At 37.1% G+C, this 72,089-nt stretch overlaps 1 protein-coding gene across 2 annotated transcripts; it reads right to left on the bottom strand.

Moving 5' to 3' along the window:
- Window positions 1-23,467: 23,467 nt before the first annotated feature.
- LOC131164156 (uncharacterized) lies at window positions 23,468-41,638 on the bottom strand. 2 transcript variants are annotated; one of them, XM_058121148.1, is made up of 9 exons: window positions 41,370-41,638; window positions 32,963-33,036; window positions 30,471-30,613; window positions 30,325-30,371; window positions 30,127-30,235; window positions 29,953-30,014; window positions 28,820-28,934; window positions 24,117-24,281; window positions 23,468-23,766 (listed from the first exon to the last, which is right to left on the bottom strand). In XM_058121148.1, the coding sequence occupies exons 1-8, from the start codon at window positions 41,523-41,525 to the stop codon at window positions 24,130-24,132; spliced, it is 858 nt and encodes a 285-aa protein (XP_057977131.1). In that variant the 5' UTR covers window positions 41,526-41,638; the 3' UTR covers window positions 23,468-23,766; window positions 24,117-24,129. The 2 variants fall into 2 exon arrangements, with proteins under 2 accessions (XP_057977131.1, XP_057977130.1); XM_058121147.1 differs by lacking the exon at window positions 23,468-23,766 and having other exon boundaries at window positions 23,955-24,281.
- Between the last annotated feature and the right edge of the window lie 30,451 nt (window positions 41,639-72,089).

Below are 72,089 nucleotides of genomic sequence, written 5' to 3'. Positions count from 1 at the left end.
GACTCTAAGGAATTTTAAATAACCTAATTCACTCCCCCCCCCCCCCCCACCTCTTGGGACTATACCTTAGGTTTCAGGTTGCAATTTAAATCAGCTATTCACTAGACAGAAGGTATTCTTGACTACATACACTTTGATGTTTGGGGGCCGATGAGATTATCTTCAAGGGGTGGACATGTTTATTTTGTGAGTTTTATTGATGATTACTCACGAAAATTCTGGGTTTACTTCATACGACACAAGTCATATACCTTTTCTAGGTTTAAGTTGGGAAAAGCTAAAATGGAAAACCAGATGGGGAGGAGAATTAAATACTTCAAATTGGACAATGGGACCGAGTTTACTGATTTTATTTTTATGGAGTTTTGTGTGCAGTAGGGTATTAGGAGACATTTCACAGTTTACCAGACATGTTTATTTTGTGAGTTTTATTGATGATTACTCACGAAAAGTCTGGGTTTACTTCATGTGGCACAATTCATATACGTTTTCTAGGTTTAAGTTGTGAAAAACTTAAATGGAAAATCAGATGAGGAGGAGAATTAAATACTTCAGATTGGACAATGGGATTGAGTACGCTGATTTTCGTTTTATAGAGTTTTGTGCGTAGTAGGGTAGTAGGAGACATTTCACTGTTTATTGGACATCTCGGCAAAATGGTGTGGCTAAAGGGATGAACCGAACTCTAGTTGAGAGATCTCAGTGTCTCGAGCTTAGTACAGGGCTAGCGAAAAACTTCTGGGTCGAGGTAGTTAGTATGGATTGTTTCTTAGTAAACCGATCGCCAATGGCATCACTAGAGGGGAAAGTGATGGAAAAGGTATGGACGAAAAATGAGGTAGACTATTCCGGATTGAAGGTATTTGGGTGTTCAGCCTATGTCAATGTGTCTAGTGAGGAGAGATCGAACCTTGACGCAAAGTTTAGATGTTGCATCTTTTTGGGGTATCAAAAGGGCGTGGAAGGGTTCGAGCTATGGGACCCAATGGCAAACAAGGTGGTGATTAGTAGAGATGTGGTTTTCAATGAGAAAGCTATGGTGAAGCGTACTCAAGTTGATGATAAAAAGAAACAAGAGCCAGAAAATTGAAATAGAGATGAATGTATTGTGTAGGTGGATTTAGAAACTCAAGGCAATGACAATGATCTTGGTCCTTCATTTGCATGGAGTTCTAGCTCAGGAAACCAACAAGTCAACAATGTTTCTATACGAAGATCCATACGCACTATCAGACCACTGCCAAGGTATGGCTTTGATGATCTAGTATATTATGCATTCATTACCAATAGCAATGATCCAACTACATTTCAAAAGGTAGTTCACGGTTAGGAGAAAATTAGGTGGATGATTGCTATAATGGAGGAAATGGAGTTGTTGCATAAGAATCAAACTTGGGTTTTGGTAGAACTTCCAAATGGGAAGAGGGTGATGGGCTGCAAATGGGTGTATAGGAGGAATGAAGCAATTTTAGAAAAGGAATAAGAGAAATTCAAGGCACGGTTGGTGGCAAAGGGGTACTCACGGAAGAAGGAAGTAGATTATAATGAAATATTCTCACATGTGGTCAAACACACTTCCATCATGGTTGTGTTGGGATTAGTAGCTCATTATTATCTACATTTGGAACAAATGGATGTGAAGACGGCATTTCTTCATGGTGACTTGGAGGAACAGATTTATATGGTTTAGTCGGAGGGATTCAGTGAACCTGGACAAAAGCACTTAGTTTGCAAGTTGAAGAAATCTCTTTACAAGTTGAAACATTCTGCAAAGCAATGGTACAAAAGATTTGATTCCTATATGATTAGGATAGGCTACAAAAGGTGTGAGTATGACCGTTGCATGTATGTGAAAGACCTTGATAATGATTTTATTATTTTCTTATTATTGCATGTCAATGACATGTTAATAGCTGCGAAGGACTTAACTAAGGTAAAACAGTTAAAGGATCTGTTGCATAAATAGTTTGACATGAAGGATCTTGGCGGTGCCAAGAAGATACTTGGGATGGAGATTCACAAGGATAGAACTGCAGGAAGGTTGTGGTTATTTCAAGGTAGTTATGTAGAGAAGGTGTTGGATAGGTTTAGCATGGCTGATGCTAAACCAATATGTACACCTCTAGCGAATCACTTTAAGTTGTCTACTACTAAATGCCCAAGGATGGATGATGAAATCTGGGACATGTCATAGGTCCCCTATGCTAGTGTTGTGTGGAGTTTAATGTATGTCATGGTATATACAAGACCAAACTTAGCACATGTAGTGAGTGTGGTAAATAAGTTTCTCTCTAACCCAGGTAGACAACATTGGGAAGCTATTAAATAAATATCAGATACTTACAAGGTACATCTTATTATGGCATTATGTTTGACAAGCAATAGGATAGTCCATCAATTGTGGGGTTTGTTGATGCTGATTATTCAGGGGAAATGGATGGTAGAAGGTCTATAATAGGTTATGGTTTTACTCTTGTGAGAGGACCCCTCTATTGGAGGTCCATGGTAAAATCCCTTGTGACATTGTCTACAACTAAGTCTGAATATGGCAGTTGTCGAAGCTACAAAGGAAGCTTTATGACTTACCGATTTAATCAAGGAGCTGGGTATACAACAAGGTGGGGTTGTGCTGCGTTGTGACAATCAGAGCGCCATCTACTTGGCGAAGAATCAAGCGTACCACGCTAGAACCAAGCATATTGATGTAAGGTTCCACAAGGTCCAGGAATTGATTACTTCAGGTGAACTTGTACTGGAGAAGGTTCATGCATCTAAAAACGCAGCGGACATTTTGACAAAATCAGTTACTATTGAAAAGTTCAAGCATTGCTTGGATTTACTTCATGTCTCCATGTGCTAGAAGGGATATGGACCCAACTTAAAGTTCCAAGGTCAAGGTGGAGCATCAGACTATATTTTCAAGTTTCTCCTAAGGGGCAGATATTCACAAGGTGGAGATTGTTGTGTTTTGTGGCTCATACCTTTGAGTGGATGATTTACACAAGGAAGAAAAGCATAGTATAATGATTACTGGGGGGAAACCGTCAATGATTTGGCTCTAACTGTCGACGGTTTGGCTAAATTTCATAAGACTTGCTCTCGGCTTTATTTTTTGAAGGTTCTGTCTATGGTTTGGGCTCTAACTGTTGATGATATATGAAATCGTCAATGGATTCGCTCGGAAGACCAGCTCTAATTTCAAATTTTGAGTACAAACATTTGTATGGTTGGGTGTTTGAAGGGAAACCTTCGTCATGTTTATAAATACATCATTCTGGGTGTATTCTCATTTTGTAAGAAGATCGTTATATTGTGTCCTTTGACACCAAGATGGTGAAACTTTGCCGATTGCTTCTGTGGATGTAAGCATTGTCGAACCACGTAATTCCTTATATTCTTATGTTGAATTTTTATTTTCTTTCATATATATACTGCGTAAGTGTGTTCCATATTTGGTTCTTCATTAATTGTTACATTGAAAGTCCGCTGTGCAATACGATTCTATACACAACATGATTTTTGTCCTGCCTGCAATGTTTGACTTATGTCTCTTCAACACAATTCTCCACTTGGTCACTTGGGTAACTAGGAGAAATGTGATTTACCTTGCCTAAGAGACCTCTTTTTAAGGCGACTATCTTGTATGAACCATCACCATCACATTCCAAGGAGGTGTGCAAAGATAACACAATCAATACCCCACCCACACCCCCCCCCCACCCCGTGGCTACTCCATGTAATTGCTTTTAAATTAGTAACTATAAATCATGACCTCAGTTTTAGATGATCACAAAGTGTTATACCCTTCCTTTATTGGATAATCCATACTTGGAATATTCTTGGTATTTTCTCTATGTTGTCCATTGCAAGATGACAAATCATTCTTTTGATAGGTGCAATAAACATGTCAGTAGCCTAGAAAGGTGATATTTTTGGTTCACATTGGTAACCTTCCGCTTAATTGCTATGACAGTTAGGCAATTTTCTTAAGGTGATCTTTTTCAAATGATAGATTATCGACCATTGCCACTTACTTGTCAAAATGGTCAACTGACCTTTCCTAATTTCCTGCAGTCTAGTTTGATCACACAAAAAATTTCTTTGTGATATAAAGGTTAATTTCATAGTATTCTTCATTTCATCCTACTTTATTTAAATCTCCTCATCCCTTCTACTTACATTCACAATCGGAAAAAAAAATGTAGGCTACGGAATCTATGGAAGTATTTTTTTTTTATTTCCCTTCACTAAGGGGAAGTGGTTGCCCATTCACCATTGACTAATTCAGGTTCCAATATACCCTTGTTTTAACGGAGACCAAGGAACCAATTTACAATCCCTTGGCACCCCTTGTTTTACAAAGACCAAGGAACCAAGTACAATCAAGCTTACAAAGAAAATTCCTTAGAAGGAAGGATGCACAATTAAAACTCACAAAATAAACTCTCAAAGAATTAAACAAATGAAAGTTCAAGAGTTTTATCCTAAGGATGAGCGATTAGAGCATAAAGAGAATTTGGGAGAATGAAAGTAAGAACACTTGAATTTTTAATATAGGTTAGTTCACTAACATTCTCAAAGGCTTAGAATGGCATATATATAGAGTTCAGATGAAAACTAGTCATTTTTTCCCATTGGTGCCTTTTTGCTTTCAAATTGGTCGACCGTTTATTGGATCTCTTCGACCACCTACTAGCCATCAGAGACAAGAAGAAGACATTGCGGGCAAAACTTGTCAAACAGGTCAACTTCCTTCAAGGACCGATTGACCGCTTCTAGCCTCTACCTTGGCCATTGTCCCTTGGCACAAGGTCAAGTTTGGTCTACTTTTTGTTCTCCTTTTTCTAGTTTTGGTCTATTGGTGTTATGCCTTACGTTTTCTTATGATTTTGCATAAAAAAATTACAATAAAATTGAGAGAGAAATACTACAAATAAATGAATTTAAAGTTTTTCATTGTCTTCTCTTAATTTTTCAACTTATCTTCAACTACAACGACTTAAACCTATAGAAGAATAACTTTAACACAAAGTCATTAGTTCAAAATAGTTTGTTATCATCAAAATATGGTTAATGAAACCTTGGGTCTAACAACATCCTCTTGCAAAAGCATATGTTGGTTGAATCCATCATCACAATTATAGGAGATGGTTCGGTCATGCCTATAGGAGAACTGTGGGCAAATGGCAGTGGAGGCTTTCATAGGCATTTCTGTTGTGAATCTTGAAAAGTCGAACAAATCTCTTCTCATGCTCTTTATCCAAAATCTCATCTTAGTTTTTAGATTTTCCATTATTGTTTTAATCGCGGTTGTCACCTTGTGATAAGTTTGAGTGACCGCTCAAATACTTTTTATGGTCAATTGTTGTTGAATCATTGTCAAGTCAACATTAGTAAGTCTGATTGGTTTCAGCAACATAATGGTCTTACCTTACACCTCTCATAACTAATGGCATAAAAGGACCCCATGGGCTTGCTAAAAATATGTTTGATAAAAAAAATCAAGCACCTTGTGAGGAACCCCCAAGTGGCTACCTACAACTTCTGTGTCACTTGGGTGATAAGCAATCTCATTCCTTTGGCAATTTGTGTCGTGCCAACAATATTTGACTTATCCCTCTACCAAGTGATTATCCACTTAGTCACTTAAGAGACTAAGCAACACTTGACTCTTCTTACCTAGGCAATTTCTTTTTAAGGAAACTATCTTGGGTGAATGATCACCGTCATATTTTGAGTAGTCGCACATGGATGGCACAATCAACAATAAAGACCATAAAATCATTTTTAGAATTGTCATTCTTGTTGAGGCGCTGAATCCGCAATCTTCTTGCTGCAACGAATCTTGACATTTTGCACCAGGGGGAGCCCCTATGGTAATGCCTAGGAAGGTTGATACGCTAGTCACCTCCTATCCCCATTTTTACCTAGCCAAAAAAAAAATCACAAAAGGTGATGAAGTAAAAGTAAGATTAGATTGGTTTCATAACTTCCTATTTGTAGTTTTTCTATTGTTATGATTGCAATCATTTGCACTCAAAAATTTTTATTAAGAAGCAAAGCATGCATATTGATGCTTTGATTGATAAGTTGTTGGTCCAATTCAAATGTAGTTCAATAAACTTTTACTTCATGTTGATACATGAAAAAAGATTAAAATTGGATAAAATAAAATTGAATTTTTCACTTTATTTCTTCAAATTCTCCATACAATTTTACTATCCCATTCCATTCTTACCTTATTCTATTCCGCAAACTAAAATTACCATCATATATGATAGCTAGGTTTATGTTTGTAATGGTTGCAATTATTTATTCATTTATTATTATCCAGAAAACATACAAACTAGTGTTTTCTTACATAATTTTTCAATTTAATCTACTTTCAAAATAATTTACCCACAAGCAAACATTTCATAATGGCTAAACCCTATGACTTTCATATGTAAGATTCAAATCTAGAGAGGTATATAAAGAAGACGAGAGGAAGGAATAGGAGACGAAGATGTATTATCTCCTATTGGATGGTATGTGCTTTACGAACTTCATCTAAACTTAAAAAATAAATAAATAAATAGGGGAGTTTCAAAGGCTAGTAATACAAATGGTCTATAGGACCTCAGAGTCATAGCTCTTCTATTATATTGAGTCTTTGACCAATTATGTTAATTGCTAATATGTCGTTTAGTAAACCTCAAACCTCCCCCAGCTATGTCTTTGACCAATTATGTTAATTGCTAATATGTAGTTTAGTAAACCTCAAACCTCCCCTGGCTATGTCTCCCAATAAAGAGAACATGCAGCATTGCCTTAGTCTTGAATGGCTAAATGATGGTCAACAATGAATGGCTAAATGTCAAGGGGGCATTTGGTATCATGTCAAAAATTATGAAAATGTAAATTAAAAACGAAGATAAAAAATTAAAAGTAGAAATTAAAAACCAAAAATCAACAGCCCACTTGATTCATGTTTGTAAAGTTTAAAAATTAAAAGCTTAATTAAAAATATTTACCTTGTCTTTAAATTAACTAATATTATAAAAATATAACTAAAATAATATACAAAATAATACAAATTAAAAATATAAAAATAAAAGTAAAACTTATTATAATTATTTTCCTTAATTTTTATGTTTTTAAGTTTTACTTTACAATAACAATTTTATTGTGCATGACAATTAAAAAATAGTATAAATATTTTGTAATTGGCTTTTATTATTTTTATTTTTTGAAATTTATATATATTTATTTTAATTATATTGAAATTCATTAGATCATTTTGCTTTTATTTTTATTTTAATTAAAATTATGTATAAAATGAATGATTTAATCTAAAAAACTATTTTCGGATGTAGAAAATTATGACAAAAGGTTTTCAAAATAACTGAAAATCATAAAATTTGGTTTTCAACTTTTTTTTCCCGCAAAATATTGAAAATAAATAACAGAAATAGAAAACTAACAACATAAATGAACGTGTTTTTATAATTTGTATTTTCAGTGTACACAAAATAAACAAAAATAGAAAACAACAACAATGCCAAACCGATTCTACATTATTAATTTAGGCATGACATTGGAGTAATAATATTTTTTTTTAAAGTCAATTTTCACTACATTCATTCAAGGAAAAAATAAAAATACACTTATAATTGCCTCAGGTTTTCATGTTTTGCAATTGCTCCAAGATAAAATTATATGTAATGTTATTGAAAATCTCTCTTTTAATATAAGTGACTAAATAATCATTCTTCCAACAATTTAGGGTTTAAATGGAAAAAAACATAAAATTTAGGATACACCTCAAATTAGGACTCATAATATATAAATTAATTCAATGTCATAAAACATTATATCAAATCTTTAGAAGATATTGATAGAAATCTAGGAATCTAATTTTATTTTTTTGAATTAATCCCCAAACCAAAAATTAAATCTAAACAAATTGAATTAGCTCCCCAAAATCTTATTAATTTTGGCTTAGACCTCGTGTTGAGTAGGTGCTATTCCCAAAAATCCTACTTGTATTATTTAGTGATTTTTTCTAAGTTGAGTGGGGCCTATAGCCCCACTCATATCAATACAAATCTGCCCTTGGATTCCAATGTAGTGGAACCTATAGATAATATTTCATTTTTATTTTTAAAATATATTATTAGGACATATGTAATTAAAAAAATAAATTAATAATGACAATATTTAAATTTCAAATAGGTAATTTTCTTAAAATCATGGTATCTCAATATAACATGCTATGTGATGAGCGCAAAAATAGAGGGGAACATATGCGAATATGCACATAACCAACGAGAATCAATTGATAGTAGCACTAGGGAGAATATACTGTAGGTAAATGACTAAATGTAGTCCACTTTCCATAACACGTGCTACTAATCCAAAGGATGGGCACAAGAGACAGCCACAATCTCCTATAAATGAATAATCAATCTAAACTAGGGCTAGATGGTATAAAAGAGAAAATCACAAACCAAGTAATGACATTATGTTAATTCTGAAGTTAATTCTGTAGAATGATTTCTTTTTCTCCCGTTTCATTTTACATTGAAAGAATATACATTTAATTAGAAAACTTCTATTTTGGTAATACAGATATCACAGTAATAATGGGAATTTACATCTCCAGCTATCTTTCCTAAATCAATTTCTCACAGCTCATGCCAACACTCCCCCTCAAGTTGATGCATACAAGTCACTGATGCACAACTTGTTGAGTGAGTTGTGAAGTGAAACTTTTTGCTTGATACTGCCTTTGTGAGTATGTTTGCTAGTTGGTCTTCGGACTTCACAAATGGAAATCGAATTGTTTTTGCTTCCAAGTTTTCCTTGATAAAATGTCGATTCACTTCCACATGTTTTGTACGGTCATGTTGAACTGGATCATGAGATATTGTAATAACACCTTTGTTGTCACAAAAGAGATCTATTTCTGAAGTAAAGGTAAAACCTAGTTCAATAAGTAGTCTCTTGATCTAGAGTAGTTCACAAAACTCTTTTTCCATTCCGTGGAATTCTGCTTCACCACTGGAAAGTGCTACCAACTTCTATTTCTTGCTTCTCCATGTACAAGATTTCCCACCAACAAACATAAAATGACTTGAAGTAGATATTCTATTTGAAATATTTCCAGCCCAATCTGCATCTGTATAGCCATTAATTCTTAAATGACTATTCTTTGAAAACATAAGTCCCTTCCCAAGTGAGGACTTCATCTCGGTATTCGGGTTACAGCATCCATATGATCTTTACTAGGATTATGCATGAATTGGCTAACTACACTTACAACATATGCAATGTCTGGATGAGTATGTGAAAGATACATAAGTTTGCCAACTAACCTTTGGTACTTTTTTTAATCCGTTGGTACTTGATCTAAGTATTCTCCAATTCTGTGGTTTTGAACAATTGGAGTATCCACTGGTTTGCACTCCAACATTCCTAACTCAGTTAATACATCCAACACATACTTCCTTTGGGAAAGAAATATTCCTTCTCTAGACCTAACAACTTCAATTCCCAGAAAGTACTTGAGTCCTCCCAAGTTCTTCATCTCAAATTTGGTGGCCAACTCCTTCTGTAATCTGGATATTTCTTCTTCATCATCTCCTTTAATAATCATGTCATCCACATATACTATCAACACGGTTACCTTGCCTAATTTGCGCTTCAAGAACAATGTATGGTCTGAGTTGCTTTGCTTGAATCCGTATTTCCCCATTGCCAGACTAAACTGCTCAAAACACACTCAGGGCGATTGTTTCAATCCATATAGTGCTTGTTGCAATTTTCACATGACCTTGGTTTCAATGGATGTCGTGTAGCTCGGAGGAAGGTCCATGTACACTTCTTCTTCAAGATCGCTATGTAGAAAGGCATTTTTTACATCAAATTGATGTAATGGCTAGTCAAGGTTAGCTGCAAGAGATAACAATACCCTTATAGTGCTCAATTTTGCAACTGGTGAAAAAGTCTTATGATAGTCTACCCCATATGTCTGTGTATAGCCTTTTGCCACCAGTCTTACTTTGTACCTTTCGATCGATCCATCTGCCTTTTGTTTGATGGAGAATACTCATTTGCATCCTACTACTCTCTTCACTTCAGGTAACCGAACTATGATCCATGTGTCATTCTTTAGTAGTGCCTTCATTTCTTCCTTTATTACCTAAGTCCATTTTGGATCAGACAAAGCTTCCTGAATTCTAGCTGGAACTTGACTTGAGGAAAGTATATGCACAAATGCTCTGAGAGGTTTGAATAATCGCTTGGTAGACACGTAGTTGGAAATTGGATACTGCGATCGTTGCTCTTTAATATCATGAGAGTATCTATACGGTGCTTGCCACGATTTTCCCTGAAAGGTAATGTATATCCAATAAGAGTATTCAAGTCACTTGTATTTGAAGGCATGTCTAGAGTGCTTACCTCATGGATATTCTCAGGAGATGGGTCTGTAGATATTGAGGAATGGGGGAAGCAAAGGCGTATTATTTCCTAAAGATGTATTTTGCTCTGTAGGCCTATCTGGCCCTGTAGGCTTAACTAGCCCTAGGCTTGGTGCTTCATCTATGGGCACAACTAGCCCTGGACTTGGTGCTTCACCCGCTATTGTTTCATTATTTGGCTATTCATAGTACAACCAATTCTGCTCTTTATCTTGTGTCTCCCCCTGAAGAGTCGAATTGGAGGCCAAGAAAAAAGTGTCGGGCTCCAGAAAGGTGACATCCATAGTCATATAGGTATGTTGGGTAGAGGGATCATAGCACCAATAGCCCTTCTGGTGCACGACATAGCCTAAGATAAGACAATGGAGAGCACACAGATCCAATTTGGTTCGTTGATTTTTTGTGAAGATGCACGTAAGCCACACAACCAAATACTCGGGGAGGGAGCACTAGGGTTGTGGGTGGGGAGACATAGGATTCCAAAACTTGGAGCGGAGGCTTAAAATTTAAGACTTTGGAGTGTAGTCTTTTGAGTAAGTATACGGCAGTGGACATCGCATCAGATCGATATCAAGTCGGCACCTGAGCTCCATGTAGTAAAGCTAGTGCAATTTCAAGAATATGGTGGTTCTTCCACTTAGCTACGCCATTTTTCTTAGGAGTCTGAGGACACGATGTCTCATAAACAAGTCCATAGTATTTAAAATAGGAATAAAAGAGCTGATAAACATATTCGCCGCCATTATCAGAGCGGAGAACACGTAGCTTGGCTAAAAACTGAGTTTGGATCATTGCATGGAATGATTGAAACATGTGTAGCACTTCATCTTTATAGGTCATCAAGTAAAGCCAGGTCATACGAGTACATCCATCAACAAAAATAACAAACCAATGAACACCAGACCCAATAGAGATAGGAGAGGGACACCACACATCAGAGTGAACTAAAGCAAAGGGAATAGTGCTTTTATTCTTACTTAGCGGATAGGAAGTACAATGAATTTTGGATAAAATGCAGGCATTACATTTAAGGTCAAATGGCACAATATTAGGGAAAAGATTAGGTAGTAAATGTTTCAGATAACTAAAATTTGGATCCCTAAACGTCGATGTCATAGCCAAATTTGTCATTCCTTCCCATCACTTTGTATGTGATGAGCATGACCCATGCTGACGTCTTCCATGTAGTAAAGACCCACCCCCCTTTAGTACCATAACCAATTATCTCGTTGGTAAGAATATCCTAAAGAAGACTAAATGTAGGATAAATTAGGACAACACAATTTAATTATGTAGCAATTTGACTAACAGACAGTAATTTATGCAAAAGCGATGGTACAAGTAATGTATTCGATAATTGGAGGGAAGGAGATAGAGACACAAATCTAGCCCTTGTGACCAGAGAGGCACCCTCATTAACATTTGCAACACTAGTGCGCCGCAATGGAGATGTCATAGCAAAATTGTTAACTGAAAAATTCATGTGGTTTATGGCTCCGGAGTCAAGAAGCCAGACACCATAATCAACATCATAGGAGGAGATAACTAAACCATAACCAAAGTTACCAATATCTGAGACGAATTCCATATTTTGGGATGACTCGGCTTGAGGAATCAAAGAGAGGTGGGGTTCGGCTAACACTACAGCCACCTTGTTCGTGTTTGCACCCATGGAGTCCTTTTTCTTTTCCTACAACTCATACCATCAATCAAGATAGATAATTTTTTTTAAAAAAAGTTCTCACTTGTGTGACGCTGGTTGCCATAATGGGAGCATTTCATTCCACTAGGAACAGACCGTGACTTAGAAGCTGTAATGGATTTTCCGGTGAGCTGGTTGGAGACCGCAGCACAGGTTGAGGTGGATAAACTCAGTTTCAGCCCCTTGGTGGCCAGCACTCATAACTGCCTGCCGAAGAGCCTCCCTGTGAACATGAGCATAAGCTTGCTTGATGGAAGGAAATGGGCACATCTGAAGCACATCGCTACGAATGTTGTCAAGGAAGTCATCAAGACCATAAAGGAAGGTGTAAACACGATCCTCTTGGAGTATGTTGTTGTAGTGATGGATGTCAATGGCTCATTCCATCAAATTCAGATGGCGTAAATATATTTCCCACCAGACTCCTTGTAGTTCGGTGTAGAACTTCTCAAGAGAGCTACCAACTTGTTGCAAGTGAGCCACACGTCATCGAAGTTCGTAGACTAGAAAAGTATCACTACCATCAAAATAAGTCGTAGCAATGGCATCCCAGAATGATTTTGCAGTGGGAAATCAAATGAAATTTCCAATGAGTGTTGGATCCATAGAATTTACCAGCCATCCTTTGACAATAGCATTATCGGTATGCCATTTTCAAAAGGATGTATTGGACTGCAGTGGTGGTGGACAGTCGCCATTGATATAGCCCAGTTTGTCTTTCCCAGAGATGAACATCTCGACAACCTGTGACCAAAGGGCATAGTTGGTCTCATCCAACTTGATACCAATTAGTGCAGTAGTAGTATCGGTGATCTGGATCAGGACCAAAGCTTTGTTCAAAACTTCCTTCATTTTTATGGTCAGCTCAGCTAGGGTGGAGGAAAGCGAAGATTCATTGGTATGGAATTCTTTATCGCCCATGGAAGAAGAGTGTGCAGCTGTTAAGAAACTTTTCCCAAATAAAAAAACCAACGTGAACACAAAAAACAAGAAACATTAAATAGTGACAACACTACTATCAAGCAATGTTTTTTATAGACCCATATGAGCATATCACAGTGTCCTTTTTGTTGACTTTGGTGTATTCCCAAGAGGGGGAGTCAATTGGAATTTTAAAAATTTATCTCCTAGGTTAAACTAGATGTTAGTAGAATATCACAACCTAATGTGTTTCTATGTAATCCCAAATGTGCAAATAAATATAATATGCGAAAATTTAAATCATGCGCATCATTCATACTATAACATACATGTGCGGTAAATATAAAGTGTGAAAATGTAAACAGTGCACATACGATATGTTATCGGGGTTCGGCCAATACTTCCTACGTCCCCATCTCTAGCTCGCAAGCCCGAGGATTTCACTAATGCTCACTTAATGGGTGGAGTAGCACCGGTTACAACCAGGTCAATTAGAGGGACTGACCTCAACCTACACCTTATCAGGATGGTGCACCTAATTTTCCTAACCAGGTTTAAGTCAGTCTGGGACTATTCAACAGGGCTAGTCTCCCTCTTCAGACACACGCCTGGAATACAACAAATATAAAATTTACGTATATGGAAATGTTTCTTACACAAACTGATATGTACTATAATATGCACAGTATACTCAATCAATCACACATCAACAATATAGGAAATTGTAAGCTCAGTGATGTGTATCTTTATGCAAGCAACACTCAACAAGATATGATAATAAGTATGCTCAAGAGTGTTCTAATCAAGCTATATCTTTGAAACAAGTTATATCAAATCTTAATAACAAATTAGTATTTCAAATATGCTAATCAAATATTCAAACTAACTCAAAATATTTTCCTTCAATGAAATAAGCACAAGAGTAGTTTGAAAATACTATAGCTTGGAAAAATATTTGCACAATAAAATCAAAACTATAGGAATTTTGCAATGACAATGCAAAGATCCTCAAGCTACTAGGCTTTTCCCAATACAAGATTTATTGAATAAAATATGTGGGAAAAACCTTGCTTAACTCGCCAAAATCAATACCAATCAACCAAGCAAAGTAATAGAAGTATGAGCAATAATACTAAGCAATAACCCAAGCAAAAACTCTCACAAAGCTAAAACTAATCAATGGAATGAAGGTATAAGAGTGTTTGGAAGTATTATAGGCAAAATGGGATTTTGAGTTTGAAAGAATTTTGGCTAATGATTTTTCTTAATCTTTGCTTAATCCTCACAAATGAACTCATATCTATAGATAAAGGAAAAAATATAACCGTTTAGGACATGTAGGGTATTATTAGGAATTTTTTAAAACACATTATAAAAATTAACTCTGTTTAACCCTTTTAACCTCGGTAAATAATTAAGTAACCCGAGAAGATTAGGCTAGTTGAACTTTAGTTCGGTCGCCAGAATAAACCCAGCACAAAAAGGCTTTTTAAATGGTTTTGGTGCTCGAATTTAAACTCGATTGGCTGAACAAAAGTCAGAAAGTTTTAGTGTACAATTCGGGTGCCCGAGAATACCTTCGGTTAACCGAACAGAGGGATTCAATCGCTTGAGACCTATTTTGAACTAAAAAGTTCGGCAGCCCAAGTTGGTGAAAGGTCACTTTCTAAGGGTTCGGTCGCCCTACGGTGATAAGGTCATTTTAGGTTCGGCCGCCTGAAGCCTGGTCAAACCGTTGACATCCCAATTGTTCGGGCGCCCAAGGTGCTTTGAACACCTAGGGTTTAATCGCCCGACCTCTCTCATTTTATACCTATATGGTCCAATTCATTTTCAATTTAATCCCCTGATTTAGCAAGTTATTATGGGGACAGTTTGTGCATATGTATTGGGACCTAAGGTATTTTCTAAGGTCGTTTTGAGATAGTCCCAAAAATTTAGCATCAATCGACTGCCCTAAGGTCCTTTGGCTCCTATGGTCAGATTATGGTCTTGTTGAGCTTACAATTACCTACATGCATGACATGCAGAGATTATTACAGACCGATGTAGATTATTATAGACCAAATTTAAAACATAAATGCATTTACAATAAGAATCTTCTTTTTATTTCTTCTATTCTTTGGATTCTCCCTGGAGTATGTCAGGAGTATGATCTTTAAGTCTTTCAGGCTTCCAACAATCCTTTCTCATGTGTATGTACTGAATTAATAACTTGTTCAAGTACTAGGCACACACATTAGCAATATCCAGTTTGTCAAAATCAAAATTAGGGAACAAACTCAAAAAGTCAACACTTTCCTACACTCCAACTTTGCAAGCTAGTATGGAACTAATCACATGACTACCCAATTACTTAGCAGAGACGGTGCCCCACACCCTCCGGGCTATCTAAATATTTCTCAGTTAATTAGTTTTTGATACACTTGCCTTAATCTCTCTATTTCCTTCTTCAACGCTTCTTGATGGGGCTACTGCAGATAATTCAAAGACGCTGGCGAATGGTGCATGCTACGCTGACGATGACATGATCGTCGTTGCATCAGAGGGGCAAGAGTTTCTTCTAAAGGAGCTGGATGGAGTTGAAGTGGGTTCCAGAGCACGAGGAAGAAGATTTGCATGCGGCGAAGGAGTTGGAACAACAAATACCAGAGAGATCGGCAGAAAAGCATGGTCACGACAGTGATGGCTACGATCTGGTAGCTGGCGATGGCGAAGTGTTGACGTCACCAAGGTGTTTGAAGAGTCAGGTCATGTTGTTCATGACCGTGGTGCCATCAAGGCAAATTAAGAAGATCTAGAAAATTAGAGAGGAGACCACAGGGTGTCTACCATTGCTGTGATCGTGATTCTAGAACACCTCTGCGGAAGAGGTGATGAACAAGGAAGTTTCTCTTTTTAAAAAAAACAAAGAATAATCGGAGCATAGATCCTATGACTTGCTCTGATACCATGTTAATTATGCAATTAATTTTGCAAAATGATTTCTTTTTCACCTATTTCATTTTACATTGAAAGAATATACATTTAAATAGAAAACTTCTAATCTTATTTTGGTAATATAGATATCACAGCAGTAATGGGAATTTACATCTCCAGCTATCTTTCCTAAATCAGTTTCTCATAGCTCATGCCAACAATTAAAACCCTAACGCTTTTGATTTATTGCATCTCTTCATGATCTTCTCTTATATTTCTTCCTTTTCACTCTACTAACTCAAGCATCGGAGAGATTTCTTAAAGATGGTCTCCACTAGTGTCATTTGTACTCTCTTTGATAGTGCTAATGGACCAAGCAAACAAGCAAGTCCTACAAAATCCAAAGAAGTCAAAAAGACTAATCAAGTGGGCCTTAGTGTAACGACCAAAAAAATAATGATATTTAAATATTAAAGAGAGAGGGAAATGGAAACATAAACAAAAGGAAGCAACAGGCTTCATCGACGAACGCGAACGTTTGTCAACTACATTGCATTTTGGATGGAATAACTCGAAAGATTTTTAACAGGACCTCATCGACGAACACGGGGAGTTCGTCGATGAGTGCATAAGGGGACCTCGTCGACAAAGCTACGCCTCGTTGGCGAGAAGATACCAAGAAGGGTTTTTGGGACAAACTGAAATTCGTCAACGAGGGAGGAAGTTCGTCGACGAAATTATTAAAGGACTCGTCAACGAGGTGACGTGGCTTATCAACGAATCCCGTAGTATAAATAGTGCTTAAACTCAGTTTTACGTAGAATTTCAACGTCGTTCTCTTCTCTCTCTCTCTCTCTCTCTCTCTCTCTCTCTCTCTCTCTCTCCTCTCTCTCTCTCTCTCTCTCTCTCTCTCTATCTCCTACAGCCTCTCCCTTTTCTCTCTTCGATTTCGGTCCCATCAGTCGCCGAATCGATGATCTAAGGTTACCATGACATTCTCAGCAAAGTTCTCTTCAAGTCTATAGGAGCGGATTGTTGGTGGAACGAAGTCGGAATTCATCCTAAATCCAGGTTAAGATCTTTTATTCGGAATTTGAGTTTCCAACAGTTGTAAGAAATGTAATAGATGTAGAAATAGTAATGTTTTGTTTTGGGATTTATGGTTTTCAGGGTGTTGAGTGGAGAATCCTGCGGGTGTAGGACCCGTTACAATAGGAGCGTTTTAGCAGAAATCGGGTAAGGGAAATATGTTATGCTAGGAGATTTATTTATGTTATCAATATATATATATATATATATATATATATATATATATATATATATATGCATGTATACTAAATATTATACAGAATGTGAATTTTCAAAGTATGTGTGGCCTGAGTACATGATATTGATATGGAATTTTATGTAATTTTTCAATATTTCAAGTTATACAGCTATAGATAGATATTTTCAGATTTTATACAGACAGAATATGTATACATATACAGTTTATTTCAGATGATTACATAGACAGTTTTATATATATATATATATATATATATATATATCAGTATACAAATATTTATTCAGAATAGTATATACAGTGTATATAGAAAGTTATGTTTTCCTAAATGTCATAAAACTTAGATTATACAGAAAGGATGTACAAACAGATTATACAGAAAGAAAGTACAGACTGATTACACAGTTATAGCATCAAGGTGCTATAGATATTACAGTATTTACAGTTCAGTAATATAGTGTTATGGTTATTTTGGAAATATAATGAAAACAGTATAAAGAATATAGTATGTATATATATAGTATCAGATCTCTATGGAAAGATTATAGACAGATACAGTACAGATATAGAATACAGAGCATGATACCATTACTAGATATAGATAGAGTACAACCACATATCTCAGATAGTGTATGGGTACTGTCAGCCGTGCTCGGAGAGTATGCAGTTCCCCAGTTCGTTGGGTTGAGGGGGGTGGGTTTGACGAGGTAGCAGCCAGTCCCGCGCCTAGAAGAGTATACAATTTGGCCGGGCTAAGGTAGTGTAGAGTTTATTGACTTATCTGGAGGGCCGACCAGATTAAGTCCCGCCTACAGGCCGCACAACCCTGTCATGAGGGGTCAAATCATGACATACAAAGTCCCAGGGAAATAACACGGTTATGTATATGTATACAGTTTTACAACTTTGTTGTATATAGTATGATGTAGTACTATGAATGATAGAAAGTTCATATAATACAAATGTTTTAAGATATTATACATGTGTTGTACAGAATTGCCAAATTATGCAGTCTTTAAATACTATTATTATAATTTTATGACCCGGTCGCCATACACTAGTAATAGCATATTTCCACTTACTGAGCGTCGACTCACCCCATTACTTTAACATTTTTCAAGTGAGTCAGTTAGGCGAGCAGATCGGGCTCGCGGATAGAGATCACTTGGTCACCCTAGTTATAGGGTAAGTTTTGTGTAGGGTTTTGTATTTTTGGGTAGTTGACACTGGAGAGAGAGATGTATTTTGTAGCTATGGTTGAAAATACTAAATTCTGATATTGTATATACATGTATATGTGGTTATGTGATTTATGTTTTTCCGCTGCATAGGGGTGCCATTACATACAGGTATTGGAGTAATTTATTATTAAAAAAAATGATAAGAATTTTGAGGATGTTACACTTAGAGCTAGCTAAGCTAGTTTAACACATTTTACCAAAGTACTGTCAAGCTTGCTCTTATATTTTTCTTCAAATTGACCAATAGTGAAGCTTTGGACAAAGATTTAACATCACCTCTCCCTGATGACAGGGATTGACGAAGTGGAAACCTTCAACGACTCCCTATTAGTGGAGAACCAACTCCTTGCATGCTTTGAAGTTAAGGAACCTATGATAAAGCAATACTTAAAGACTACTATAAAAGAAACTGACCATTTTCAGTCATTTCAAATAATGGTCATCCCCCCCCCCCCCCCCACACACACACAAAACAAAATTTCAAGGTTAGGTTTGACCTCCAAATTGGCAAGTGCAACCACCTTTGAAGTGAAAAGGAAACAATGGATTTGACAAGTTAGTGTTTGTAAGCAATATATAAGATTCAACAACAAAAGAGTTTATTTGCTTTGAACCCTTTATATCGTTTATATGAACCACAAAGTTATGATTCTTGGTACCTCTTGAGGTACCAATAGTGGCAACTTTTCTAGGAGGATTATCTCCCTTAAATATCTTTGCTTGATCCCCTAGTATTTAATATCATGATGAGGTCCCCCCAACATGCCAAAAGATGTCTATCAAAACATAATAAACACCTTTTAAGAGATGGTGTTGGCCTATGGAAGGGTGGTAGTGTCGAGTTCTTGATATTCTCACACAAGCCTCTTAAAATCACAAGATGTTATATCAAGTAATTGGTTCCTTGTAGGATAAGAGGCAAGAAGAATGTGAATAGTGCATAAATAACAAAAATCATAAAAGATAAAGGGAAGAAGGGAGGTGACCAAACTTAGATTAGAATAGAGAATGGTGAGAGAGAGAGAGAGAGAGAGAGAGAGAGAGAGAGAGAGAGAGAGAGAGAGAGAGAGAGAGAGAGAGGTTTTCACAAAATTAACAATTAATTTTTCTTAATTCTTAATCATATGAGAACAATTTTTCATTTTTAATAGTATTTAATATAGAAAGAAAATATAATGGACTCTTATTTTCCTTTTCTTTCCTTTCCCTAAACAAAAAACTTGATCTAAACAGGCCATCAAGGTGACTACTTTCTCATTTTTCCAATTTAAGTTGTTGACCTAGTTAAATATCATTGTTGCAAGTTATATTTTTTTGGGATCAAATGTTGACGTGTGAAAAAATTAATGTATGTGTTTGAATGTATGTAAATGATACTATGCAATTATAGATGCACTTATGGATACAGTGATAGTGATAGCTGTGATTATAGATGCATTGATAGATGCAATTTCAGATGCATTGACAATTTGATTACAGATGCATTGAAAGATGCAATTAATATATGCATTAACAAATGGGATTATAGATGCATTGAAATGTGATCGCATTTGACAAAAGCAAAAACATATGCTTGAATGAGTAATACATTATGCAACTATTTTCTAAAATGGTGAAAATTCTCAAGCTAGTTTGCTTGGGGATTAGAAGTAGGTTTGGTGACCGAACTATTATAAATTATGTCTCTTTCCCCCTTACTTGTGTGATTGGTGTAATTATTTATTTTAAAATTATTATGTGGTTATGCTTAAAATGCATTAGATCAATTGTTGGATGTAGTTCTTATTTCATTCTTGATTTTAATAAACAAGTGCTAAATTTTTAAACCACCCAATTCACCCCCCCCCCCCCCTTTTTTTCTTTGGTGCCTTTCTAGACCAATGAATTTCCAAGATTGCTTTTGAGGATAATCAAGGTCAATATTTTTTCATAAAAATTTATGCCCATGAAGTATTGGGTGTTAGATGGAGAATTATGCCCATTGTGAGAAGATTACCACAAGAAACTTTCACAATAGAATTTCGTAATATAGTAATTTATTGTGAAAAGTTAGCTAATTTTATTATATCGTAAAATTTGTTATTCTTTATGAAATTTTTTGTGTTAGTTTTGAATAACGAAAGTCTTAATAGATAATTTCAATATGCAAAAATATGGAGTGTAAAACATTGGTCATACAAAGGGCTTGACCTTTCATACAAAGTGAAAGGTCACCTTAGTATAAATGTGTGTTTTAAAACTCAATTTAGGCAAGGAGTAGTGTAACTCCTAAGTATTGTAGAGAAAATAAAAGGACGTAACCCTTCTTATAAATCCCTCCAAATTAAGGCACCCTACATTAAATGCATAGGAGGTATCTTATCTATAGAAAGGGAGCTCTTTGGAGGGATAATACATCTAAAAATTTATGTCCTTAATACTTTCACATTTCATAATCGCTAACTTGAGCTTCAGAGAATACCCTCGGAGGCCACCAGTGGTCTCCCAAGCTTTCTTTTTCTTCTTGTTTGCAGATGATCATTATGAACTATAAATGCAGTGATTAGATTTGATTTTTGGCTTCAATAGGGTTTGTGAGAAGTTTGCTTCCCTTTAAGATGATCCTTGTAACTAGGAAGAGAGAGAGAGAAAGATATGTCAAGAACCCAAAAAAAATGACATCTTAACATCGTACTTCCATAATTTTCAAGTAACAAAAATGTATGTTTTTAATCATTTTAGATTTACTACATCAGCTTCAAGCATAAAACACCTTAAAATCTTATTCCTTAAAATCTTATTTGGCCAAAAGGGTGGACTGACTTTTAAATATAAGAAACTATCACCAAGCCAATAGTTTTCTTAAAACATAATAATCGGTTTAATTGTTGGATTTTTAAACCAATTTTTGAACTTATTTTGAGTTTCACTTATGAGAGACACCCAATGCTCACTTCTTAAATAATTTTGCTGCTAAAAATATTTTAGCAAGGCCCACTAAATAGGAAAGCATGTTCGATGGCCTCAAGGTGTACAAGCCTAGTAAAAATACTTGATGTAGCAAAGAGATGTTTATAATTTAGTGGGAGTCTCATGTTCTCTTACATTCATGATGTCAGTTTGGAACATAGAACTCTCCCAAGAAAGTTGGTTGGATGATTCTCCTATTAACACCTCCCATATTGAAAGATTGAAAAATAGTTGGGACTAATCTTCACTTATATTAATCTCACTTACCCCTCCCAGTCTTCCAAAGCCATTGAATAAATTATCTTACTCATATTTCCATCAAAATCATTTAATATAATTAGTTGAATAACAATTAAGTAAAAAATAATAATTGCGCAAAATATTAAGTACCAATTAAACGATTAGAAAGTTAGATAAAAAAATTTAAAATTAATGAATAAATAATTTGGTTTTCAAGTTCAATTTTTCCCAGAAATAGAAATTGAAATCAAAAATCTATATGATGATAGATTCATGTGCAGGAAAATACCGAGGGGACTTAGTCCTAGAAAGGCCATCAAATAGGGTTGCAAAGATTAGTCCTAAAAGGCCACATTATGAGGCCAAGAAGTACAAAAGGACAAATAGGCCAGATAACATAATAGTTTTGAACAAAGAGCCGAACAGGCTCACTTGACAAATGATCGAGTATGAATGAATTCTGCTTATAAGCGAAAGAGGCCATATATGATAGACGAGTTCTACTCATAATGACGCATGAGTTCTACTCAAAAATGATTGATGAATTCTACTTTTAAATTGGCAAACTCATATACAAGAAATGAGTTCTAATAAGTTCTACTTATATTCAACGGATGAGCTTTGTTCATACTCAACAAATGAGATATGCTCATTAAAGAAAAGAAAAAAAAAAATCATGTGAAGAATTAGTATTTTTAAGCATGAAAGTGATTTTCATAGCTAAATAGTGGGGGAGCGAATGGTAAATAAAACAATGCTTTATACAAAGGGCTTGGTCAGAAAAGTGAAAGGTTACCTTGCATAAATGTATGATTTAAAACTCAACTAAGAAAAGAGTAAAGGGGTGTAACTCTTAAGTAATGCAAATAAAGGGATATAATCCTTCATATAACTCCGTCCGACTTAAAGATACCCTACATTGAATACATGGTGGTATTTAATCTATCAAAAGGGAAGCTCTTACAAAGGGTAGGGCATCTAAAATTCATCTCTAGCATTAACGCTATTACTATTTCATCATCCCTACCTTAAAAAATTAATATTCATGGTACAAAACACAATCTTCTTTCTTTAATTTGACTTGGTCTTTGTGAATATAAATGGCATGCGCCATTTTTTCTTTTTCAAACATTTTCTCAGCAGTTTTCTAGTTGAAAGCATGGTAGTTGATATATATATATAGGCTAATTTTAGGATTAGCATTGCTATTTAAAATTATGAAAATAAAAATAACGATAAAAACTGACCATCTGTAGGAAAGAGAGCCACATCTTAAGACTCCATCAGGAATGCAGTCATATGGTGCCACCCCAAAATGCATAATTTAAATTTTGTCAAACTTTGAACGAATAATTCCATCCCCGCCTAGGCTCTTCATTGACCAAAATTTTATTTTGGCATGTTGACTAATTCTCCTTCGACCCTTGCATAGGACCCTAAATGAGTTAGTTCAGTTCAATTTTTGTCAAAACCGAACTACAAATGTGATTAGTTCTAAATTCCAAATCAAGATCTGTCATTATTAACAGTTCAGTTTTTTCCTTTCGTTTTTTTTTTTTTTTTTGCCATATTTTCAGCATTTTGGACCAAAGTTCCAAGCCCAATTGGACCTTTTAAGCAACGTGCCATGCTCAAATAACTTTCAAAAAAATCTTTATTTATTTATTTATTTTGCTTGGACAACCCAATGGACAGAAGGACAAGGCCCCTGATGAAAATTTAAATTAACCAAAGCAGGACTCCATGAATGAAAACTGCCAAGGTAAATGTGTACTTCAAAGAAAGAGCCAAATAAAATAAGTATATTTTTAAAAAAAATAAAAATAAAAATAAATACTAAACAGCAGTATATCTCAAACTATGCCAGATCTTTCTCTACTCTAATTCAAGTATTAATCTTACAAAGGCTTGGTTTTTTTGTTGTTGTAGTTTATAGAATGGCTTCGGCTTAAGCACCTATCAGCCTCGAGCTTTGACCAAACTTCCAAGATATTAGCCTAATATTTGATGGTCAACACGCTTGGGGTTGTTAACCAAGGTATGTCCCTGAGAAATGCAAAAGTGTTTGATGCATGTACATGAGAGAGGCTCATCACTGTTGCAATCTATGAATACTGGTAAAGCATGCTGGGCTATCCCATGAATACTGTGTGGCAGCCTCGCATTTTACAGCATTTACAACCTCTAAATGGGGAAACAAAAGATAAAATGGAGCCACCTCAAGTCCAGTTTCATGGCTTAAAACATGCTTTCGAACACACTGCGTGCAAATACGTCAAACCCAACACAGCAAACCCATACAGTGAAAAATATCCTTCACTAGTGTAACTTATTAGTGGTACTAAGATTCTTCCAATATTTTCAGGTTAATCAATATATAGGCAAACAAAACTTACATGCCAGTGTGATTTAAAGATTAGGTAGCTGCTTGGAATCAGACCACAACATCAGTGTTGCCAAAAGTGCCACCGTCGCAGTTTCAACCCGTAAGCGATGTGGCCCAAGACCAACAGCAACAGCTCCTGCATCTGTCATCATATGCAATTCTTCCTTGGTAAAATCTGAAATGTGCAATCACCAAAAAGCTAATTGAGTTCATTTTTTCAAAAATATTTATAAAAAGCAGAGAAGCTACATATATTGAAACTAGAACTAAGTAGCCAAATAATAACAAAGGTTGAATTCAAATGAGGAGGAAAATAATATTATGTTTTCTCAGAATGCAACTTTATTAGTTCTTGAATTTAAAAATAAATTAATAGTAATAATAAAGTCTAAAACCAAGATAACTGATTCCAGATCTGGCATGACAGACTAGTATGCTAGGTCCTGCATAGAATTTGTTTCCATAATGCCAACTATATATTCTCAGAGTGATGCAGGGGCAGCATCAAGGGAGAATTTAGAAGAAATAGAATAGAGGAAGCAAAGGGCTGGGAGGGGAGAGGAGATACCAAGGTGGAACTCACATTCAATTCAACAATTCAAATTCAGTAACAATTGCCTACATCATGGCCTTCACACACTATTTATAAGAAAGCCTCTAAACACATGAAATTACACACATACCCCTAAAACTACATTGCATTACAACATACCCGTAGAATACACAATTACTGCAAACAAGTCCCCAACATAAATAATCCTAATACAAGCAAACTACACACACATACTTAAACAACTAAGCACATTTGGGTTTCGAACCCAATAAACCATTCACCCTATTATTTGACATAGGCCTCCTAATTGGGTCAAAATTATCCATCCAAATAGCCGCTTCTTGTCCTACATCAATTCTCTCCTTCCGAAAAGAAAGTACCAAAGAGTCCATTACCATGAATAGAGTCATCTCGTTTCATAAGAAAAGGAACCAGCAATGCGCTACAACTTGGGGGGTGGAAGAAGTCTCATCCTACATCAATTCTCTCCTTCTGAAAAGAACTCGACTCCATCGAGTTGGGGAAAGTACCAAGGAGTCCATCATCAAGAATAGAGTCATCTCGTTTCGTAAGAAAGGAACTAGCAGTGTGCTTCAACTTGGTAAGTGGAATAAGACCCTTTTAGCAGAATTTGTGATGGCATCAACTTGTACTTCTTGTCAACGGAAAGGGAACAAGAATTCTCTTATCCATCATGCTTCACCTTCCTATCAAATAACCATGGGTGGCCGAAAAGGATATGGCAGAATTTGAGAGGAAGGACATCACATTGTACTATCTCCATAATGGAACCAATCTTGAAGGTAAGTAAATGTAAGTAAGCAGCGATCATAGACCTTCAAGTTGGTATTATTCACCCAAACACTTCTGCATGGTTCGGGATGAGGCTCAACTTCCAAATTTAACTTCTTCACAACTTCTTTAGAAACTACATTTGTGCAACTACCAGGATCAATAACCAAAGTACAATGTTGTTTTGGGCATATCACTTGAGTTTGAAAGGTGTTGGTCTGCCTCCAATCCTCATTTTAACCTTTGTGGGAAGAGAGCATATGTCAAAGCATCGTCATCATCTTGTTCTCCCTTTTCTGCAACAGCCATGACTTGGTTAGGACATTGTGCAGCTCAATGCCCAAAACCTTGACATTTAAAGTATTTGAATGATGGTTGATTCTTAGAAGTTGTTCTGGAATGCTCAGGAATCTTCCAAGAGGTTTTAGTCTGAACACCTTTACGCAATTGCTTAACTGTCTTCTCTCATACAACTCCACTAGTACTCTTCTCAAACCAAATGATTGATGTAGCTCTAGGAGGATTGCATTGTATGTTCACAATCTGAGTGGCAACCTGTGTTGCATCCCCAACTGTGATGAGACAACATGCAGCAAGTTTGGAGGCAGTACCTAGCTTCAACCCTTTTCTGTACAAAGCTATATTCTATATCATCAGCACAACCAGCCATATGATAGAATCTACTAGTATACTTCATCACTGTCTTTTCTTCTTGCTTCAAATCAAAGAGCTGGAGATGAACACACTGCTGATAATTGGGAGGCACAAATTGCTCTTGCATGGCTCGCTTCATCTCATCCCACTTTGTAATCTCACCAAATCTCCTTCTTCTAAAGATCTTCTTTTGTTTAATCCAACAAATTCAAGTGGTTCCCTTTAATTTTGATTCAGCAAAATACAACTTTCTAGCCTCATTCATGTCACACCATCAGAAATAGTACTTCAGAGAATACAACCAATCATCAAATTCATCAGGAGAACCATCACCATTAAAATCTATGACTTCTAGTTTAATTCCCTTACTCACATGATTATTTCGGCCTTCACACACAACACAAAAGCATGAGGAACAGCACCTATTCCACCATCTTGTTTGGTAGGAAATTCAATGGAACTTTTACCTAAGGCTGCAACTTCGGTTGTTAGCCTATTCAAAGCACCAATAGTAGTCACCAAACCCATATTTTGTACCTTACCATCAGATAACAACTCCACCTTTGCAGACAATCAACACTGGTCACCATGATGCAATTTTATGAGGTAAATCACAAACTTCACTTTCAATTATTTAAGAACAATCTTCAAGTCACCTTTTATCTTGAGTATCAAGCAAAAATGAAACTAATTCACTAGAAAAACTCACAAGGCAAAAAGAAAAACTGATTTTTTATGCTGGCAGCAGCAATTTCATTTTTCGTGCCAAAATTATCGTGCTTGCTTATAATATATTCTGTATGGGATCAAAATATCAAGCTGCAGATCAAATTATTGTGGAGAAACTCAAAATATTGTGGCTGCCGGCAATTTCTCCCGAGGCAGGAAATTGTAGAAGACTCTGGAAGACTTCTTCATGCACTTCGCTGGCATGTGAGTCTTCAGCAGTGAGATTCTGGTGATGAAACTTCAGGCGACTGCAGATCAGTGGGTGGGGAGCACAGTGGTTGTACTAGGGATTCTTGAAGGCCAACGGCCGGAGTATGTTTGGCTGGTGCATGGGGGTTCCTATGGTAGTCAAGACGGCGATGAAAACTTGAGAGCGAGAGTTTTGGGGGGTTCTATTTTCAATGGGATGGGTGGTGTTGCAGGAAGGGGTCTGGACGGTGGTTCTTTTTTAAAAAGTGGGACACAACTGGAATTTTTGAAAGTTCAGACACTGCAGTACTGCTTTTCAGTTATTTTAAAAAAAAAAACACTAAAATTCATAGAGAGAGAGAGAGAGAGAGAGAGAGAGAGAGAGAATTAGGAAACTGATGGAGAAAAAAAAAAAGAGGGGAGGTTGGAGGAGTTGCTGGACAGAAACTGCCAAGAGACAGCAACATAATTCAGAATGAGAAAGAGGGTAGAGAGGTATGGGAGAGAATTAAAGAGAAGAACAAGAAGAAGAGGAGTGGAGAAACAGAGAAAAAGCAAGATGGAAGAAGGCTGTTGGGTAGCAAAGGATTAGGGAAAGAACATGGGATCAGAACAAAGAATGGAGGAGAAGAAGAGAAGAAATCAGAAATAGAGAAGATTGAGAGAATTAAGAGAGAAAATTAGAAGAGAAGAAGTGAGGGGAGAGAAGAAAAGGGCAGAAGAGAAGAGAGAAGGGGACGATAGGGGGATTGAAATGGAAGAATGGAGATCAAGTTTGGGCTCTGATACCAAATGATGCAGGGGCAGATCAAGGTTCTGCAGCCATGTGTGAATTTAGAAGAAATAGAAGAGAGGAAGGAAAGAGAAGGGAGGAGAGAGGAGAGACGAAGGGGGAACTCACGTTCAATTCAACAAGTCAAATTCATGAACAACTGCCTACATCATGGCTTTCACACACTATTTATAAGAAAGCCACTAAACACATAAAATTACATACATACCCCTAAAACTACATTGCATTACAAACATACCCCCAGAGTACACAATAACTACAAACAAGCCCCCAAAATAAATAATCCTAATACAAGCAAACTACATACTTCAACAACTAACTAAGCACATTTGGGTTTTTGATCCAATAAACCATTCACCCTATTCTTTGACATAGGCCTCCTAATTGTGTCAAAATGATCCATCCAAATAGCTGCTTCTTGTCCTATGTCACACAGTTAGTGAATGCCAGCATCAGTATCTTCATAAACAAATTATTTATTAATTTTTTTCCTACAAAAAATTATATATACCATTGTGTACATATCCAACAAAGACGCTGATTACAGCAATAATTGATTCCAAACAAGACAAAAATTGAAGCTTGCACATAATAATGTAGCTATACTAGAGAACTGCCCATTCAGACTAGCTCAACCCCTAAAAGTTGAGTGCCTATCTTGAATTTGTGTACATCTTCAACCAGACTGAATTTCTCCAAGCATAATGTGGATGCTTATATGTTGAACCAAAAAAGCCATGCAGGTACACATGTCATGATTGAAAAAGCTCGACACTCACGAGTGCCAGCTCATTCATAAATGTTAGAATAATTAAGGTAAATGATCCAGGTTTTACAAAATAATTTTATCTGCATGTGTGTTGTGTGTGTCTACACGAGAGATAAGAGTAAAGCTTGTACTTTTATATACCATAATAACTTTCAAAATCACAAAATAAATGGTGGCTCCAGCAGGGGTACCATGACTATGAGAAGGGAAAGTGAGGATACTATGTGTACTAACCGCCTTCTGGTCCAATTATTAATAGCCCGCTAGATCCTATTTTTGATGAAGTCAAAGCATGGAATACCGGGGTAGCTTCAGCTACAGCCACAAAAGATAGCTTCGACTGGGCAACCTGAAGCACAAGAAATAACCCACGAGTCTCACAGGCAATAGAAAGAAGATTTTAAAAGAACACCCATTCCAGGACAGTTCTGTAACAGTACATTGACTGGAACTAAAAATATCATACAGAAATACAGTCCAGATAGCGTTGTATAAATTATATTCAGAATAATGCAAGAGAAGATTCCCTATATTCATATGATTTTCTTAAAGGATCTTATTAATAAGAGAAATACGGAAAAGAACATACACACATGGTTTTAAATTTCCACGAAACTGTCGAAATTTCCGTTGAAATTTCCAATTTCCGTCACCTTCGAAATTGAAATGGCAGTCGATTTCCGTCTTGCATAATTTCCGTCGAAATCTCAACGAATCAACCGAAATTTATCAAAACCTCAAAATTTTAGCAAAATTTGTCAAAATTTATCGAAACCTCGAGAGTGAAGTGAAATTTCTCTTTTAATTTATTTTATTTATTTTATTGAAACAAAAGGTTATCACAAGTGCTTTTGAAATTATATGAAAAAATAAACTTATAGTAATATTTTATTTAACTATTCATATCTAAATTATCAATATTTGTATAATAAATAATATTTAAATGATTTATGAATTTCATTTGCATTAATTGAATATGTTTAATGTACATTATCTTACAAACATGTTTGATACACATACTATTTTACAACTTTTCCACCTCATACAAAACATAAATGTATTTAATTTGTAATATATTAGTCTTAAAACTTATACTTTTATGTTTGTTAACCATTCCTAAAGTTTCACAAAGAATTTCATGCTTTACTACTAGTTTCTGTTATTTTTTCAAATCAAAATCGAAATCGAAATTTCTATCGAAATTTCCGTACTTTTGGAGCTTTGAAATTTGAGTCGAAATCGAAATTTAAGACCTTGCATACACACCACCCACAATTAATTGTCGCCCACATGGTGTTGAGTTCAATTAACCAAAACCAAGAAATTTGTTCATCAATAAATGAGCAACTAGGGGAGAAGAAACTCACAACAGGTAAAAGGCTTCCAATCTTTGATGGAGGATTCAGAGCCATTTCATGCAGCCGTTGACCTATGCAAATACACATAAGAAACTAGTTAATCATTGAAACAATATATATATATATATATATATATATGTATGTATGTATGTATGCCCACACACCAACATATGCAAGGGTTACATTGTTTAGCTGCACCCACAATGACACGTTGCAGTCTGTCCACTCGGTTCTCAGGGATTGAAGGAGATCGTTCAGTCAAGAGGGGTGTTACACTATTAGCTCCCAGCTCCTGAGCAGGGGAAAAAATAAAACAGCACAATCAGGTTCCTACATAGAAGGAAAGTTCATTTCACATGATATTTTTCACATTAAACATACCGTGCATTTTTCAACAAGCCAGTCAGCCCGACCACCCTTTAAAGTGCCTAAACAAGAATAACTTCATGTGAAGGTAAGCCCCATACCTTAAAAGAACATAAGCAGTTATATCTCTATTAATTCCACTGAAGATGTCAAAAACACACCAAAAGATGCATACACATGCCATTGAGTGCTCTGAGGAAGAACGAACTTGGGATCATCCAGCGCCATAACATCCAGGCCAGTGCGGTCAATTCTCTGAATGCATCCTTCTACCAAACCACCTTTTCCATTGAAGAGCTCAACTCTTGCATTCATAATGCAGAAAGCCGTAAGCACATTAAAATCAATGCAGCAATTATGTTATATATTCTTCTCCAAAAGAAAAGAATTTTTAAAAAATTAACACAAATTCCACCAGATAGAACAGAGTTTATTTGCATCCTATCTTTTTTTTTATCTTGAAAAAAAAATTGAGATGAATAAATAACTTTTTTGTCTAATATATACATGACAATATTTATTGAGAAGCACATTGGCTTCGCAAAAGGCCATTTACGCTGCAAAAATAAAGTAGTTGGTCATTGCAAAGATAGCAAGAATTTTTCCACACCAACAACATTAGACAAGAAAATTCTAACAATTGATAGGATCAGATGTCTTACAATATAAATTCTCGATCCAATCATGGAAATTCTAGGATAGCCACGAATCCTGCAATGCATATGCATAAATTGTTAGCTGCCATTGTGTGGTTGGTTAGGCAGCAAGCAGGGGGAGAACGCATAACAGAGGGATGATCTGTGGAGGGAAAGATGCAACCAAGTCTGGAAAGGCATAGGAAGACTAGGCATTTGCATGGTCAGGGAAAGGTGGAGATGGTGGGATTTGAATGCAGCAGCACATCAGATTTGGGAGGGAAAGGCGAGATTAATTTTGGGAAGGAAGAGTAGATTGTTTGTGGGCATGGCATTGGAGTAAAATTTGGAGCATGGCGTTTTAAAACCTGGACTGGACTGACCACCAGACCAAGCCACTATTCTGGTTCAGGTGATTCATGAAACCAGTCATGGCATGAACCAGAGACAACCTGGCCGGACCCAGTAAGCTAGACAGGTTGACCCAGAGTCATTATTAAAAATTATTTTAAAAAGTTGCAAATTCTGCAGTAAGTTTTTCTTTTTCATTTTTTCCCCGGTTGAACCCAGGATCTCCTGGTAGGAAGAAAGATGCCTCACCAACACGCCAAATGCAACTTGATGATTCTTTGGTCAACAAATGACATATAATCAATTTATTTCACATCCATATGTACACAAGCATTAAATGCACATAAGTTTAAACAGATTTATTCAAATTTTAAACTCTTTTACCTTAAATAAATCCTCAATAGGAACCAAATCCCCTCATTCAATATTTATAAATTAATCAAATCTTAAAATCCTTTACCATTTACAATGCTTTAATGGAATCAAATGCCCTCTCAATATTATTAATATTTGTTTGGCTTCTAATAATAATTATCAACATCATTTTCATTACTCTAATATCACTAGTTTGAGCACCAGCTTGACCCATCAGTCTATCTGATCTGACCAACTGGTGGCTTCACCAGGCTGGTCATGGGTCCAGGTCTTAAAACCATGATTTGGATGCATTGGATCTAAACGGGAAGAATGAGAACGGTGTAGCAGTTGAAAGGAAAATTTTGTGGAACATTGGATCTGGGAGAGAAGAGCCGGGCTAGTTGAGGGCTTGGTCCAGGATGTAAAATTTAGGGTGACCCAGTTGACAGAGTTTTCCTGGAAGGGAATTTTTTCTTTTTTTTTTTTTTGAAGGTGGGGGGGAACTAATTTCAGAAAATCTAAAAATGATTTTAAAAACTTGGTATAAGTACATCAATTTAGTAAAATTCTACTCCAATACTGTACTGTCATCCACCTTTATTCTTCAAACTTGAAGGACTGAATGAAAAAGGATGTCCTGGGCAACAGTTCACAATGATTTCAAAATTTTATTATCTTACAAAAGTATGCTACAATTGATGGAAAATAAGTTTCACTTTAAGAAGTGATGCAGTTATCCTATATAGCTGTCCCACTTTGGAGCAAGAAGTGATTATACATATACAAGTAAGCTAAACTTTTTTTTTTTTTTTTTTAAATTTGATAGCAAAAGATATTTATTAAGAGAGGAGAATTACATCCTAGAAGAGGACAAGAGATCCTCAAACACAAAGCAGGAAGAAGCAAAAAACCAAACCAAAAATAATAAAAATAAATAAATGAATAAATAAAAAGATCTACCAAAACCCTAATTTAAGCCCTCCCTTCATAATTGATGGAACTCTCTAATCTTGCAAGTTCTCGCGGCCTTCTAAACTTTTTTCTATTAAAACCATCCAATCGAACTTCATTCCCACCCAGGTCAGCCAGCCACGGTCCTATATCATTCAGATTGTGAATCAGGAAGGCTAGGCTAGCCAACAGCATACAGTAATTATAACATGATGTTATCTGTCAGAACTTATCCTCAATTATGTTCTGCTTCAATAAAGCGACACAACTAACATTTCTCATAAACCTGCCCGAGAGTGCAACAAAAATTCATTATAAATATACAAGGCAGTAAGCTTAACAATGAAGATATTAAGTACCTATCATTGGTATTTAATCTTAAAACTTTGGTCATATGCCAGAATTCATCGCCCTGAACATGAACAACACCACCCTGCATTATTACAAAAATTGTCATAAAAATATTTTAACAGGAAAATCTTGCAAATGCAGTCCATATAACACCACCAAGTCATGTATCTGAGCTATTCCGTTAAATCAAAAATATCCTAGTCAATACAAGAAGAGTAATAATAGAAAATTAATATACTTGTTTGAACTATAACTAACAGAAGTCATGACAGACTACTAGAATGAAATCACAACCTTGGTTGGACAATGAGCGAAAGATGAGATTTCATCAACTCAACTAGCTCATCTTCAAATTTTGCCCTGTATGCAGTTTTCCACCTCATTGGACGATATTAGATACAAACAACAAACCAAACCTTAAGTCCCACTAGGTGGGATCAGATACATGAATTCTTTTCTGCCAATTTATGTGATCATGGACAAGTTCCTTTGACAAAAGGACTATTAAATCCTTACTCACTATCTCATTCCAAATTATTATAGGTCTACTTCTATCCCTTTTACTGACCCTCACAGTAACTAACTCACTCTTCCTCACTGGTGCCCTATGTGGCCTACGTTGCAAGTGTCCAAACCATCTAAGTCGTCCCTCCCTTATCTTATCTTCTACATAAGCTACTCCTAACTAACAGCGATTATGTTCATTTCTTAATTTATCTTTTAACATTACACCACTCATCCATTTAAGCATTCTCATCTTAACAACTTTTACTTTTTGGATATGTTGTTTCTTAGTCGCCCAACATTCTGATCCATATAGCATAGCTAGTCTTACATCGTCCTATAAAATTTCTTTTTAAATTTTAAGGGCATTCTATTATCACAAAGCACACTTGAAGCACTTCTCCATTTACCCAACCTGCTTTAACCTATGCATTACATCCTCTTCAATTTCTCGCTCGGCTTACAGAATAGATCCAAGGTATCAAAATCTTCTAGTGCTATTGATTTCTTCATCATCAAGTTAACTTTGTCTCCAATATTCTTCCTACTATTACTAAAATTACATTTCATATATTCTATCTTATTTCTACTTATCCTAAAGTCTCTAGATTCTAAAGATTCTAGATTCTGAAGCTTCTCTCCATAATTCTAATGTAGACTCTACTCCACCCCTAGTTTCATCAATCAATATAATATCATTTGCAAACAACATACACCATGGAACGTTATTTTGGATACTCCTAGACAGTTCATCCATGGCTATAGCAAAAATATAAGGGCTCTCAAGGCAGAGCCCTGATGTACACCTATTGTGATTGGAAATTCTCTAGTCTCTCCACCTATATAGTCCAACACTAGCGATTACTCCATCATACATATCCTTAATAACATCAGCATATCTACTACATACACCTTTTTTTTTTTCTAAAACCCACCATAGAACTTCCCTAGGTATCCTATCATACACTTTTTCTAAGTCAATAAATACCATATGCAAGTCCCTCTTCTTTTCCCTACACTTTTCCATTGAACTTCTTAAAAGATGTACAGCTTCAGTAGTAGATCTCCTAGGCATAAAACCAAATTGATTTTTTGAGACCTTTGTTTCTAGCCTTAATCTTTGTTCAACTACCCTTTCCCACAATTTCATTATGACTCATAATAAATCACATATTTTTAGTCTTTCCCTCGTCTGTCAATTATAAGCTTAAGCCTTCTATTAGGTTTTCATTAAATTGCTTATTAAAGTAACTTCACCATCTTTCTTTTATGTCTTCTTCCTTAACCAAGACAATATCATCCTCATTTTTCATACATTTTACATTACCTAAGTCCTTACTCTTTCTTTCTCTAGTTTTAGCAAGTTTAACTATATCTCTTTCCCCTTCTTTAGTATCTAATCTAGCATACAAATTATTAAATGATCTATGTCTAGAATGAGATAGCTTCTTGTGGAAATAATTCTCATTAATTGTAACATAGGTACAGGTCTGTATAAATAGATGTACGGCAGAAGAATAAAAGGAAAGAACCAAGAAGGAAGGAACGAAAGATGCTAACTTCGAAGGAAACTAAATATTCTAGGATATTCACACATTTACAGCCAAGATTCTCTCAGAAAAATAAGCAAGTTGACTAAACAGATTTGAAACTTTCCAACACTCCCCCACAAGCTGGCTTGAAGATATCTTCCATGACCAGCTTGCTAATGAAGTTTTCAAACTGTTTCTTCGACAGCCCCTTTGTTAGTATGTCTACTACTTGCTCAGTTGTCAAGATATATGGCAGACAAATTACTCCCTCATCTATTTTCTCCTTGATAAAATGCTTGTCTACCTCCACATGTTTAGTTCTATCATAAAGAACTGGATTGTGAGCGATAGCTATTGTAGCTTTATTGTCACAACACAGTTTCATTGGAAGTGAATTAGTAATCTTTAATTCTTCTAGCAACCTTTTGATCCATAGTGCTCCACAAATTCAACGATCAACAACCCTAAATTCTACTTTTGCACTACTCCTTGCCACCACATTTTGTTTCTTGTTGCGCCATGTTACTAGGTTTCCTCCAACAAAGGTGCAATAGTTAGAAGTTGATCTTCTATTAGTGATACTTCCAACCCAATCTGCATCAGTGTATACTTCAACCTATAAATTCCCATGTCCTCCAAATAATAAACCTTTACCTGGAGTCCCTTTTAGGTACCTTAGATCTTATACAAATCATCAAAATGCTCAGGTCTTGGTGAGTGCATAAATTGACTTACCACGCTTACTATGTCAGGACGAGTATGAGAGAGATAAAGGAGTTTCCCTACCAATCTTTGGTATTGCTCTCTGTTGATCACTTCTTCAGCCTTAGCTGGTCAGAGTTTTATGTTCGGCTCTATAGGTGTTTCAGCTGCTTTGCACCCTAACAAACCTATTTCTCCAAGTAAATCAAGCACATACTTGCATTGGGAAACAAAAATTCCTTTCTTCAACCTTGCAAATTCCATACCAAGAAAATACTTCAAGTTGCCTAAGCCTTTGATCTCAAATTCCTCAGCAAGGATCTTCTTTAACCTCTCTAACTCATTGCTATCATCACCTGTCAGAATTATATCATCTACATGGACAATAAGGATAGACATTTTACCTCCAATCGTGTATCTATAGAACATAGTATGATCGGTTTGACCTTGGCTGTAGCCATGACTCTTTACTAACTTCCCAAAGTGTTCAAACCAAGCTCTCGGAGATTGTTTGAGTCCATACAATGATTTCCTCAATCTGCACACCTTGCCTTTGCCACCTTTCCCTTCAAATCCTAGCGGTAGATCCACAAAGACTTCCTCCTCTAAGTCTCCATTTAAGAAGGCATTCTTCACATCTAGTTGATATAAGAGCTAGTTAGAGTGAGCTACTAAAGAAAGCAACACACGGATTGAGTTCATCTTGGCTATAGGAACAAATGTTTCCTGGTAGTCAATTCCATATGTTTGAGTGAACCCCTTCGCCACAAGTCTTGCTTTGTACCTTTCTATACTCCAATCAACCTTGAATTTTACTGTAAATACCCATTTACAGCCAACAGTCTTCTTCGCCTCCGGTAGGTCACCAATTTCCCAAGTGTCGTTAGCAATTAGTGCATCCATCTCTTCTTGATCAGCCAATCTCCATTCCGGGTGATCTAGTGCTTCCTGAATGGTTCTTGGAATAAACAGATGAGAAACATTTGAAGTAAAGGCCTTATGAGAATCAGAGAGTCTATGATAGGATAGATAGTTGGAAATAGGATGTGTGGTACAGGTTCTAACTCCTTTCCTAAGGAAAATAGGCAGGTCAAGATCAGAAGAATTATCAAAACAAGGATCTGGAGAAGAAAAAGTACCTGGAGTATGTGAAGGAGGACTAGCTTGTGTAGGTGATGATGATTGGCCTTGCTCTGGATTTGAAGAAAGAGCTCTATTATTTTGATGATTTTTTCTTCTGGTATAAACACGAAGCTCAGATGAGGAAAATATTTGATAGTACTTCTCCCTCTGTTTGTGAATCAGATATGCCTTGTATAAGTAGACTAGGATTTCCATTATTTTTGCCAGTTAAAGTATAGGTTTCCTGGCCTTTTAAAGAGAAGATATCAATGTCAAGGAAAACATTTAGAAGAGGCTTAGAAGTTTGCCAGAACTCATCTTCAGTTTCCTTTTTCTCCCCTTGAAGATAGTTATGGCCAAAAAAGGGCTGATTTTCAATAATAACAACATCCATACTAATATGAATTTTACTGGTCAGAGGGTTAAAACATTTGTACCCTTTTTTATTAGGAGCATATCCAAGGAAAACACATTTTTCTGCCCTAGGATCAAGCTAGGATCGAAGATTGGTAGGTATATGAACAAAAACAGTGCATCCAAACACTTTAGTGGCAGGTCTGATGTTATCCAACATGTAGGAAACAATTTTTTTAGGCAATCTAAGGGAGTGATGTATTTTAGCACTCGACTAGGCATCCTATTAATGAGATAACATGCAGTTAAAATAGCATCACCCCATAGATATTTAAACTTACATTGAAAACATTAAGGCCCGTGCAACCTCTAACAAATGGCGATTTTTTCTCTCAATAATGCCATTTGTTGTGGGGTGTCACGACAAGTAGAATGATGTTGATACCCTTTATTTAAAGAAACGTTCCTAAACATTTGTTAAAATATTCAGTACCATTATCAATTCTAAGGATACTGATTTTCGTTTGGAACTAGGTTTTAACTATATTATAAAAATCCTCAAAAAAATTTTCAACCTCAGATTTGTCACTCAATAAGTACACCCAACACAAAGGTGTATGATCATCAATAAATGTAACAAACCATTTCTTCCTAGAAGTAGTAGTGATTTTTGAGGGACCCCAAACATCACTATGAATTCAATAAAAAGGTTTGGAAGAATGATAAGCTTTTGATTGATAGGTGCTTCGGTGACTTTTGGATATGTGGCAAACATCACAATTAAGAGAATTGCAATCCAGTTTTTTAAATAAGCTAGGAAACAAATTTCTTAAATAGAGAAAACTAGGATATCCTAGTCTAAGATGTCAAAGCATTAATTGTTCATGTACAGAAACAGAATTAGTACTACTATTCAAACCCTGATCTTGTTTATTGTTGAATAAAGTCTCATCGAAGTAGTAGAGTCCATCAATCATCCTAGCACTGCCAATCATCCTCCCCGAGAGTTGGTCCTAAAATTCACAATGGGAATCAAAGAAAATGACACAACAATTAGAATCCCGTGAGAGTTTACTAACAGACAGCAAGTTACAAGCAAGTTTACGGACGTGAAGGACATATTTGAGTTCTATTTTTTCAAAGATTTGGACAAAACATGTTCCAACAATGGATGAAAAACTTCCATCTGCAATTCTAATCTTTTTATTACTAGAACAAGGAGAATAAGATTGAAACAATTGTGAGGTACTAGTCATGTGATCAAATGCACCAGAATCAATAATCCATGGTGCAAGATTTAAGCAACAAGGGTAGGCACTAGAGTTATCACTTGTTTGGGTCAATGAACCACTAGGAAGACCAGAGGCAGAAGTAAATTTTAGCAGTTGAAGAAGATGATCCACCTACTCAGCACTTAGGAAATTAGCTTCATTGGCTTTGGGGACTACATGATTGTTGCCAAAGGGTCTAGATTTGTTGTTCTTCCAATTTACTGCCTTTTCATGGAGTTTCCAGCAATTTTCTCGAGTGTGGCGTGACTTATTGCAATAGTCACACCATACTCGAGGCTTATCTTCCAACCTCCTTTGATTAGAGTAAGGCTACTGTGTAGAAATATTGGCAGTAGCCAAATCTGTGTTACTAGCAGCATGAGGAGCAGGATTATTGGCAACAAGTAGAGCAGAATTTTCCACAGTCTTATCCTCCTTTTTCTTCATCATCACACTCCTTCGACAATCTTCTCGTCGTACTTCAGAAAATACTTCCCCGAGTGGGGGTAAAGGTCGTCTACCTAGGATTTTTCCCTTTACTTCATCAAACTCATCATTAAGTCCATCCAAGAATTTAAAAATTCTTGCATTCTCCACCATCTTCTTATTGTGATTGCAATCAGCAGGATTTTTCCTTTCATAATCATTGAATAAATCCAGATCTTGCCATAGTCCCTTTAGAACATTGAAATACCTTGTTACACTGCCGTCTCCTTGATAAGTATTGCTGATCTTCCGCTGCAGTTCATAAATCTAAGAGTAATTCCCAAGGTCAGAGTGCATCTGACTCACATGGTCCCAAAGTTCCTTTGCAGTAGAATAGCACATGTAATTAACACTAATCTCTTCATTCATAGCATTCACGAGCCATGCCATCACCATGGAATTAAAGCAAAAGAACAAGTTTTGTTCTTGAACTCCCAAAATCAGCTCGAGAACATGATTCCATATATATTGTAGTAAATTGGTTCTTCAAAATGACAAATTACATCACATGCAGTAAGACCTCCAATACATCGCATGTAGTTAAGTTGTTCTTTAGGGAGGTAGTCAAACTGCATGGCTTTCCAAGTTCCACTATGCATGATAAGGACATCAAGTTTGTTAGTTACTTTTGGAAGACACTTTAGAATTGTTGACATAATTTGACGTTGCCATCCCCAAACCAATGGTGAGACTAAGTCATTACTCATAGCTTGGGTGACCCTTTTGGACGTTTATGGGAGGAAAACAAGGCAATTGGAACTTAGTGCTACCTATAATTGAGGTTTCCTTGTAATAATTATAGTTATAGGTGCACACGTAAAAGTCTTTTGGAGTGTGTATTCATTGTGCACCCATTGGTCTTCTCGCTTTTCAAGTGTGTATTTGCTAATGTGCATTGGACTAAAGAATTTAATGTAGGTGATAATCTTGCCGTAGGCATTAGACCTGAATTCTATCCCAAATTTTATTTAAGAAGCTCCATGCCCGCGCCATTAGAAAACATGGACCTAGTCTATGTTTGTTTGACATGACTTATGATATGAAAAGTAGTTCTATTTCTAATGTAGCCCGGCTTGACACCTTACCAAGACACCTTTAAGCCTCTTTGTCTTTTAAAGACCAATGCAATCCTCTAGTGTCCTCCTATTTCTCAACCACAAGATGCATTCAAGGCAAATAACAAGTTTGTAGCTTCTTCTCAAGGTGACTTTCAGCAATGTTTAGTTCAATGGAAGGACCAACCCACTTCAGATGCTATATGTCTCACCAAGGATGATGTTTGCAGGAGCACTTCAAAGTTGCTTGAGGGGTACTTGCAATCAAATTCTCAAGCCAATTTTTTTCGGCAAAGGAAGTATGATGGGAGTACCATTATCGCAATTTTGGTCATCTATTCGGCATAAGTATTTTGAGCATAGATTGAGGAAATTAGGATGCATGCAGTAAACTATGTTTGTTATGTGCAATTGTGTGTTTTTGTTAGCTTGTTTTATGAAAAGGCCAATGCTATTGTGAGTTGCATCAGACTCTCTCTCTCTCTCTCTCCATAAAAACCTGTGCTTCTTTTCCATCTAGTATAATAGTCTTTTGCATGGCCCCTTAGGAATTTTCTCAATGAAGAGGAAATCTCCCATATTGAACAACAAACACAACAAAGGAACAAACCTGAGATTTCAACCTCGGCAAACCAAAAATTACCTAGCTGCAACACCAACTATTTGAGTTCCCTATCAAGTGCGGGAACAGATGAGCAACCACCTTTTTCCCAATGACATGAAAAGATAAACTACTAATACTGACTAAATCAAATTATTTAACATCATTATGGATTATTAACCATCTTTCATGCCCTTCCTCTTCCATAAAGCAGGAGAACCTCAACAGAATTCCAATGAGAACCTTGAATCAAGAACATGCTATAGATTCTTCTTTTATCAAGATTTTTTTCAAAAAAAACTCCCAAGCGAATGGTGCCGGGTCAATTTTAGACATACTGAAATAAAATGTTCCACATTGTTAACATCAACTGCACACGGCCACGTTTTTACGCACTTTCTACATTCAAAATGTTGGATTTCTACCAGCCAATCCGATGTAAATCACAAAGCAGCTAAGAAATTTCAATGGGAAATCTAAACATACGCCGAGCTGAGTCTCATACAAAAGAGTTTACATCAGATTGCCGCAGCCAATAAACGATGACTGTTATGTACATTATCTCCATGCACTAAAGTAAGACCATGAGGTTTTGCGACAACATCCTGCACACAATTCCTAGAGCATATACAAAATTGGAGAGGAAAAAAAGGCCATCAAGCACTCGATGTGATTAACCAATGACAGCAATGCATTAATGCTCTGTTTGACTGCCAAGAAAATAGAAGGAAAATGCAAAGAAGCGAATACTAATAGACATCTTAAACTTTTGAGACGTTCCTACTTGCCTTAGAAGGAGGAAGAATGGGGGAGAAGAAGCGAGGGAGACCGCCTCGAGACTGATTGAAGTAATCAGAGGAGGAGAATGCTCGGATGCCCAAAGCTTGACGCCATGGGCGGCTCAGGAGCTCTGTAAAGCGAGGCCCCACTGTAAAGGTTTGCATTCCTCGGCAGCCTTCAGCGGAGCACAGCAACTGTTGAAGACACTGAGCTTCCTGTTTCTCTGTTTCCCCCTTCTTTTTTAATTGCGCTTTGAATGAATGGCCAACAAACCAACGCTTCGGGCAAAATCGTGGGCGACTCCATTAGCCCTCAACACTCAATTTTAATTTTTTAATTTTTTAAAATTTTAATTATAAAATTAATTTTGACTGGTTGATTTTTAAACTCCTCAATTGCTATTGGTCTCATTAACAAATTAATTAATTTTTCTCGTCACACATTCTATCCCCAAACAAATGAACTAGTTATAATTTACTCTCCCATAATTATATCCCTTTATCGATTTTTCCTTATCAAACCCTTCACACTGTCTTACTTGCTCTCTTTATCTTGGTGGATTGAGTATCAATTGGAGGGTGTCTCTCTAGTTGATCCCAAGCTACTACAAGATTTTTATCCCTCAATCACTCTCCTACAATTATGTTGCCAAATTTGAATTCGTTAAACTCCTTTCCTAGATTTCCCCTTTGCAAACAGCCTCAATCTCTTCCTTCCTCCCTCTCTCTCTCTCTCTCTCTCTCTCTCTCTCTCTCTCTCTCTCTCTCTCTCGTGTGAGCAAATAGGGTAAATCATAGGTACGCTGTGACATGAAAGGAGAAGCTTGATTTTTTATATCCAATTAGTTGTAGCTGCCCTTTATGGGACCCGAATACGGAAAATAAATAAAGACAAGAGAAGGGAAATTTAAAAGGATAAAACAACGGAGCTTGTCGATAAGACTTCATTTCTTGTCAATGAAATCTCTTCTGTGGCTCGGTGACAAGACGCAGGGGTTCGTCAACGAGAAGATACGGAGGGATTTTCAAAGATTTTGAAATCTTAGGCTCGTCAACGAGATCACTTTCTCGGCAACGATCAACCCTCTTCGACTCGTTGACGAGAACTTCAACTCGTCGACGAGGCTGGCCGAGTCAACCTAGTTATAAATAGAATATTCATTGCTTCCATGCTAAGTTATCTCCATTTTCTCTCTCTCTCTCTCTCTCTCTCTCTCTCTCTCTCTAGAACATGAACTAGCCCTCTCCCTCTCTAGGATTTCGTGTCGTCTGTTGCCGAAATCAACAATCCGACATCTGTATGTGGATTAGAAGGAGAATCTCTATAGTTATAGCGGATTAGATTTTCGATCTGAGGATATTCGGGTTTTTCCCTAAAATCGAGGTAAGGATCCAATTTCATTTTTGGTTCGGTAGTTATGTTGTAGTTGAGATTATAATGTAATATTGTTCTTCAATTTTTAGGTTTCGGGAATCCCGAGACGTTGTTTTGGATTGATTCGTTTGCGTTTCATTTTCGGGATTAAGGTAAGGGTATTTGTTTACACAAATATTTTTTTAGAAATGAAACCACAGGATATGTAGATTATGCTTATATGTACTTGCTGACTACTTATTTGCAAAGTTTTATAGGATATAAATATCGATTCCTACGATTTTATGATTTTTGGAAAAAATGAGGTTTTTGGCATATGATCTCCAAATTTCTTAAAATTACTTTAATTGCATTAAAACTAAAGTAGGAGATACTTGAAACTCTTAAATAGCAGCAGAAATGATATTTTACGAACCCATGTATATGAATCGTATATTTGATCAAATAAGTGTGACATATGATATGAATTGAATCTATACTGATTTGAAATGTATGTATATGAACTATGGGGACTAAGGTTCCAAGTGGTTATCAGAAAATGCAGAAAATAAGTGCTGGTTAGATACCGTGCCAAGTATGAGAAAAGGGTAAAACCAAAAGGTTACAAGCCGAATTTTACCACAATATGAATGAAAGTATGCATGAATGAGATTGTGAAAATACTGGAATTGCACAGGTTGTTATGTTTTCATTTTAAATTATATATATGCTAAATTGAGACCACAGCTTGTTACTAAAGGAGTTAAAAGACACTCTAGATTATATGAAGCTTTAAATAGCTTAAGGTGCGGTTCCGTTGCTAACAGAGGTACAGTGCAACCACATATGTGAATTAGTGTGGGTATCGAGATAGCCGACTTGCAGGAGTGTGGGGCCACTAGTGAAATAATGGACTTGGTGTGGCAGTCGGACTATATATGCGATACTTGACAGTGCCTGCATGAACAGGGTCCTGTCAGAGTTTATCTCTGCACAACCCGTACCATGGGGTAATTAGGCATACTTATGAAGTTCCAAAGCTAGTCATTGTCCTAAATTTTCATATACATGATTTAAAAGGTTTAATGGGCAAAGTCACAGGTTTGAGTACCGAGCGGAGGGATTGTACAGCGTATGGGCCTATACCCTCCCCTAACCTTAGGAACTCTCACTTGTAATGATGCTAAGTCATCTATAATTAGGAATTTATATATGTACTATATATATATATATATATATATATATATTACTGTATTAAGAATGTGTAATCTAAGTAACTGTTTTCAAACAAGAATATAATTGTACAGTCACACACTGATGTAATATCTTCCACCTTACTGAGAAGTGTCTCACCCCAATCTTACAACCTTTGTTTCAGGTCCTACAAGACGTTGATCCTAGTCTTCTATAGGGAATTTGGCGCGTAAAGACTTGTTAGTAAACGTAAGTTTTTGTATCAGTACTAGGTTGTTAGCCTGGTTAAATGTAAAGGGATGTAATACAGTTTACATTTTAAGTATGGATCTTATGTACTGAAGAATACAGATAGAACTTCAGTATATGTCTAATAGAATCCTGTAAGAATGTTTATGTTTTCCGCTGTGCATGAATACAAATATGTATGAGATACACCCGTTTGTCCTTATTTAGGGCGGGTTGTTTATGTATGTTATCAGATATAGGTATAACGTATATGTAGTAGCACTTTGGGTTCATATAAAGGGCCAGTGCGTTATAGTTGGTATCAGAGCCCTTAACCAGTCGGAAGTGTGATGCAATTCATACTGCCTGGTTAAAGGTATGCTCAGAGCTTAGGTTACTAGGATATGTAGTTTAGAATATACCAGAGTATAGGAAGAGGATAAAACCTTGAGTTTTGCTTATTATACCTAGAGACATAAATACATTGACAGACTTCTATGTTTTTCTGGATCAATAGAAAGGTTCAGAAAACCACAACAATCTATTGACGATTTTGTTTCCAAATAGAGGGGGTGGAATTTGAGTTAGAATGGGAATGTAGAATTGGGAACTTGAGTTTGTTATTATGATAGTAATTGATATGTAGAGGATTAAAAATTCTAAAATGGGTTTCTCATTTGCTTTTCGGGATGGAATCCAGGGATAATACTACCAATGTTGAAGGCAGTAGCAGCGAGGGAGCTGACCCTGAGGCTGGTAGTGACTCCACGAATGTTCTGCGGGACTTCACTCAGTAGCTGATGGCTAAGGTGGTTCGGACGAATAGGGGGTAGGATCGTCTTGCGGTTGAGTTGGGTTGTTCTATCGATCAGTTCACCCGACTAAAGCCTCATGTTTTCATGGGAAGTGCAGACCCGATTTGAGCTGAGAATTGGATCGGGGAGATTGAGAAGATTCTAGATGTCCTGAACTACACTGAGAAGCAGAAAGTGGCCTTTGCAACGTTCAAGTTTTCGGGTGAAGCGGAGAGATGGTGGAAGTCTGTAAAGATGCTTGAAGAGCATTGACCCATTCCAGTGGTGTTATCGTGGGCTCGTTTCAGAGAGTTATTCTTTGAATGGTAGTTCCCGAGCACAATTAGGAATGCAAAGATGGAGGAGTTTATAAGTCTGGAGCAGGGGCAGCTTACAGTTCAGTAGTACGCTGCCAGTTTTTAGGAGCTATCATGTTTTACTCCATTCATGATATCGGACGAAGTAATGAAGGCCTAGAAATTTCATAGGGACCTGAGGAAGGAGATTCGTAGGTAAACGACTATCTGGCAGATGTAGGACTTTGCTATCTTGGTAGATAAAGCCACTGTAGTAAAGGAGAGTCTGTAGGAGGATGTCAGGGCCCAGATCTCAAAGAAGAGACCTGCGCCTTCCAATTCTTTTGGAGGGGCAAGGCAAGGCAACTGGAAGAAGAAGAACAGTAGTGGTGCTTCTCAGAGTACCACGTCCACTTCTGTTTTTTTTATGTGTGGGAAACCTCACGCAAGGCAATGTTGGAGGGCTATGGGGGCTTGTTTATGATGGGGTAAGATAGGACATCAGGTGAGGTACGACGGATCTCCACAGCAACCTTTCAGAGGTGGTGCGCAGGCACCACGAAGTGGACAGCAAGGGGGTACTGCCTAGGCTAGGGTGTACTCCTTGACTCCAGGTGATGCAAAAAACGCTAGAGATGTGGTAACAAGTAATATTTACATGCTTTCCAATAAAGTTGTTATACTATTCGACTCAGGAGCAACGCATTCCTTTATCTCCCGAGGATTTGTTAAACTGTGTGGATTAGAGATGCAATAGTTAGGTTATAAACTGGTAGTGGCTACGCCATCAGGGTTGGCAATTGTATGTAGTAAAGTAGTCCGTGATTTTTCATTAGTGATCCAGGGAAGGGTACTACCAGTTAGCCTTATAGTATTCAACATGTATGGCTTCAATATCATCCTAGGGATGGACTAGTTGTTTTCCAATTATTCCAGTATTGATTGCCACGGGAAAGAAGTGATGTTTAGACCTCCAGAGGAGCAGGAATTCAAGTTTATAGGGTCATGTGTGCGTTCTGCACCATAGATCCTTTCCACTTTGCAGGCTGGTAGATTGCTCTGGGAGGGATGCCAAGGTTATCTGGCATTTGTGAAAGACACGCCGACAAAAGAATGTAAACTGGAGGCAATTCCTGTAGTGCGCGATTCCTTGACGTGTTTCCAGAGGACTTGCTAGGATTACCTTCAGACCGTGAAGTGGAATTCATCATAGAATTAGCTCCAAGTATGACGCCGATATCGAAAGCTTCATATCGTATGGCTCCAACTGAATTGAGAGAGTTGAAAGAACAGCTTCAGGAGCTGCTAGATAAGGGGTACATTCGACTGAGTGTTTCTCCATGGGGAGCACTTGTGTGACAACCCGAATAATAATGGTATTTAAATAATAGAGAGAAAGGGGAAATGAAAACAGAAATAGAAGGAGGTAGCAGACTTCGTCGACGAGGATATAAGCGGACCTCATCGACAAAGCCAAGTTTCGTCGAGGAGAAGATACCAAGAAAGGATTTTTGGAAGTCTGAAATTCGTCGATGAAGGTGCAGGTTCATCGATGAACTTTCTACAGAACTCGTCGATGAGGTGACGTGTCTTGTCGACAAATCCAGCCCTATAAATAGTAAAACTCGGATTTTTAACGCAAAAACTTAGAAAAAAATCACTCTCTCTCTCTCTCTCTCTCTCTCTCTCCCTATGGTTTCTCTCTCCTTTCTCTTCGATTTCGGCTTCTTCGCTCGCCGAATCAAAGATCTGAGGCCACCACAACGCTCATAGGGAAGTTCTCTCCAAATTTGCCGAAGCGGATTGTTGGTGAAAGTAAGTTGGAATTCTTCCCTGAATTGAGGTAAAACTTTTTATTCGAAATTTGGTCTTTCCACAGTTGAAGGAAATGATGTACTCGAATAAATACTAAAGTTTAGTTCTGAGAATTATCATTTTTAGGGTATTGCTTAGGGTTTCCTACGGGTGTAAGACCAGTATTATAGAGGGGCTTTTCAGTTGCCAGGTAAGGGAATAAATTAAAATAGTTATTTTTCATTGAAAGTACTATTATTTAATAGTAGGATAATTTCCAGGAAAGCATGTGATTATATATGAGTATAACTGAGAAAATGTAAGTTTGAGAAAATACTGCAATTGTATAGGAAATGTGTTTTCAGAACGGAATATATGGTTTCATTCAATTCGTGTGGCATGAATATTATTTTATGTATATATTATACTATGTAAAGTTAGATTTACAATATAAAGTATGTTGATAGATATTTTCAGGAATAACATGATAAATATAGTAAATTATGATTTTAGAATATATGATATGCTCAGCACAAGGCCATAATTGATGTTTGGCGTGAGGCCGTATTTACTCATGTTATTCGGCGTGAGGCCGTATTTATTCATGTTTTCGGTGTGAGGCCATAATTATTATGTTAATGTAAGATTCAGAAAATGCTATTATTTGATTTGTGATAAATAGTATATGATTACATACTATATGTTATCAGAACCCAGATGTTAGTTTAGTTCAGTTTCAGGAGCATGGTACCGTAGCTTATAGATCAGATATCTATGATCAGATTGGTGCTAACCACCCCACGAGGGGGTGGGAGATAGATAGTCGATGTGGCTTTCAATGTAGAGTGTACATGTCTACCTGGCAGTTCGGACTAGGGTGTGGCGGGCCCATCGTACTTATAGACATTTTTGACTCGGCAGTGGTCGGCTAGCTATTGTCAGATCCTGCCTTCGGGTTACACAACTCGTCATGAAGGGTAATACATGACATTAGTTAGCTATACATCTTGGGCAGTTTTTAATATTATAGATTATATCAGATAACAAATGATTAGTATGATAATTTGAAAGTATGAAATTATATGTTTATTTAATCATATTATGATTTATGGTTATGGTATGTGAAATGTATGGTATATGTACTACAACATTAAATATTCATATTGCCACATGGCTGATTTTAATTTACCTACCCTTACTGAGAGGTGTCTCATCCCGCATATTAAATGATTTTTTAGGAAACCCGGAGGGATTGGTGAGTCAAGGCCGCCGCTGAGTAAGTTAAGTTTCCCTGCTAGAAGGGTAAGTTCTGATCTACGATCAGGAGATTTTTGTTGTGAGATCCTAGGTTTATTTTGGTATTTTTGGGAGGTTGTATATAAACACAGGTATTTGGTAATGTAGTTAACTCTGGTGTTTGGATTTTATGGTTACGAAAATGTTATTTAAATTTATTGCTGCTTAGGTTTCCGCTGTGTTTGACAGGTGTCTCTGATACCTATGGGTTCGGGTTAACCATTTTATTTATTATATTTCACTTTATATTAAGATAAGCAAGTCGTTACAACCTTTGCTATTTGTGAAGAAGAAGGACGGGTCGATGAGGATGTACATCGACTATAGAAAACTTAATAAGGTGACGATAAAGAAAAAATACCTATTACCCAAGATCGATGATCTGTTTGACCAACTACAGGGCACGTATATTTTCTCTAAGATTGATATACAATCTGGGTATCACCAGTTAAAGGTGAAAATGGAGGATGTTCCGAAAACAGCTTTCCAAACTCGGTATGGCCATTACGAATTTATGGTTATGCCATTCGGCTTGACTAATGCACCTGCAGCATTTATGGATCTCATGAACAGGGTTTTCACGAATACTTAGATTAGTTTGTCGTAGTATTTATTGATGACATCCTAGTGTATTCTAGGAGTACTGCAGAACATGAAGTTCATCTAAGACTGGTACTACAAATGCTTAGGGAGAATAAGTTATTTGCTAAACTAAATAAGTGCATGTTTTAGCTTGAATAGATTGTATTTCTAGGGTACGTGGTGTCCAAAGAAGGAGTATTAGTGGATCTGAGTAAGATAGAGGCAGTAGTGGACTAGGCGAAACCGAAGAATGTTCAGGAGGTTAAAAGTTTTCTAGGTCTTCAAAATTACTATCGACAGTTCGTAGAAGGATTCTCCAGTTTAGTAGGTCCTTTGACGTGACTCATGAGGAAGAACGTGAGGTATGATTGGACTAATGAGTGAGAGCTGAGTTTCCAGGAGCTGAAACGACGACTAGTTACTGCTCTAGTTCTAACCATTCCATCTAGGGATGGTGGATTTGTTATTTATAGTGACACCTCTAAGAAAGGTCTTGGTTGTGTTCTAATGCAGCAGGGAAGGGTGGTTGCTTATGCTTCTCATTAACTTAAAGAGTACGAGAAGAACTACCCGACACATGATATGGAATTGGCAGCTGTAGTGTTTGCATTGAAAATCTGGAGGCACTACCTGTATGGTGAAAGGTGCGATATTTTTACTGATCACAAAAGTCTCAAGTACATTTTCACCCAAAAGGAGCTGAACATGAGATAGCGTAAATGACTTGAATTGATAAAGGACTACAATTGTATCATTAGCTATCACCCTGGAAAAGCAAATGTGGTAGCTAATTTTCTGAGTTAGAAGTTAGTTAATGCGTCAGTCTCAGCAGTGGGAGTTCAACATCAGATCTGTATGGACGTAGAAAGGTTGGGCTTAGAGGTAGTGGAAGGAAATCATCAGGTTGTTCTTGCTAGCTTGGTGGTATAGCCAACCTTACAAGAGAAGATTCGAACAACTCAAAAGGAAGTTTTAGAGCTGGTTGAGGTTATGGAAGGATTCCATATTTGTTTAAAGTCGGGTTTCAATATCTCTGGTGATGAGATTTTGAGATTCCATAGCAGGGTATGTGTTCCAGATGACGCTAGGACTAAATGGTTCATTCTGGAGGAGGCACACCGTTCGTTCTACACTGTACATCCTGACAATATGAAGATGTACCGGAATCTGAGGGAATTTTTCTGGTAGTCCAACATGAAAAGAGAGATCACCTGTTTCATAGAGCAGTGCCTGACATGTCAGCAGGTCAAAGTAGAGCACCAAAGACCAGCAAGGCCACTTCAGCCACTTGACATTCCCAAGTGGAAGTGGGAACACGTTTCGATGGATTTTGTGACGGGGTTACTTGCAGCGGTGCATGGGCAGAATGCGATATAAGTGGTAGTTAATCGGCTAACAAAGACTACAAATTTCATTCCTATCAGACTCAGTTATTCCTTGAATCGGCTGGTAGAGTTATATGTGCAGAAGATAGTACGACTCCACAGTATCCCTATTTCTATTGTGAGATCCACGTTTACGTCTTGTTTCTGGAAGAGTCTATAGGATGCTTTGGGATCACAACTAATGTTCAGTACTTCTTTTCACCTGCAGACGGATGGACAGTTTGAGAGGACTATTCAGACATTAGAGGATATGTTATGGGCTTGTGTATTGGACTTTGGTGATAGTTGGATCTGGTATCTACCGCTTGTTGAGTTTGCGTATAACAATAGTTACCAGGCTGGCATAAAAATGGCACCTTACGAAGCATTGTATGGTCATCGGTGTCGATCTCTATTATACTGGGCTCAGGTAGGTGAGCAGCAGATACTCGGTCCAGAACTGATTCAGCACGCCTCTACAAAGGTCGAGTTGATCAGGGAGAGAATTAAGGCAGCTCATAGTCGGCAAAAGAGTTATGCTGATACTCACCAATGAGAGCTGGAGTTCGAGGTAGGAAGTATTGTATTCCTGAAGGTTGCTCCAATGAAAGGGGTGATGAGGTTTAGAAAGAAAGGGAAGTTAAGTCCTCGATATATTGGGCCTTTCGAGATTCTGGAAAGGATAGGTTCGGTTGCTTATCAAGTGGCTTTACCCCCAGCACTATCCAGAGTTCATGACGTGTTCCATATGTCAGTGCTGAGGAAGTACGTTTTAGATCCATCACATGTGCTGAGTTACGAACCTCTTAAGATCAGTGATGCTTTATCATATGAGGAGGTACCAATACAAATATTAAATCGGAAAGTTCAGCAATTATGGACTAAGGAAATATCGCTAGTGAAGGTATTATGGCGTAACCATGTAGCGGAGGAAGCTTCATGGGAACTGGAGTCAGAGATACTCCATAAGTAACCACAATTATGTTATGTACGTAAATATGTATAGTAGTATAAATGATTCAGATTAAATAGTACGGTCTTTGGGAGAGTTTTGTATTAGTATGTAATCTTTTGAAACATCATGTTGTAACCACGGTGTTCCTCCGCCATAAGTGAGGGTAGGTAATAAATTCGGGCCAAAGCTGTTTTATGGGTAGCTGCTGACTCTTCTGTAAGTCTCCGATCTAAGGTAGAGTATGCTTAGTACCGGTTGGTGAATTTCGGGGACGAAATTCTTATAAGGAGAGGAGATTGTAGGGACCCAAATCCGGAAAATAAGTAAAAAAAAAAAGAGAAGGGAAATTAAAAAGGATAAAATAGTGGAGCTCGTCGAAGAGGCTTCATTTCTCGTTGAGGAAGCCTCTTCTATGGCTCGGCGACAAAATGCAGGGGCTCGTCGACAAGAAGATACTGAGGGATTTTCAGAGATTCTGAAATCTCAAGCTCATCGACGAGGTTAGCTTAAGGTCACTCTTTCGACCATGAGCGACCTTCTTCAGCTCGTCGACGAGAACTTCAACTCGTCGACGAGGCTAGCCGGGTCATCTTAGTTATAAATAGAATATTCATTGCTTCCATGCTAAGTTATCTTCATTCTCTCTCTCTCACTCTCTCACTCTCTCTAGAACACAAACCAACCCTCTCTCTTTCTAGGATTTCGTGTCTTCTGTTGCCGGAATCAACAATCCGACATCATTACGTGGATTAGGAGGAGAATCTCTACAATTATAGCAGATCGAATTTTCAATATGAGGATTTCCGGGTTTTTCCCTAAAATCGAGGTAAGGATTTGATTTCATTTTTGGTTCGGTAGTTATGTAGTAGTTAAAATTATAATGAAATATTATTCATCAGCTTTTAGGTTTCGGGAATCCTGAGTCGTTCTTTTGGATCGATTCGTTCGTGTTTCATTTTCAGAATTAAGGTAAGGGGATTTGTTTACATCAGTATTTTTTTAGAAAATGAAACCACAAGATTTGTAGCTTATGTTTATATATACTTGTTGACTGCTTATTTGCAAAGTTTTACCGAGTATAAATGTTGATTCCTACGATTTTATGATTTTTGGAAAAAATGAGGTTTTTGGCATATGATCTCCAAATTTCCTAAAATTACTTTAATTGCGTTAAAACTAAAGTAGGAGATACTTGAAACTCTTAAATTGTAGCAGAAATGATATTTTACGAACCCATGTATATGAATTGTATATTTGATCAAATAAGTGTGACGTATGATATGAATTGAATCTATGCTGATTTGAGATGTATGTATATGAACTATGGAGACTAAGGTTCTAATTGGTTATCAGAAAATGTAGAAAACAAGTGCCGGTTAGATACCATACCAAGTATGAGAAAAGGGTAAAACCGTGAGGTTACGAGTCGGTTTTTACCATAGTATGAATGAAAGTATGCATGAATGAGATTGTAAAAATACTGGAATTGCACAGGTTGTTATGTTTTCATTGTAAATCATATATATGATAAATTGAGACCACAAATTATTATTAAAGGAGTTGAAAGACACTCTAGATTATATAAAATTTTAAATAGCTTGAGGCGCGGTTTCGTTGCTAACTGAGGTACAGTGTAACCACACATGTGAATCAGTGTGGGTATCTAGATGGTCGGCTTGTAGAAGTGTGGGGCCACTGGTGAAATAATGGACCAGGTGGGGGTAGTCAGACTATATATGTGATGCTTGACAAAGCCTGCACAAATAGGGCCCTGTCAGAGTTTATCTGTGCACAACCCGTGTCACGGGGTAATTAGGCATACTTATGAAGTTCCAAAGCTGGTCATTGTCCTAAATTTTCATATACATGATTTAAAAGCTTTAATGGGCAAAGTCACAGCTTTGAGTACTGAGCAGAGGGATTGTACAGTGTATGGGCCTGTACCCTACCCTAACCTTGGGAACTTTCACTTGTAATGATGCTAAGTCACCTATTATTAGGAATTTATATATGTAGTATATATATTACAGTATTGAGAATGTGCAATCTAAGTAATTGTTTTCAAACAAGAATATAATTGTACAGTTACACACTGATGTAATATCTTCCACCTTACTGAAAAGTGTCTTACCCAAATCTTACAACCTTTGTTTCAGGTCTTACAAGACGTCGGTCCTAGTCTTCTAGAAGGACTTTGGCACGCAGAGTCTTGTTAGTAGACGTACGTTTTTGTATTAGTACTAGGTTGTTAGCCTGGTTCAATGTAAGGGGATATAATACAATTTATGTTTTAAGTATGGATCTTATGTGCTGAAGAATACAAATAGAAATCTGGTATATGTCTAATAGAATCTCGTAAGAATGTTTATGTTTTTCGCTATGCATGAATATAGATATGTATGAGATACACATGTTTGTCTCTATTTAGGGCGGGTTGTTTATGTATGTTATCAAAACAGGTATAACGTATGTGTAGTAGCACTCTGGGTTTGTATAAAGGGTCGTGACGTCAAAGCGCCGACTCGACAGGTAGGTCCAGGTGCTACTTTAGTGACATCTGTGTGCCTAATACCATCTCAACATACAAGATATGCAGCGAAATAATGAAACAATCCCAACATACTATTACTAGAGTCTAAATCAGCATATATATATATATATATATATACATATCAAGGTTCTTTCCATACTCATATTACATCCCAATCTAATAAGTCCACAAACTCGGTCCACACGATCACAAATACAAGCCCAAAGGCATACTATAATAACTACTTACACTTGAGTTCTTGAAGACACTCAAAAAAAGTAACTAAACTAGTCTCCACCCCCTGGATCCCGCTAAACTCGATCTCTGGGATTCTCTGAAAATATATGTTGTACAACGGGGTGAGACACCTCTCAGTAAGGAAGATTAAGTTAATGACAGTGTGTGGCAGCATGCTTTTCCGTGTATACTAAAATCATACTTCTCTCTTTCACTGAACATAGTATGCCTACTCATTTCTCATTTCTCATTTCTCATAACATATATCAATACTGGGAAAACATTTACATCATTACATAAATATACAGATATGCATAAAAGATACACCCTAGAACTACTCACAATGTATAAACCCCCTTGGTTAGGGTTGTGCGGCTCGAAGGCTGGACAAAAACCCAAGGGATCAACCCAAGCCAAGTCAACTCCCTGCTATATACGCCGACAGCAGGCTTCTGCAATCACTTGCGGGTCTGATTGCCCCACCACTTCCTAGAAGAGTACTTCCTCTACCAAGGGCAATTAGCTAGGACCACCCAACACCACACACTCGTAAATGTGGGCGCACGCGGTTAACTGGTGAAACTTTCTCTCTAGCAATGGTACCGCGCTCGCAATACTAGGTTCACAGGTTTCTTAAAGCATATCGTGCAATTTAAGTAAATAAAATTGTACTTTAAAACTCATTTCATAAAACCCGGTCACTAGCTATTTAACACCACTTGGGCCTCTGCCCTCTCATAAAGTACAATTTCGGGTCTCGGCCCCTCTATTACAACTCGGCCGTTTAATACAAACTCCAGCCTCAAAACAAACTCTGTTACCTAAAAGACCCGGCCTCGGTCATTTAATATAAACTCAACCTCGGGCCTCTTATAAGTTCCTGCATTTCTAAAAAAAAATTCCAGTATTTTCGCAAACAGTTTAGTATTACACAAACATATCCACCCTAGTATTTCCATAATTCTCAAAACAATATTCACCTGCCACACAGTTTTCCATATTAAAAACATAGCCCGTAGGCAACCATGAAAACACTGTATAAATGGTTTGTAGAAACAAAATGATCTTTCCACCGTTCATTTCTACTCAAAATATCATATAGTATATCCTAGGTTTGAAAACAAGCATTTCGAATGGTTGGTTTTCAAAAGAATAACTGAAAACATAAATACTTCATTCCATAACTATTTCCATTGAATCAAAAACATTAAAATACTGCATTAAACATAATCCCCTTACCTGATTACAAAACAAAAATCGAAACGCTCAAAAACCAAATCCCGACCTTTATCACCAAATCGAAAATCTAATCCACTAGAACTATAGATCCTAGCTCTTTGATCCTCGCAATATCTTTCAATCGTTGAAACGGGCGACGAACGACAAAGAACTGTAGAGAAAGTGAGTGAACTCGTCGATTTTAGAGAGAGAGAGAGAGAGAGAGAGAGAGAGAGAGAGAGAGAGAGAGAGAGAGAGAGAGCTTTCAGGATTTCTTTGCCTTTATGCAATAAAAAAAGATATTTATAGGCTTTTTGACCCAATCAAATTCGTCGACGAATTGGTCCCTCGTCGATGAGCCTTAGAAGGTTGTTCATCGCCGAACCTCCTCCCTCGTCGACGAACCCTAAGCCTGATATTTTTCCTGTCGGCCAGGAACTCTTCGTCGACAAGATTTTGAATTTTTGCGACGAAGCACTGAAGGGCATTCGTCGATGAGAACATTGGCTTCATTGACGAAGCTTGCAAAATCCCTTTTTTATCCTTCTCTTATTTTTATGGGTTCGGGTCTCTACATTAGTAACTTGCATTACGCAAATAGAAAACCAATGCATAACTCATGCAACTATGCATGAGACTCTTAGTTAGATTGTTTGACGAAAGATAAAAAACACAGTATTTTTACATGCAACCTTTATTTACCATAAATCAAAATGTTAAATCAAATCCATAAAAAAATTGTGTTTTGAAAATATTAAAAAAAAAACTTGATGGAATAAGATAAGCATACGAGATATTTCAATTAAAATTATAAAGATCATTTGTTGGTCGATTAAGTCAAAGAAAACGAGGATCCGAAGCTTGACTAAGATGAAGCTTTTAGTGGCCAATTGTGTTAAGAATAAATAAATAAATAAAGGAACCTAAATCAATCATTATGAGGAATTTATAAATCCTTTGATGGCTAATTACCTCAAAGATCATAAGGATCCCAACTTGGCAATGATGGAGATGTGATCTCAAGCTTGTTAATTATCTTGATGAGTACGAGGTTACTTAGCACCTTAATTATGTGGGCATTGTCATTCTTTTTCTCAAAGCTTAGATGATTAAAGGTGTAATAAACTTGAATAGAGATAAGTTTATTTTCGGAAAAATTATTAAATAAAACAAAAGTTATTTTTGGCTTGCCCAAGTTAGACATAGTGTAACTATATTATGACCTCGACATCTACTTAGTGAAACATGCTTTAAGGAAGCATCTCTTCATCTTCCTACACACTACCAAAACAAAACAAAAAAAAAATGACACGAGGGCACACTTTTGCCGATTAAACAAGCACCTGTCATGTGGATAAGCATTTGATATGTGTTAGGCTAGGAAAAATAAAACAATTTAGGTACTCTTTTATTAAATTGGGCTACATGTGAGAAGTCTAAAAATTTGTTCAATCTAGTTGACATGAACCCTAAGGAACTTATTTGAGCATTCGACAATAGTATCTATTCCTTGAACATCCAATTAGCTTAATTGAGATGAATTCCAAAACACTTGGTCAAGGATTTTGGAAGTATCTTACAAGATCAAGGTCAAAATTATAAATGCAAGAATAAGAGAAAAGGCAAAGGTCTTTCACCTACAGCTTAATTAGAGATCATTTACTTATGTTTACATTCTATCTTTAAGTTCCACTCCATCTTTTCACTACCAGTTTATCATAGTTTACTTTTTATTATAATTATCTCTTTTAATATTGTTGGCCTTACAAGGCTTAAAACCTTGTTATCTTGTTTTGATGCTAACAAACAAATGAAATTTAATGTATTTGTGTGAGTAATGATATTTCAGGGCTCATATATGAGAAAGCAAAGGTCAAAGTGCTCAAGAGGATCAAATGAAGCTTAAAAGAGTCCAAACATGAATTTAAAGATGATATATTAAACCTTGAAAAATATGAAGACATGAATGAGTTGTTGAAAGCCAAGGAATATTAAAAGATCCAAAGAAAGGCAAAGTGATAAAGCTCAAAGAATATGAAGGCTTGAAGAAAAGATGGAAGCTTGAAGAAACAAAACATGAAGACTTAATAATGAGAAAAGTTTTAGAAGTTTTCATGTAAGTACTTTTAATATTTAAAATATTGTTTGAAATATTTTGAAGCTCTTAGGTTAACTTAGACCTAGATACTTTTTAAAATACCTGGAAAATATTTTTAAGACTAAAAATTATTTTAAAAGGGTTAGAATCATTTTTGGAATAAAAAGCACCAAAAAGGGTTTTTCTATTTGCTGTCAGTTTTTATACAGTCACATTAAGGTGCATTTTTCACTATGAAAACCTCATTATTTTGAAAAGTAGTCAACATGAAAGTTGTAGGATTTTCTCTTAGCTTTCATTTGACACAAATAACACCTAATTTGGAGTTATACAGAAAAAGTTATAGTCAAAACATTGAAGCGGGGTCACTGTTGACAGAAGAACAAGACAGAATAGGCAGAGAGTTACAGCAGCAAGTTCAGACGACTGAACTTGAAACTTCAGTCGATTGAACCTGTGACATCAAATGACTGAACCCTAATTTCAGTCAACTGACCCTGTATCCAGTTCTATTTTTTTAAGGGGTTAAGAAACTTCAGTCGACTAACCTCAACACTTCAGATGACTGAACACAGTTCAACAGGCAAAAATTTTAAAACTCTTGTTTTTAAAATATAGCCGTTCGAGCTCTAAACTTTCTAAAATTTTGGGAAACTCTCAAAGGAAACTTTGGCAACATGGAAACAAGTTTGAAAGCCTATAAATACATGTTTTTGTAAATCAAAATATATCCAAGAATTGAAAAATCTACTTGTAAAGCTGAAAGTATTCTTATTCTTCCAAAACTCTCTTGTTCACTCTTTGAAAAATTATTTTGCTAAGAATTCTGAAGTGCTGATCCTTCTTTTTCCGAGTTCTTACTGTTAATCCTCTTCTAAGAAGGATATTCGTGAATTCTACACTTGAGTTTCATTGTATTTCATATTGATATTTTACATTCAAAGTATATAGTGCTGAAATTGTGCTAACTTGTTCTTTGAGAGAGTATACTTGTACGAAGATTTTATCTTGTGTTTCTTGTAGTTTATTGACGTTCCAAAGTGTTTGGATCGTTGGCTAAGCAAGGGGATACTGCTTAGAGAGGTGGGCTCTAGCCTATGTAAGGAGTGACCGAATGAGGGGATATCATTTGGAGAAGGCGAGCTCTAACCTTAACCAAGGAGTGTTGTAATCGGTATTGTTCCACTCGTCAATGGAACTGAACTAGTGAATCCTTTGGTGGTTTGCCAAAGGCGAGGACATAGGCTGGGTATAAGCCGAACCTCGTAAAAATCTCCGTCTCATTCTCTCTTTCCCTTACTCTTTATTTTCAGCATATTTAAATTGTGTCGATGGTTTTAAATTTGAAAATTATATAAACTACATATATTTGGAAATCAAACAAACTTAAAGTTTAATTTTGATTTGAGTTGCGAAAACCAAAAGGGAGTACGTTGGTTACACCATATCTTGTGGAAACCTTACGAGAGTACGTTACTTGGTTAGCATCCCAAAGATAAATTTACCAAGAGTTTATTTGAGTTCTAAATATTTGGAAAGAGTGATTTGATTCATCTATACAGGGCTTTACGTCAGCAAGCATAAATTCTCATTCACTACAAGGTTTGGTTCAAATTTGAAAAATATAAACAAACAACCATCTTGAGTTGTTATATTACCAAAGTGCTGAATACTTTATATCTTGGTTTGGTTGTTTGTTGTTTAACTTGTACTTCGCAAATAAATTGATTGTTTGGCTTGAAGATATTGTTTAATTGATTGGTTGTTTAATTGTGTTATTGATTGGATAAAAGAACTAAGTTCTCGATTGATTAAAGAATTAAACAAACAAGTCAAGAATTGGTTAAAAGAAATAAAGGAAGTTTAAGGTATCTCAAAAGGAATTAAAAGAAAATTTTAAAAGCCAATTCACCCCCCCCTCTTGGGAAGCTATTTCTAATTTCAAATATTCCAATGTCTTATCATAGTTCATTCTTTTGGTTGACACCGTTACAATTCCTTGATGTTGTAACTACTCTTTGAAGCAATCAATAACTATCATATTATGACAACAAAATTTATGTTTCTCATGTTGATAATTATTTGCCAAAAGAGTATGTCAAAATTCTCAATTGCACATGCCATTTCACTTAATCATTTTTTACGATTTTATTTACCCTAAATTTGAAGAGGCATTGGATTTGTATTGAATTTGGTTAAAATATAATATAAAATTGTACTGTAATTTGTCCAAATTCACACAAATCCAAATCCAAGATTAAAAATTCATGCTTCCGAATGAAACATTAGTTTTATCATTTCATTTTAGTTCATTACTTGGATTATCTCTCTCCAATGTCTAGACTTTATTCCCTAAATCCTATTTTCATATTAACTTCCCAATTACCACAGTGGGAAGCATTTATTGGAAACAATACTTTATGTCTAATGCCTTTAATTCTTGAGATTAAGTTCAAGAAACTAAGAAAAGCACTACGAACATTCACTTTCATTTTATCCTTTAAAATAGTTTTAATTGTTTTATTATGATGTAATTATTTGATTTGACTCCTACATAATTGGGTTGCTCTTTGTTGTATGATGGTGTTAAAAAATGTTTTAGATTAAAGAAATCTAATAAAGGGAGGCAACCTATGTTGATATAAACTATAGGGAAAGGCCAAAGCATTTAGGCTTGTTTGATTTATGGAATGGAATTGTAGGTCGAATAGGATAGGGCTATGAATGAGAAGTCTAAAAATTTTTTCAATCTAGTTGGTATAAGCCCCATGTTGTAATAATGGTCGGATAAAGGATGCACAAGGGAATAAAACACAACAAACAACACAACCAGTATATAAAATTAAAAAAAAACAAAAACAAAAACAATAACAACACAAGAATTTACATGGTTCGGTAATGCCTACATCCATGGAAGCAATTGGCACAACAATTTCACAAAGAAATTATAGAGTACACAATATACTTCTCAAAATGGTCTCTCATATGTCACAATATACTCATACAAGTATAAATAGACTTTCCTTCGGAGGTTCCCCCCCAAAACCAACCAACTTAACATTCAAATTCAAATTTTGAATTTCTGTCTCACAGCCTAGAAACAAAACCGCCCACGGTTTTTTGAGATTTCCTGAAACCGTCGACGGTTTGAGATACTAAGAGCATTTTCTAAAGATGTCTTAGATTTCAATGAAACCGTCAATGATTTCAGAAAAGCCACAGAAAATTGTCGACGATTTTCTCCCAGAATTTTGCACTATGTTCTTCTTCTTGTGTAACTTAGTCATCTCAAGAAATGAGCCACCATTCACAACAATCTCCACCTTGGTGAATTTTTGCCCCTTAGGAGAATCACGAAAAACATAGCCCAATGCTCCACCTCGACCTTAGAACGTTAAGTTGGGTTTATCTCTCTTCTAGTACTTGGAGAGATGAAGTAAGTCCAAGCAATGCTTAAACTTTCCAGAAGTAACTGATTGAATCAAAATATCCACTCCATTTTCAGATGTGTGAACCTTTTCCAACACAAGTTCACCTGAAGTAATTAATTCCCGAAGTCTGTGAAACCTCACATCAATATGTTTAGTTCTAGCATGGTACACTTGATTATTCGTCAAGTAAATGACACTTTGACTATCACAATGTAGCACCACTCCATCTTACTATAATCGCAGCTCTTTGACTAAACCGGTAAGCCATAAGGCTTCCTTTGCAGCTTTGGCAACTGCCATATATTTCGCCTCAGTTGTAGGCTGTCACACCTCAAACCCGGAAATGAGCCTCAGGGAGTGATTTAGTAACCTAATTTGTCCCTGTATCATACAATCATTCATGATACTATGCAATATAAGGGTCTGACCCCGTAGGGTTCACGTATACCCTATACACCATCACATACACAACATACGCAGCGGGATTATACAACCTCTTACATTCATTTCATACCATCATACCATACTAGAGTCTATATAACATCAGAATATAGTCCCATAATACAAAACATAATCCTCGGGTATCTACATAACCCAAAATGACACCCCGACCATGGTTCAGTACTCACACTAGTACCTAAATAGTGCTAACCAACACCCACGCTCCTAGAACGATAGAACGCTAGGGTCGGCTACTTGAAGGACCTGAATAACATTTGTATGATAGGGGTGAGACACCTTTCAGTAAGGAAGAAACAAGTTATATCAGTATGTGGGCACATGAGTGTTATTTCAACGACAAAACATAATACTTCACAATTCCAGTATTTTCACAACATAGATCCAGTATAGTTCACAACACAGTTCCAGTATAGTTCACAACACAGTGAATTCACAAACACATAGTATATTTCATAACACATATCCACATCGAAATTAAACCGGATGTCCCAACTCATCGATAACAACCCAGATGAGCAACTCATTGGTATTAAACACATCAGAATTAAACCGGATGTCCCAACTCATCGGTAACAACCCAGATAAGCAACTCATCAGTATTAAACCATTGAAATTAAACCGGATGTCCCAACTCATCGGTAGTAGCCCTGATGAGTGACTCGTCAAAATTAAACACTTCATAATTAAACCGAATGACCCAACTCATCAGTAACAACCTAGATGAGCGACTCGTTGGTATTAAACACATCAGAATTAAACCAGATGTCCCAACTCATTAGTAAGAACCCAGATGAGCGAATCGTCGGTATTAAACCTTCGGAATTAAACCAGATTTCCCAACTCATCGGTAACAACCCAGATAAGTGACTCTTCGGAATTAAAATCGGATGTCTCGGCCCATCGGTAGTGAATTGAATGTCCTAGTTCGTCAGTAATTAAACCGGATGCTCAGCTCATCGGTAATTAAACCGGATGCTCACCACATAATAACAATCATCACATAGAATCCCCGATATTTAATCGATATTAGTTTTCCATAGATTCCTGAAAACAATTTTGGAACCACTGTTCCTATATCTCATTTCACGATTTCATAACTCAACTCATTTCAATATACCAACTCATGCCACACTTATTTAGGTAACAAATAATCACATCATAATTAATCCGAGAATACAATTTAACATAAAATGAAGGTACAGTCATCTCTATATTATTGTTTAACCAAATATATAGTTTTTCAACAAAAACGGAGATGAAACCCGATAACCCAAATTTTCCCAAAAACCATAAACCCTAAAATCCCATAATTTTACTTGATAGATTTTCCCAAATGAGTAACCAAAACATCCGTATCATTGGAAACCATAGTTTTACCGAAACAGATTTTACAAATAACTGATACAAACAGAATCCCTTTACCTTATTTCGAAAATCGAAACACGAACTCAATCAGTCCAAAATAACGACACGAGATTCCTAAAACCTAAAAACTAAAGAACAATACCTCAATATGATCCAACCCACTATAGATCTATCGAACTGAAAACGAAATTAGACCCTTACCTCGATTTTGGAACAAAACCCAAAAATCCTTAAAATGAAGATCTGATCTGCTATAACTATAGAGACTCCCCTCCCGATCCACGTAGCAACATTGGATCGTCGATTTGGGTAACATATAGCCCGAAATCTTAGAGAGAGAGAGAGAGAGAGAGAGAGTTGGTTCGAGTTCTATAGAGAGAGAGAGTTTTGGTTTCTTAGCAATGAAGCAATGATAAATTATATTTATAAACCCCTTGACCCGGTCAGCCTCGTTGACGAGCATAAGAAGGGAGTTCGTCAACAACAGAGTTGGCCTCGTCGATGAGCCTGAGATGTCAGAATTCCAAAATCTCTCAGTATTCACTCGTCGACGAACCTCTGAATTTTGTCGCCAAGTTGTAGAAGGGAATTCGTCGACAAGAAAAGGAGCCTCGTCGATGAGCCCTGCAAATTTTCCCTTTTTAAATCCCTTCTCGTTTTCTTATTTATTTAATCCACATTTCTCGAGTTGGGTTCTTACAACCTACCCTCCTTACAAAAATTTCGTCCTCAAAATTTGCAATCTCTCACTCAATAACTCAACAATATAACCAAACACACACCCGACTCTAAGCTGATTTAATTCTATCACTGATCAGTCTAACCTTCTCAGAAGCTTGTTGCACGAGTTCGAGTCCCAATATCTGCCATTCACCTACCTCATCCTAGTATAGAGGAGACCGATACCTCCGACCATACAATGCCTCGAACGGTGTCATCCCGATACTAGCTTGGAAGCTATTGTTATAGGTGAACTCCACCAACGATAGAAACGGAATTCAACTACTGCCGAAGTCTAACACGTAAGCCCATAACATATCCACCAAAATCTGTATCGTCCTCTTAGACTATCTGTTGGTCTGGGGGTGGAACATTGTACTGAAAGTAAGTTTTGTCCCCGTGCATTCTAACTATCTCTTGCACATATAGGTATGCTAGCCCACTCAAGGAGTAGCTAACCTTCATCGGTACAAAGTGAGCAGATTTAGTCAACCTGTTCACAATCACCTAGATTGAATTCTGTCCATGAAGTGCTGGCGGTAACCCGGTGACAAAGTCCATAGAGATGTGCTCCCATTTCCACTCCGGAATACTCAATGGCTACAACGGCCCTATCGACCTCTGATGCTCAGCCTTTACCCGCTAACACATCAGACATTGCTCCACAAATCGAGCAATCTCCCTTTTCATGCCACTCCACCAGAAAGATTCGCGCAAATCCCGATACATGTTCATGCTACCCGGATGTACCGTATACAAAGAACGATGCGCCTCATCCAAAATTATTTTTCTTATTCCCTCATCGTTTGGAACATACAGTCTGGTTCCAAACCTCAATACACCTCCCTCAGAGATGTTAAAATCTGCAACCATCCCTGCTGCACCTTCTCTACAACCTCAACTAACTCCTCATCATTAGTATGCGCAGCTTTAATCCTCTATAATAATGTCAGCTGGATCACCAAGCTAGTAATGAAAGCCAGGTGATTACCATCCACCAATTCCATGCCAAGGCTTTCCAAATCCTGCCTAATATAATGTTGACCTATCATTGTAGATACTGTTGCATGCTCTGACTTCCGACTCAAAGCATCAACTACCACATTAGCTTTCCTCGGATGATAGCTAATGGTGCAATCGTAGTCCTTGATTAGTTCTAGCCACCTCCTCTGCATCATGTTCAACTCCTTCTACGAAAAAAAGTATTTGAGGCTTTTGTGGTCCATGAAGAACTCACACTGTTCACCGTACAAGTATTGTCTCCAAATCTTCAACACATATACCACTGTTGCCAACTCTAAATCATACATAGGGTAATTCTTCTCGTACTCTTTGAGTTGCTGAAAAGCATATGCAATTACTTTCCCCTATTGCATCAGCACACATCCCAAACCCTTCAGAGATGCATCACTGAAAATCACAAAACCACTATTGCCAAATGGGATGGTTAAAACCAGAGCAGTGACCAATCGGTGTTTCAACTCTTGGAAACTCTGCTCGCACTCGTCGGTCCAATAAAATCTCACATCCTTCATCATCAACCGTGTTAGAAGGTCAGATAACTTAGAGAATCCCTCCACGAACCGCCGGTAGTACCTAGCCAGTCCTAGGAAACTTCGAACTTCCTGCGCACTCTTCGATGTCACCCAGTCAACCACTACTTCAATCTTACCTTGATCAATTGAGATACCACCCCCCGACTTGGCATGACCTAGAAATGCGACCTGTTTCAACCAGAACTCGCATTTTTTCAGCTTAGCATACAACTTCCTTTCCCGTAGTACCAAAAGTACTAACCTCAGATGATTTTCATGCTCTTCCGGACTCCTAGAATATACTAGAATATCATCAATGAATATCACTACAAACTGGTCTAGGTATTCATGGAAAACCTTGTTCATCAGGTCCAAAAATACCGTTGGAGCGTTAGTAAACCAAATGGCATGACTAGAAACTCCTAGTGACCATATCTGATTCGAAACGCAGTCTTCGCAACATCTCATTCCTAATAAATCGATCTTTGAAAAGACCTGTGTTCCCTGCAGTTTTTCAAACATATCGTCTATATGAGGCAACGAGTATTGGTTCTTCACAGTTACCTTGTTGATCTCATGATAGTCAATGCATATTCTCATTGACCCGTCCTTCTTCTTCACGAACAATATTGGAGCTCCCTAAGGCAAAACACTAGGTTTGATAAAGCCCTTATCTAGCAGTTCCTGTAATTGCTCCTTCAACTCTTTAAGTTTAGCTAGAGCCATTTGATATGGAGCTTTAGAAATCGATGTCTTGCCTAGAAGCAATTCAATAGCGAACTTCACCTCATGATCAGGAGGTAAACCAGGTAACTCTTTTGGGGATACATCTGAAAATTCGTTAACCACTCAAATATCTTCAAGTTTCAGATAATCCCAAAGTGGTTCTTTCACACAAGCTAGGTACCCCTAACAACCGTCCAAGAGTAACCTTCTCGCCTGCATAGCTGACAAAATCTATGGCATTGAACGCACACACAATCCTACGAACTCATATTTCTGCTCATAAGGGGTTCTGAACACCACCACTTTCCTATGACAGTCAATCACCGCAAAACTACAGGATAACCAATCCATCCCCAGTATAACATCAAACTCATACATGTCGTATACTACCAGATTCACCGGTAGCGACCTTCCCTGAATTACCACTGGGCAGTTCCCTAACATCTTCCTACAGACGACCACACTCCCATACGGTGTAGCCAAAGACAACCCCTCATCCATCACTTGGGTTTCAACCACACACAATTTCACAAAATTTGTAGATATAAAGGAGTGGGTTGCTCCTGAATCGAATAAGACAATAGCTTTATTTGAAAGCAGTATTTGTCACCACGTTGCAAGCATGCTCTACATCGGCTGAAGTAAATGAGTACACTCTCGCCTAAGCTATGTTTCCCTGAAAGTTTCCCCGAGGCACCTGGTTCTTTCCTCAATTTTGACTAGGTGCAAGCGCGTCATTCATTACCGTACAACAGTTTCTGGATACATGGCTCGGTTCGCCACATCGGTAACAGTTACCCATGAATAGGTACTCATCGTCATGCCACCTGTGGCACCAAGTACAACGCTCACAAGGTTAATCCCCCTGTGGACCCCGCGGTTCTGCACCCTAGCAATTACCCATACGATAGTTCCTCTTCTTCCATTGTCCTTGACGAAACCAGTCTGAGAACCAGAAGGTACTGGCCTCTTCTTTTGTTCCTGCACCACCTCATCCTCCTAGAGTCCAGCCTTAACCACGGCGGCTTTATCCACCAGTGCAGGAAACTCCCAAATCTGCAACATTCCTACTAGCCTATGGATGTCCTTCCTCAGGCCCTTCTCGAACCTCCGAGTCTTTTCATACTCGTTCAAGATCATACACGGCGCAAAGTGAGACAACTCGATGTATCCAGCTGTGTAACTCTACACTACTAGGGTTCCCTAAGTCAGACTCGAGAATTCGTCTGCCTTTGCATCACGAATGGAATCCAGGAAGTATCTCTCGAAGAATACCTCCTTAAAACGACCTTACGTCATCCTAGATGGATCGACTCTATGCTCCTCAAGCAGACTCACAACCATCCACCATCTCTCAACTTCTCCCGCCAGTTGAAACGTAGCATAGAGAACTTTCTGCTCATCAGTGCAGTGCAGAACCTTCAGTATCTTTTCTATCTTCTGCACCTAGTTCGCCGCCACAATCAGGTCGGACCCTCTAGTAAACGTCAAAGGATACATATGGGTGAACTTCTCAATGGTGTAACCCACATCCCTAGGTGGACGCTCCAGTCCCCTAACACTTTGCCGGATCTCCAGTATAATCTGCCTTGTTAAACCCCGAGGCACGGAAGGAGATCCTTCACTCGCAGTCCCTTCCGAACTACTATCCCAATTGCTATTCTTGGGCTTCATTCTGAAAATAGTATAGGAATAAATTAGCATTCCTATATCATAGTACAATTAACACAATCATTGTAAGATAATCATGTTAACTTCTAGACTCTCAAATCTAGGTCTGCCCTACCACACAAACACGAAACCATCAATGGTTTGCCGTGATTTTACTAAAATCGTTATTCCAAGAAAAACATAGAACATCATCAACGAATCTTTGTCTAGCTACAGGACAACCCTCGACTTAATCTACCCATTTCCTACATCCTATACTCTAGTATGTTCACAAAATCACGCATAACCAAGTCTACAAGACCTAACAACTTGGTTAGCTTTTATACCAAGCTGTCACACCCCGAACCCGGAAATGGGCCCTAAGGTGTGATTTAGTAACCTAACCTATCCCTATATCATACAACCATCCATGATACACAATATAAGGGTCCGACCCCATAGAGTTCATGTATACCCTATACACCATCACATACACAACGTACACAGAGGGATTATACAACCTCTTACATTCATTTCATACCATCATACCATACCAGAGTCTATACAACATCAGAATCTAGTCCCATTATACAAAACATAATCCTCGGGTATCTACATAACCCAAAATGACACCTCGGCCACGGTTCAGTACTCACACCAGTACCTAAACAATGCTAACCAACACCCACGCTCCTGAAACGCTAGAACGCTAGGGTCAGCTACTCGAAGGACCTAAAAAATATTTGTATGATAGAGGTGAGACACCTCTCAGTAAGGAAGAAACAGGTTATATCAGTGTGTGGGCACATGAGTGTTATTTCAACGGCAAAACATAATACTTCACAATTCTAGTATTTTCACAACACAATTCCAGTATAGTTCACAACACGGTGAATTCACAAACACATAGCATATTTCACAACACATATCCACATCGGAATTAAACCAAATGTCCCAACTCATCGATAACAACCCAGATGAGCGACTCATCGATATTAAACACATTAGAATTAAACTAAATGTCCCAACTCATCAATAACAACCCAGATGAGCGACTCGTCGGTATTAAACCATCGGAATTAAACCAGATGTACCAATTCATCAGTAACAACCCAGATGAGCGACTCATTGGTATTAAACACATCATAATTAAACTAGATATCCCAAATCATCGATAACAACCTAGATGAGCGACTCGTCGGTATTAAACCATCGGAATTAAATTGGATGTCCTAACTCATCGGTAACAACCCAGATGAGCGACTCGTTGAAATTAAAATTGGATGTCTCGGCCCATCGATAGCAAACCAGATGCCCTAGCTCGTCGGTAATTAAACCGAATGCTCAACTCGTCTGTAATTAAACCAGGATGCCCACCACATAATAACAATCATCACATAGAATCCCTGGTCTTTAATCGATATTAGTTTTCCACAGATTCCTGAAAACAATTTTGGAACCATCGTTCCTATATCTTATTTCACGATTTCATAACTCAACTCATTTCAATAAAGCAACTCATGCCACACTTATTTGGGAAACAAATAATCACATCATAATTAATATGAGAATATAGTTTAACATAAAATGAAGGTATGGTCATCTCTATATTACCATTTAACCAAATATATAGTTTTTCAACAAAAACGGAGATGAAACCTGATAACCCTAATTTTCCCAAAAATCGTAAACCCGAAAATTTCATAATTTAACCCAATAGATTTTCCCAAATAAGTAACCAAAATATCTGTATCATCGAAAACCACAGTTTTACTAAAAGAGATTTTACAAATGACTGATATAAATAGATTCCCCTTACCTTATCTCGAAAATCGAAACATGAACTCAATCGGTCCAAAACAATGACACGGGATCCCCAAAACCTAAAAACTGAAGAATAATACCTCAATATAATCCCAACCACTACAGATCTATCGAATGAAAACGAAATCAGACCTTTATCTCAATTTTGGAACAAAACCCAAAAATCCTCAAAACGAAGATCTGATCCACTATAACTGTAGAGATTCCCCTCCTAATCCATGTAGCAACATCGGATCGTCGATTCGGGTAACATATAGCTCGATATCTTAGAGAGAGAGAGAGAAAGAAAGAGAGTTTGTTCGAGTTCTAGAAAGAGAGAGAGTTTTGGTTTCTTGGCAATGAAGCAATGAGAAATAATATTTATAGACCCCTTGACCTGGTCAGCCTCATCGATGAGATGGCATTCTCCTCGATGAGCATAAGAAGGGAGTTCATCAATGACAGAGTTGGCCTTGTCGATGAGTCTGAGATTTCAGAATTCCAAAGTCTCTCGGTATTCACTCGTCGACGAGAAAAGGAACCTCGTTGACTAGCCCTACTGATTTTCCCTTTTTAAATCCCTTCTCCTTTTCTTATTTATTTAATCCACATTTCTCGGGTCAGGTTCTTACATGGACAATGCTACCAAAGATTAAACCATGGATCTCCAACATATAGGTTCTCTTACAAGGGTAAAGACATAACCTGTTATAGACCTTCTGTCATCCATATCCCCTGCATAATCAGCATCTACAAATCTCATAACTGAAGGACAACCTTGTTGCTTGCCGAACATGATGCCATAACCCGATGTACCTCGTAAGTATCTAAATATCCATTTGTTGGTTTCTCAATGATGTCTTCCTGGATTATATAGAAACTTACTTACCACGCTCACAGCATGTGCCAAATCTGGCCTCGTACACACTATGAAATACATTATACACCTTACAACGCTAGCATAGGGGACCTTTGATATGTCTCAGATATCCTCATCTGTACTTGGGTAATCTGCAGTAGACAACTTAAAATGACTCGCTAGAGGTGTACACACTGGTTTTGCATCAGTCATGCTAAATTGTTCCAACACCTTATGCACATAACTGCCCTAAGATAGCCATAACCTCCCTGCAGTTCTGTCCTGGCGAATCTCCATCCCAAGTATTTTCTTGGCTAAACGAGGATCCTTCATGTCAAATTTCTTATGCAACAGTTCCTTTACCTGATTCACCTCAAGTAAATCTTTTGTAGCTATCAACATAACATTGACGTACAATAACAAGAAAATAAGAGAACTATCATCAAGTTTGTTCACATATATACAACAATCATACTCACACCTTTTGTAATCTTATCATCAAGTTTGTTCACATATATACAACAATCATACTCACACCTTTTGTAATCAATCTTGATCATGTAGGAATCAAATCTTTTATACCATTGTCTTGGAGACTATTTCAACCCATAAAGAGATTTCTTCAACTTAAAAACTAAGTTTTCTTTCCCCAGTTCATTGAATCCCTACGGTTATATCATATAAATTTGTTCCTCCAAGTCACCGTGAAGAAACACTGTCTTCACATCCATTTGTTCCAAATAAAGATGGTAATGGGCTACCAACCCCAACACAATCCCGATCGAAGTATGTCGTACCATAGGTGAAAATATCTCATCATAATCTATTCCATTTTTCTGTGAGTATCCTTTTACCACCAACTGTGCCTTGAATTTCTCTCATTCCTTTTCTGATATTGCCTTCTTCTTTCTATATACCCATTTGCAACCTATCGGTCTCTTCCCATTTGGAAGCTTCACCAAATCCCAAGTTTGATTTTTGTGTAATAATTCCATCTCTTCATTCATTGTACCCTTCCACCTACCTTTCTCCTAGTCGTGCACTACCTCTTGAAACGTAGTTGGATCATTGCAACTAGTAAGAAAAGCATAAGACACTAACTCTTCAAACCCATATCTTGGCGAAGGTCTAATAGTATGTTTGGATCTCCATATAGGAAGATTGTCGACTTGCTGGTTTTCCGAGCTAGAGCTACTTACAACCATATGACCATATGATCATTTTCATTGCCCTGAACTTCCAACTCCACTTGCACAACATGTTCGTCACTACCCAAGCTTTCTGGCTCCTGTTTTTGTTCATCATATTCTTGAGTACGCTTCACCATAGCCTTCTCATCAAAGACTATATCCCTACTAATCACCACCTTGTTTTCCACTAGGTCCCACAACTTGTAACCCTTCACACCCTCTGAATATCCCAAAAATATGCAATGACGAGACTTTAGATCAAGCTTAGACCTCTCCTTACTAGACACGTGAATATAGGCTGGACACCCGAATACTTTCAATCTGGAGTAGTCTACTGCATTTCTCATCCATACCTTTTCTGCCACTTTACCCTCTAGTGACGCCTTTGGTGATTGGTTTATCAGAAAATAAGTCATATATACTAACTGCCTCGGCCTAGAAGTTCTTTGGTAGCCCTGCATTAAGCCTGAGACACCAAACTCTTTCAGTCAGAGTCTGGTTCATCCTTTCCCACACCATTTTGTTGAGGTGTCCAACGAACTATAAAATGTCTCTTAATGCCCTGTTGCGCACAAAACTCCATAAACTGAGAATCAGCATACTCGGTCCCATTGTATGACCTTAAGTATTTGATTTTCCTTCCCGTATGATTTTCCATTTCAGCCTTCCAAATCTTGAACTTGGCAAACGTATCAGACTTATGCCTCATGAAGTATATCCAGACTTTTGATGAGTAATCATCAATAAAACTCACATAATACACATGTCCACACTTTGATGCAACTCTAACCGGGCCCCAAACATCAAAATGCATATAATCAAGAATACCTTTCGTCTTGTGAATAACTGACTTGAATTTTGCCCTGTTTTGTTTTCTAAGTACACAAATTTTGCAAAAATCAAGCTGACATGATTTTAAACCCTTGAAGAGTTTGATCTTGTGTAATTCTTTCATACCATATTCCCCCATATGCCCAAGATGCATATGCCACTAGACGGTCTCATCAGATTTAACATCTACGGCTGCAGCTCCACCTACAACAGTAAC

Source organism: Malania oleifera, chromosome 9, assembly GCF_029873635.1.
Source record: "Malania oleifera isolate guangnan ecotype guangnan chromosome 9, ASM2987363v1, whole genome shotgun sequence".
Classification (NCBI taxonomy): Eukaryota; Viridiplantae; Streptophyta; class Magnoliopsida; order Santalales; family Ximeniaceae; genus Malania; species Malania oleifera.
The sequence above is the reverse complement of the archived record's forward strand: the minus strand, read 5'-3'. Positions and strand labels throughout refer to the sequence as shown.

Coding starts and splice junctions, on each gene's coding strand:
- LOC131164156 (XM_058121148.1), bottom strand. CDS start 41,525: ATGCAAACCTTTACAGTGGGGCCTCGCTTTACAGAGCTCCTGAGCCGC. Junction 30,614..32,962: donor AGATTAAATACCAATGATAG/GTACTTAATATC, acceptor TATGAATGCAAG/AGTTGAGCTCTTCAATGGAA. Junction 30,015..30,126: donor TGTGGGTGCAGCTAAACAAT/GTAACCCTTGCA, acceptor GTATTTGCATAG/GTCAACGGCTGCATGAAATG.